Below are 60,948 nucleotides of genomic sequence, written 5' to 3'. Positions count from 1 at the left end.
AAAGCATCAGTGCTATTTCCTTATTCCGAGCTATAGGAATTCACATCCTCATTTTAGCTATAGACACTTTCAGATCTCTCTCACACGCAGACAGAGCATTCCTCCCTCCCATTCCTCTTTTGAGTTTATAACCCACATATGCACTTCTGTCACTGGACCACTTTAGCTTAGGAATCAGCACATTTATTTTCCAAGCTGACGACAGGTATTCCAAGAGGAAAAAGGCACTAGTCAGGTCTTGCCTCTGTGAGCTCTGTGACCTCCAGAAAGATACATGTGGTCTTTGGCTCGTTTACCTGTAAAATAAAGAGGATATTACTTCTTTTCTCTTACCTCATTAAAGTAAACTAGAAAATATTGATCTTAGGCAACCTTCTTGTATATGCTTCAGTGCTTTGAAGCTGTTAGCATTCTCTTTTTAGCCAGAGATCTGTTACAACATCCTTTGACCACACATGTCAAGCTTGCTCAGAATTTTACAGATAGGGCCCCATGTCATATAAAGTGCAGGACAGTTGGCATAGTCTGTAGTTGCCCCACTCCAAGGTTTTGAGGGTCTTCTTTTTGCTCACAGAGGATATAACTCCCTTGCAGTGGGTATAAGAACCTGACTCTCATGTGGCTCTCCTCACTACTGCTTTGAGGTAATTCTCTAACTGCATCTCTTAATTGAAAAATGAAGGCTTGGCTCAAGCCTGTGATGACTCAGGTCAGTCTGTTATGTCAGAACATAGCACTTGACTCAAAAGTTGTCTTGCTTTCTGTATGCAGCTGTGCTCAAGCCTGGCAGTGTGTTACTTAAAAAAATGTCTATGACTCAGAGGCGAATAGTGCAGGCCATTTCTGTGGATTTTACCTGTGATTTCAGTTGCCTTTCATCACCAATGCTAAATCCCTTTGGTATGGCCAGGGGCACTTTCCACTCGTTGAATTAAAGCTGTTTGCATTGCCAGAAGGATCTAGCAGGACCAAAGAGAGCCAGAAGCAGAGGCATGAATCTGTAGCCCAGTGGCTGTAGCAGTCATTTGGAACAAAGTTGTCTTGGCTTCTCGTCCCTACTTCCAGGCTTTTGTAGTTTACCCAGTACCTATAATTCACCCAGCTGATGTAGAATAAAATAATCATATCAGTCACATACCTCGCTCCACTTGGAATAAGTACTGAGGCTTACCCAGAACTGCTATGGAGTGGAAACCTCTTCTCCTTTTTCTTCCTGCAAGTCTGGTGTTGTAGTATGCTGTTACTGCCTCACATGTATAAAGCCAGAGCTCCTTCAGTACCTGGATGGTTGGGCAAGATAAGGGCAATAATTACACACTGCACGCTTGTAACTCTTATCATGGACAGCTTACAAAACTCCTTAAAAACATCCATCCATTCTCACAACATGCCTGCAAGGTAGATAAGGTTTATTATGCACACAAGCCATTATTTATTGTGAACTGAGAGACAGTACTCTGTTGCTGGTACACCAAAGATAAACAACTTGCCCAGGCAGAGCCTGCAAGGGAACTTAGGGTTGCTCCAAACCATGTGTTTAAATCCCTACGCCAAAGCAGTGCATTCAAAGTTATTTAACCTGGCAAAAGTTAAAGTGCAGGCTTGTGCCATTGTGATAAATCTTGGACTTCTGGTTTACCACGGTGTGGATGAGCATGGAAGAGGAGCCCGGAGAAGGGCTGATAAGGCTGTCAGTGCTCTCCCAGCCACTCTCTGGTGTGTGTGGTGGTTCAGCTCCCGCCCTCCTTTCCCAAGATGAGCACTGCTTCTAGACTGCATGATGAGTCAAGGTATTGTGGCTGAGACTGTAAGCACTGGCTCTGTCACCGAGCAGACAGACAGACATTCAAAGAAACCACAGCCCTCTGGTTTCTTTGTCCTTGTTTGCTTAATCAAATTAGGGTTGTGTGTGCGCGTACACATTTTTTTCACCCACAGCACAAACAAATACTGCTCAACACCTGAGGGTGGCTGGCTCTCAGAAGTGCCTCTGGAAAGATGACTCAGAGGAGTAGTGGGAGGCTTCTATGGCGCTAGTCCCAACGCGGGAAAGAGCATTCCCTCTTACTGTAAGTGATCTAATTATATTACCGTAAATCTCACTCTCACATTTTCAGCTACCTCTACATCAGCTTTCAGGCTGCACTTATGTAATTGTGGAAAACTTTCTATCAAACCAAAGATTCCTGCTGTACGCCACATTGTTTGCAGAAGACTTGTATACAAGTGTGGGCGGGGAGGGAGACATCAGTGCAGGAGACTGAAACTGGTACCTTGAAATGGTACAGGAATTTGTGCATTAAATCACACTGTGGGACTATAAAACTGCAAAGAAAATGAGCAGTCTAAGTTATTTTCTTCAGTGCGATAAATCCCATTTAGATAAACAAGCCAAGGTTTTTATCCCTAATATTTCAACTAAGCACAATATTCCCTCCTACTTTTCCTCAGTCACACCTAGTGACACTGATCATATCATTAGGTAGCTGATAGAATCCTGGCTACATTTCAAGGGGTTCTCCAGCTGTATCCCCTATAGGTGCTCCCCAACAGTCAGGTAGTCTCACACAGACCCCTGTTAACATGACAAGAGGACCTAGGACTTGGGTCAGGAACATCAGATAAAAGAGGATCCAGGTGATGAGTTGGGAGCAGTAAGTGCTTGGGGAATTAAAGGCACTTCATGGCTGTGTCAGTTATTACTGCAATAGTGAGATGGATCAGGCCTTATTAGGTGGGGGTGTGTAGAAGCAACTCTTCCACTGGGACATAACGAAGGAGAGGGTAATCATTCTATTTGGAAACAGGGAAGGGGGGAGAGCACTGCCTGCAAGCCATGCTCGCACCATCTCGCTCAGAGATGTCACTAGGAAACAAAGCAGTGGCAGGGACAGATGCAGCTGTGTGTGCCAGTACTTGCTGGGGCAGCCAACGAGAGTCTTCGGGAGGACACAATCAGAGCAGCATCCTGAGTGTCCTGAGAAAATCTGAGAGAGTGCCTAGGGCACAACACGACTGGAAAAGAAACCTGACTGGCAGGAGAAGACTCTGGGCATGTCTGTGCAGCCTGGTGCCCCTGGCTGGTGCCATTCCACCTGCGCGGCAAGCCAGCCTGGGAGGAGATCCTGAGCTCTTCCGTGCCACCCTTCAGAAGCTACCATCGTGCTCAGCTGGCTGGGGTCCAGCCGCCTCAGAGCCCATGCAGAACAGCCTGTCCACATCTGATGGAAGGCATGTCTACACAGCCTCTGATAGGGTTCCTATATTTTTACTGTTTTTGTTTTAATCCGTGATCTATTCAGAGAGAAAAGATCAAAATAAAAGCCCACATTCCTTGTTCCTGGTAGAACATCTCAAGGAATTGACACCTCCATCTTCTCCATTTAACTAGGATGTCCCACTGAGGCTGTTCATTTGACATAGATGGTTGAGTCAGAAAAGACAATATTACTTAAAAAATACAGTTTCTAACAGAGCCCAGGACTTGACCTATTGTCTAGGAATCCAAATGGCAATAGGCCATATGAAAAAAAAGGGGGAGGAAAGGGTCACTCCAGCCCATTCTTCTAAATCAAAAACAAGCAAAGAAAGAAAAAAATTGAAGAAGGTCAGCTGAGGAACTGACACCCGAGTCCAGGAAATTGTCAGACAAAGCAACTACAATTTATATGGACCCCTTGCTGCTTGCTAGGATTACATCTCTACACTTGCACCTCTGAACAATGTCCACATTCAGATTCTAGCTAAACTAAGAAGGGGTGAAGAAGTGATTTTCTGAGGTAGGCATGAAATGGAAGTATAAACGGGGAATTTGTGCTGATGCTCTGCCACAGAAAGTGGGAATGTGAGGGTGTAGTGACAGCACGAGCAAGAAAAGCAACCTGTAACGGTTGCAAAGTTAGGCTTTTTCCCTCCGGTTTTTATTGTCTCTATAAATGCCTTATGAAGACAGAACCTCACGTTACACTCTTTAAAAAACATAACACAGTTTGCACTATAAAGAAGCAAGTTTTCTGTAACTATGATCGTTGATTATTTCATCCTATGAATACTTCCAAATAGGACATACGCACATAAACTTTTCACAAATTGGCGTGCTGAATTTATATCTACACACAGATATTCTAATTCACCCATCAATACATGCACTTTGGATTTGATCATTTTCTTGCAATTAGTTGTACACACACGAAAATGAAAGGTCAAATGTAGGGCTCAGTCCTGCTCCAGTTGAGTTGAATTATAATGCTCTCATTTTTTGTCTTCATAACCTTTAGGGACTAGCTATGCTCAGGATACAAGCTGAAGATCTAGTGTTACTCCCTTAAGAAAGAATAATACTTTGCTGATCACAGATAAGATTTACTGCTGTTCTTTTCCAAGGTACATCTGACAGGATTTACCACCTCTGTATCTGCAAATGGCAAAGCCTGGATAGGTCTGAAGAAGTGGGTATGTTTGATGTTTTCCCATGTTCTTTCCTCTCACTTCAAAATCCCATCTGTTGGCGTCAGGTGAGTAACTGGAAATCAGTCTGTCTTTAAGAATAAAGCTTCTGGGCTTTAAGGCTGCAAACATGTCTTCAGAGCATGAAATCAAAACATTCAAAGGTCCAAAGGCAATAAAAAAGGACCTGACATTCATCATTTTTTAGGACCCTGAGGTTTTTAAGCCACTCCCATAATTCTGGGGGACTAACTTGGCAGGCCTGCAAGTTGTTGACTTGCACTGAGCAAGCAGAAGTGGTAGAAAGAGAGGCTGTTGCTTGTGGTGATGGCACTTCTCTCTTGGAGTGTTGGACTTGCCTGTTCTGCTTGCAAGGTTCTGGTGATACGTCTCTACCGAGGCCAAGTTTCTAGATTCCTATGAGTCACCGCACTCTGTTATTAAAGAGGAAGATAATTTTAGAAATCTAACAGGATCAAACAAATGCTGCTACTCTTTGTTTTAAATCCACAATATGCTCTAGCATCTTTGATCCCTTAGTTTTTCAACACCTTTTCGAGATGTGCAAATTTGGCATAAGTTAACACACAGTTCTGGATTATTTAACTTGTCAAGGTATGGAGTACAGCTAGAAAAAGTATAAATATAAGGAGGTCTCTGTAAGGTGCTATTTCAGAGTTAAGCACAGATAACAAACTGTTCAATCCGTTTATTCGTGACTGACCTACATGCTGTGTGCGATTTAACAGTCTTAATACATCAAATGATTAAAATAAAATGAGAGCATTAAGGAAATACAAGCAAGACAAAATATTAAATTATCACCTAAGAAAAATTAGGCCCAGTTTAATTAAGCACATCCTATTTGAACTGGGATGAACTTAAAGATAAGTTTAGTTTCCTTGTTGAAGCAGGGCCACATTTAAAAACATTACTCAAAATATATTAAGATCTACTACTTCTCTTTATTTCAGAGTTAACAAGCATGAAATCGGTCTGACTGGTTAAGAATTTGTACAAGAATACTATGACAAATCACAATCAGCTGCCACATTTGCCTGTTTTATGTCTTCATTCTTCACTATCTGTGAACATTTATTCAGGCCAAGTGTTGTTTGTGTGAATTTGGTTTTCATTTAACGGAGAAAATTGCTAGGATCAAATAACCATCTAAGCACTTGTTGTGAAGACTGATGGATAAAATGCACCTCCAATGTATTCACAACAATAATATAGCCCTAACTAATGCTGTGAAAGCACAAGAGATTTCCATTTCCAAGGAGTTCTAGGAAATTAACATTTACTTTGCTCTGAATCAGAATGAATACAAATGAATTGCTGTGAGTGAAAAAAAATCCTTGTATCGCAATACTTTTCTTTCTCTGATAGAAAGCAAATTACAGTTTGAAACTAAAAGTAGTTTTGAAAAAACACCTCCTCCCCCTTAGCTTCCATTACAAGAATGTTGAAATGGAATATTTTGACCTTCTCACAATACTTCTTCCCAACTTTTTTCCCCAAAACAAAAGGTTGTGAAAATCAACATGCCTTAGAGAGTAGTTTTGGTTTAACAGAATGGCATTTTCTGATGGAAAAAAAGCATTCAATTGGAAAAATTTTTAACCAGCTCTAGCAGTAATTCTGGATTTCACACTCTGGGCTAAATTCGCAACCTTTCACCCTCTGAAATTAACTGGAATACTTGAGAAGTAAGGAACTAATCAGGGGAAAGAAACACCCTCCCTATGGCTTGGAGACTACGGGGGGGCCTACTGGAATGGATCCGCACAGGCAGGCTGCTATACGGATTCCCATGGTGTCTGCTCCCACCAGCACAATTACAGGATCAGAGGCAGATTTGTAGAGTCTGATTTTTTAATTCTTTTTTTCCAAGGAAATAGCTTCATTTTGTTTTGTTTCTTGCTGTTCTTGGCACAAAATTCATGTTTTATTGGTATGAAATACAAGTCTGTTTTGACACTTGCAGAGACAACGCAGACAGAGAGAAACATCTTTCTAGCTATAAACTGAAGTTTGTGTGCCTTGTAAATAGTTTTTCTTGCTCATATAGTATAAAAGAAAAAAAGAAATATTGTTACAAACGCAGATAAGTTATCTATGTATTGCTGTGTACTTTCCTCTTTCTTTCAAAACAGGAACCTGGTTCACCGAGAGCATCTCATCCTTTCACGTACTTCAACTCTTGAAGCAATAAGAAAATCGCTTAAATCTGAATACAGCTTCGGTGCATAGCTGTGAAATGTTGTCTCCCATTAGGTTACGTAAGAAATTGCTTCTCCCCAGGCCTACTGTAGAGTCAAGATGATCTTGGTGTCAATTTGGCTTGAATTGGCTCAGAACTGTTGGACTAGTAAAAAGTCTGGAAGTTTGGTCTGTGCTGTTGGAAAGCCATTGGCCCTACTTTAAGTTACTTTTGATCTACCATAAAAGCTAAGATGTTCAGGGCTGAAGCCAGCACATTTTTGTCTTAGAAAAGACACTTATCTCTTATCTGCATGTTGCTCCCATATCTAATACAGCATAAATGAAACTTTCATCCTATCAGACTTGAGGCTAAAGCAGACAGGAAACAGTGTTTTCTCTCTCTCAAAACTTTCAAAAACTTTTTTTCCAATAAATCTGCACTTCATTAAGATGAATCAAAAGCCTTTAAACCCTTTTCTCACACACACAGGGTGAAGAATTAGCACTCGAGACACAGGAGATGTAGAAGCCGCAAGCAGGACCAAACAGCTACATCTGTAACCAAGAGGGAAGCAGTGCCGGGGTACTCTCCAGCACTGTGGCACCTTCTTGGCTAGGGCCACCCTGTTGTATGCTCGCATCCACTTGGAGCACTTGGGATGATGACCAGTGCTGACTCCTGAGCCATGCTAGTAGGCCTGGGCTAAAATTGTGCCTAGGAGCTTTCTAACAGTTTGATAGAATGACCGTATCTCAGCACCCAAGTCCATGGCACTGACATTCTGTAATTTACTGGTACAGTCATAGTGGATCTGTCTAGAGAGTTACTCTAAAATGTCCCACCTAAACACTCTGTCTCCAGACTGTTAGTGCTTCTGCTTTAAGTCCTGTTTTAGAACTGTTGATAACTGTGGATGATCCAGAATGACACTTCATGCTATGTCATGTTGAGGGCTTCACATACAGCCAGCTATCATTACTTAGACAAATGGTAGGTAGAATTTTACCTAGGTAATGGAAAAATCATGCATGGGCAATATGGGATGGAGTGGAAAACCAGCTGGCTATGTGGGATCAGCTCAGTTCAGCCAGGTCAGTTCCAGCCCTGCTGAATCCAGGTAGCTTACTGCAATGTAACTTAAGTATCACCCCAGTGCACTCACTGTCATTTAATTTATGAGAGAGCTTTTCAACTTGGTATATAGCTGCTGTATGTATTTGTGACAAGTAGTCATTAGAGAGGCTTTTAAGAATAGTTTTTCAAAGCTGGGACTCTGCAAATGCTTATTTCATTTGGAAACTCAAAGGGAAGCTTGCAGAACTTCACACTTCACCCACACATCATGGATTTACCTTCTTTCTCAACAACACAGTATGGAAGAACTGTCTTCTCTTCTCAGAAAATTGCATCAGAGTTTTGTTTCCTCTCCAACATGCAAGACAGTGAATCTCTCTTTGCAGATAACAGGGAGTACTTCTGGAAATGCCATATGGTGCTTTTGAATATTTTACTTCTTGTTCAAGTTTATCCTGATTAAATCCTCTGTCATCTTACTGAGGCTTTTCTGTTTTCCTGCCAAATGTTAATTGGTACCTGTTCTTGTATATTTTAATGTTCTCTCTCAGCTGTAACGATTAGCCTCAAGCATCTTTCCTAGCTCCCAGCCCTTTCTCTAAGACTTTGACGTTCCTTCAGAAACCTGACAGGGACCTTTTTTCTAAGGCTGTGTAACCTGGTTGGCTCCCTTACTGCTAAATATTTTGCTTATAAGGACATGCATTGCTATATAGTCCTTCAGGTCTGGAAATGAACTCACTAAGAGCCCAGTGTTTACCTTACTTTCTGTTTTTCAGAAAAATTGTTCATCTCTGGTCTATGGGAAGCAACCCTGCATGATTTATAAACACCTGGCATGTGAAATGGTCTGTGGCCAAATCTGTGTACATGTCACCCCATCTTCAGAAGGAACATAACCACATCGCTGATCATTTCTCCCTCTCCAATAGCATGTACAGAAGACCAGTAATTAAAAGCTTTATCAATCTGAAAGTTGATGCTGAGTGGATTGCCATACTGTTTACTGCCCTTCCAAAATGTAGCTTCTCCCTGTACATTTTGAGTTACAACCCAAACAAAAACTCCCAGTCCGTAATAATGAGAATGTGTATACGTGTTATTTATCCATAATTTAACACATTTTATTTGCTCAAGTCATGAGATTATTGTCTGATGAGTTTAGAGTCTGAGCATTTTCTATTAGAAGACTGTTTGTGCCTTCTCAAGCATATGGACCTGAGCTGACAACCTGAGGTTCGGGCAATGCTAATAAAAATTGTACTTTGCTAGACATCAGTGATTCACTCTTCAAACATGAACCGCGATGAACTGATAGGAAAAATAAGTGAAACACCTATCAATTGGAGACCACATTTAAGAAGAGACATCCTGGCAACAGCTTGAGTTATTTGCTATATGAAAGTCAGGCAGAATCTCAGTCACCCATGCTAGATTTAGCTCTTTCAGTGGAGCAGAAGCATTTATTGTATGGCCATTTCCCAGGGTTTCTGTGGAACAGAACATCCCTCGACAGCCTCAAGTGAAACATCTTGGCCTCCAGCTGCAACCTCAGCATCATGGATTATTCCTGCAGCACCAAGATGGGCTGTCATGTTGACTCAGGTGTGATCATCTCCTTACCATAGTAGTGGCTAAAACCTCAGTTACATCAATTTACCTTAATTGTGATTACAATATAAATGAGGTTAAAAACTGATTTAGTTATTACTGGTACTTCTGTTTCATGGTACATCAGGATAGAAGTTCTCACTCTAGCGTGACTACTTGTTTTGTCAGAAAATCATATCTTCTTCATTGCTCATGTTTTCAAACTCAAAAATAGCCCTTTTCTTACATTAATATGGGAGATATTTGCCATCTGTTCTTTGGAGAGTTTGCCAATGTTTTGAGATGCCAAAGAGGGCCAAAATTTCACTTAAGAAAAGGTGGTAGGTAAATGAATATTTTACAGTTCTTAGCATAGCTGAGTGCTAAAGCTCTTCCAGAGAAAGAGGAGGTTTTATTTCGATAGCATGTCAAGCAACAAGAATTCCTTACACTGAACTCTTTATGGGCATGACCCAACTATGCTTCATTTCACGATTCCTTTGTTCTGCTTTGTAGGAAAGTGTTTCTTAGTATGTGTGGTGTTTAAAGTGTATTTATATGGAACAAATACTTCAGTCTTGTGCAGAAGTGTCATTGGATTCATTCATGAGACAGTACTAGCATTTGCAGTCTGTAAATATAGTATTGCTGTTGTTACTATTTTAGAGGCGAATTGGTCAAAAACTAAACATAGAAAATCACAGCTACTGGGGGCATGTTTTACTTGTTCTTTTAACTTGTCTGGGAAAAAGCATCCATGTAATATATGGCTCAAAGCCACAGCAAGCTGGAATGCAAAGCTTCCAATGTAAAATAAGAAATGGGAACATGTGAGAGGGGATTTCCTGGGTTGTTCTTGATGCATCCTTGCTGTTAAGCGATCTTAATCTTCATCCATCTCTCTCTCTCTCTCATACACACACACTCCCCCTACTTTTGGTCCCCTTTACCACTCCTCAAGACAGAAAGGCACAGGCCCCATAAGCAACATGGTTTGAGTTTTAAAAATACTTGACCTTTACACCTGGAGTGGGTTTTCCTGTCAGAGGAATAAGTCTAACTTGTTTGAAACCTCATGGGAAAGGTGGCATGCAAGATGGACACAGACTTTCTGTCACGCTGCAAAAACCCCATTGTTTTTTGAGTCACAGGATAGACAGAATGCATGCACTGCTCTGTGACTCAAAGCTACATGGCTGAAAGTGAATTCTATTTGCTTATCATTCATGCGTGATTGTGCTCTTTTTTGATGGCTTGGTATTTGCTTCCTGGAAAGCACTTTTGATTTTTAGTGATCTGCAAGAATTTGTTCTTCCCCCAGGAAATGCTGACATCACACCACTCCTGCATAAGACTGCTCTAGGCATGGTTCTATGTGTTTTCCCTAAGAGCACCATAAGGGCCCAACCCTGTATTCTCAAGACACCCAAACTGCAACTGGCTCACCAATGTTCTAGATACTCAGAGTATGCCAGCAGGGACCAAAACCAAGAGGTCAGTCTCTGCTGAACTTTCTCCCTCATTATGAGGATTTTAGTGCAGTCTAAGACCATACTAAAATTATTTTAACACTGCATTTCTGCCTTCCTTCATTTTTCTAATCTTCAGTGCTTGAGGTCTTCTGTCTTCCTCCCCCTGTTTCTTCCTCCTCACTTTGTTTTTGTGATTCTGGGGTTTTGTCCTGTTGATTTTTCTATTTTTGTCTGCTTTCTGTCTTTTGTTTCTTCAATTTCTCTAACTCATGCTTCCCTTCTACTTCCCTTACCTCTCTCCTTTTGTTTTTTTAAACTCAGGACACTTTTTCATTCTTTGTTTACAGATATCCTGCTTTTTCCACCCTCTTCTTATTTGTTTCTTCATTTTGCTATTTTCACTGTGGTTGCTGGAGCTCCCCTGCTTGTTCTGATGAATATACAGTTAGAGATATTTCTGGTTTAAAAAAGTTTCCAATCTAAATAGAAAAGAAAAGCAAAAAAGAAGTCAGAAAGAAAGGAAACACTATCTCCATTTTACTGAGGGAAAACTGTGGCAATGAAAAAGTCAGGTTTTTAGGCCACACAGAAAGCTTGTAGCTGAACCAGGAGGAAATGTGAAGCCAACCAGATTTCATTCTGTGCCTTCTTCATAATTTTGTGGTGATTTTTTGCAAGTGTTTGCAGTGTAATGATTTGCAGTGTGACAATAACGACAGTGTCCACAAAGGAGCGGACTTCCTACATTACTATGGATTTTCAAGCTTACCATAAACTTGATTACTTGGTGTGCATTGTATTACAAACTAATAATTATTTCAAGAAAAACAGTTTTATTGGATTTTTTCCATGACCAATTCACATCTTATTGCGAAAGCCCACCACATAACCAACCCTATGAGTCCTAACACCTGGACATAACCAATGTATTCTTTGGAGAAAATTGGAGTAAACCAGTTTTTCTGGCTGAAGTCAGCACCATTAAGATGAGCACTGATCCACATCCTAATGAATTCACAGAATTCACCTCAGTCTGTGTCCCAGATCTTTACTTTATTTGAAATACGTGTCATTATTAAAAACTGCTGGTTGTTTCTGTGATTAATATTTGGCACTAAATGCAATATTAACTGACATTTGCAATATGTGATCTCATGAAGGAGTTGTGAGTACCCAGGCATGTGTCTCTGGGGTTAGCTGGATGTTCATCACCAGTTATTGCTTCTTACTGTTTTAACCTGCTCCAGGGAGGCTATTTCTCTCTGCATCCATTCATTTTAGGGAGATTTTGCATAAATTTGTCATGGAAAGGAGCACAGAAAGACTGCAGAGCTTCTGAACCTCTCCATATATTATGAATAATGGCTAGAGATATGCCAGTATGGAGCTACAGAAAACCTGGGGGCACTCACCTACCTAGATCCTATGATTATATACTTTGTAACAGCTGGGAGAGTCAAATAGGTACCAGGAGCACTGCATCTTTTCTCCTCTAAAAGATGGAGATTCGAGCCAGGATTTGGTGGTTGTTTGTTGAACAGAGACCCTCATTGTGTGCCAGTCTTAGGGCAGCCACCCTGCCCAGGGCCCTGCTAGTAAAGCTGCACATTTACCTCGTGGTAGTGCATGATCAAAAGCACACCAACCTTGCGTTCACACAGGCCAGCTGTCTGCCAGAAGGCAAGAGAGTAAATCCCTCTGGGGCTGCCAACTTCACCATGCACAGAGCCAAGCTTTCTGCACCTGCAATGTGGCCTTGGCCCTTCATAGGACATAATCATCATGGAGCAAATGTGGTTTTGATGTAAGTCCATTAGCTTGGGCAGCCTCCTAGCAGAGGTGTGTGTGGCACTGTGTGTGCACATCAAGCCATGTCTCACTTCAGCTGTGCTTAAATTCCCCTCTTTCCCCTAGTGTGTCTGTTGTTCCTGAGAGTGGACTGGGAGAACTAATCAGACTATACAAATATAGTCATGCAGCACAGCATAAATGTGATTTAAACATATTTACGCCACCAAGGGGATTCCAGGATTAGTGTAATTGCTTTGCATTTGTCTCAGTAAATGCGATGCAATGAATTCATATAATTGGCTTGCTGCTGCACTGAGGCATAGGGATGGGAAGCAAATACTAAGTGCAGTCTGCTGAGGCTGCCCCCACTGGTGGAGAAGCTTCTCAGATAGAGAAGGCAATGCTCACACCCACTCAAACCGAAAATGAGCAAATGAGTGCAGTGACATTAAAAACAAAATTCAAACCCACCAGCAGCCTCCTGATGAAGACCAAGAGGTGCCAGAGTGAAGATGAGAGCTATGTCAAATTCTGATCTTGCAAACAGTGATGTAAATGTGGAGTAACTCCAGTGAAATCTATAAAATGGTTTTGAAATGGGCCTTGAGGGGCTTATTTACAGCACATGAATTTAGACACTGACTCAGATCCCTAATTTATGACGCTACAGGCTCCATCTCAAGCTAGTAGGTACCTCGGGGGGATTCAGAGGTACCCAAGGTAAATTTGTGCTCTGCAGTGTTCTAGAAGAACCAGTCTGTCTCTCTCTTAATAGTAAAGACAGTCTGGGGAGACAGACTTGTCACATTACTGACTGAATTAGGTGTGTAAAATTAGGCAGAGTGAAAATGCCCTGAAGTATACAGAACCCTAGAAAGAAAAAGTGACTTCCTCAAAAATTTATGGCTAATGCGAAGAACATTGGGTGTCACTGTTACGTACCAGTTGCCTTGAAGGCTGGAATCTGCTCCCAAGCTTTTACTATCATTAAGACCATCTTGTCTTTTAGAAGATTTTCAGCTGTCAGTCCAGTTTCTCTCTTTCCCATGTTCTTGATATCCTCACTGAAGCATTACAGCATGCTTCAGTTTGAAAAATACTTGCTGTAGATCTCATGACTAGAATGCTTGAGGCATCCTGCCTGGATCCAAATGGATGTCTGCACCCAAGGCAGTTTGGCACACTCAGGTTGTACTGAGATTACAAAAGTGCACCTGCAAGGGCCATCCTTTTTTGATTCTCCAGCTCATATTAGCTTCCTGACTTGTACTTTCACATGCAGAGCCAAAGATGAGTGCCTGTAAAGGGGCATGGTCAATGGAGTGGGGCAGGATGCTTGACATACCAGCTATAAGCACCTCTAGCTTCTTCAAGGCAAAGTTAAACAGTTAAAGTAGAGGTGGCTCATGTAAACAGCTGGTCTCCCCTGAAATACCTGAGTCAGGTGATGGCAACCAGCATCAGAGCAATGGCAGCTGCTTCTCTCAGCTCCCAACCTCAGCTACTGCTGAGGGAACTTGCTCCCTGTTAACACTTAGGGGTTAGTTACGAGCTGCTTGCTGAGTGAGGGACCTGACTGAAGCCACATAGGTGGGCTTAAGGTGCACTGTCACACTCAACTTGGCATGTCATCAGGTCAGCACTCCTCCAGGGTCACCATGGCTGTCATTTCTGCAGATGTTTCCACTGACCAGAGAATAGCAAGAAGCAGTGTTTGTAGATTGCTGGCACTATTGGCAGCCACACACTGAACTTTTTTCATCAGAGAAAGAGAGACAGGAGTTCCCAAGGATCTTAGCACTGGACGCATTTCCAGACCAACTTACAATATTAGTGTATCTGCTACAGCACAGGCCTCCGTATGCAAAGGAGAGATCTCACTTGATAAGCTATCATCTTCTTGGCCTCACGGATGACCTACTTGAGCCAACCTCTTGAGCAGAAGGCAGGATGGCGATGGCTTTGTGATTTTGAAGAGATGAGAGGTTTTCTATTACTGTACTGCCTCTTCTGCATTGCTCTTGCAGCTCAGTGCTGTGCTTCCTGCAGATTTCCTGGAAGGTGGCCTGTGTCATCCTGACCTTCTGCAGTGATAGTTCGTCAGCTTTCATCTGGAACACAATTTTTTGGCAACAGCTGAGGTTTCTTTCCTCCACACAGCATGCATCTTTGTCACGTTCAGCAAGCTGGGCGCTTCAGCCTCAGGAAAAGTCCTTTTTTGAAGCAGCTTCTCAAAGTAGTCGTCTCCCTCAGCCTTGTTTACCTCCTCATTCCCTGCAGCTTCTGCAGCTGGGGGCAAATCTGTGGAAACCCACAGTTACAACTGCTTGGGTAATGCTGGGGCAAACTTGTTGCTGTCTGAAGGCAGCACCTCCACCAGCTTTTCCCCTGGAGCCCTGGGGATGAGCCTCCTGGCACAGAAACCTGCCAGCTCATGATGGACAGCCTTGGGTGTTTGAGTCAGCTACTCCAAAAGAACTTGATCATGGCACAGGGTAAGAAAAATCATGTGATTTTGATGTCAACCTGTGAAATCTGTGATTTACAGTTAAATTCTTCTGGGCATTCCCTGGTGCACAGCAGATGCTGTCTCAGAATGCACAAAGCCTATCATGAATACAGAGGGGCATAGAGACTTCCCCCAGCTCTGAGTACACAGTTTTGGGGAAAATCCCCCCATGTGTAAGAAAATAGTAAAGTAGAAGCTGGCTGTCTGCTTAAACAAGGCTGGGGTAGCGTAGCTAAGCAGTATCACACCTCCTGCAGCCACTGACTCTTCAGCTGTATCTACTTGGCCTGAGACTTTTGTAACTGGGACCTCCCACCCACTCTCACATTCAAGGACCAGACATATCTGAGCTACTTAACTTGCAAGACTGAATAAGTCTGAGTACAATCAGAGCAGGGCAGCCAAAGTCTGGAGCAAAGGGTTTATAGAGAAAGCATCATAACTTTCTCCAGCAAAGCGTCCATCTTCAGGATGACACAGTCTTCTGCAAGGCCTGCTTCTGCTTAGGCTGAAGTTACAAACACATCAATTCTAGGCAGCGATGTTTCCATTTGTTCTCCTTTGGGCTAGACACTGGTTTCTGAATCTTTCAGTACTCTGCCATTTCTCATGCATCATCTCTATTGCAGATGAATTATGGGAATAGATGAAGTCAAAAGCTGATTTAATGCTCTCTTAGTTCAAAAGCCTTAGGCTTCCTCCAGCTTTACACCCCTTGATACTCCAACGCATACAACACCCTGGAGCCAAACTTCTCATCAGTGCGATGACTACAAACATGGCAAAACAAATTCCGTTCTCGAAGAGTAACTCATGATAGCTGATGGTGCACTTGCAGTGGTGTAATGAGGCATAGAATTTGCTTCAATGTGCTTTTAATACAACGAGAGAGACTCAGGCTATTTATTATGGGAGTCATATAAACAAGTCATTCAAACAAAATCCTTCTAATTTTGCAGCAGTCTAGACATGAAGCATATTGCGAAGCCATGTCTAAGGACAGTGTCATTAAATTTTTTATCCTTATTTCCAGTTCAGAGGAGAACTGAGGATAAATGTGACAGTCTGGCACTTATATTATCCCACAGTACCTAAAAGGAGAGTCAGAGTCATCTGAAAAGCCCTTTGATTATTGCATGATAAGAAAGGTTTATTTCATGTCGGCTGTGCTGGGATAACATTGTCTTTGCTGTGTTAGGCCAAGTTTGCACACTTTCTGTGGGAACCCTCCTCATTCCAATGAAATGGGATGATAGGAAGCATTTTATTAGAGCTTACTGGAAAAATGTGCCAGAAGTGCCAAGGAGCTGGGACTGTTGTCCAGCTGGCTGCAGACAGGCAATGTGTAAGTTGCAAAACGTTGCAGGATTGCTGGGCTGGATGGAAATTCCCGTCTCAGCTAGCGCCTCATCTCCTAAACCCATACACATCCCATGAAACACATGCAAACCTTCTGCACCAATCCTAAACAATGTATAGGAAATATACTGCAAAGGTTGCCTTAAGGTCAACAGACCTTTGCAGAGATGGTGGTGTGCATGTCCCCATGCTCTCCGGGACACAATGGCATCAGGACACTCCCACACACCTTCAGGGCACACAGCACATTGTCACCTACGTGGCACTGTGAGTTGGCACAGGTAGGACTATGTTGTCCCCAATTCAGGCTTTGCATGTGCCTCCTCTCTTTGATTTTTTGTATGACTGGGGCTGATCTTGAGATGTAGAGCTTAGCCCAGAGCTCTCTCAGCAGTCAGTGACATCTGGAAGTAGAAAATGTCTCCCAAATATTTATGAGATATGTCAGTAATTTCCAGATTGCTGTCTTTCCCTAGTGTCTAACCTGAAACTTCCTTACTGCATTTTAACTCATTGCTTGTCTATTCATGAAGACATTTCAGTAATTAAAGTTTATGAGTAATACTCTAAATGAGGGAATAAAATGAATTTCAAGAGACAGCAGACTGAAAAACAGGAGTCCTGAGGAGAGATTTGGAAAAGGAGACTGGATCTGATGTGTCTTTTTCTGGCATAGGAAATGCCATGGTGGGGAAGAAAGGCAGAAATCTTTTGTGGGAGGAGGCAATGGGAGCTACAGCTGTTAGTGAATGAGTGGCAGGAGTGAGAAACATAACATCACAAGGAGTCGCACGCTATGTCTGGGTGAGATGCATTATTTGGCAAAGCCTTGATGGAAAGATAAACTGAGATAGAGGAGGATATAGCTTTTCAAGCTACTGGGAAGAGTTTTTGGTTGATTGCCAGAAAGTAAATATGTTAAATGATGTTCAGGTTCCATTAAGGTCTGTGAGAACTTCACCATCAGCTTCAGCAGGACTAAAGTTTCACCCTGTGTTTTCCATTAATTGTTTTGTGTTGTTTTGTCATTTTTACTTTTTTTTTTTTTTTTTTTTTTTTTTTTTTTTTTTTGCGGGGTGGGCAGCAGCTTCATTAGATGTCAAAACACAGATAGGCTGGTATTAAAGCACTGGATCCAGAGTCAGATCTACATTTCTGCGTTAGCTGAGGCAAAGAACTGGGACAAAAGACAGAGTGGTAATGGCGCAGTCAGATCTAATGTTAAAAGCCTTCATCTAGAAGTAGGCCAGTCCTGGAGCTCTGGTCTAGCATGGCACTGAGATACGAGACACAGATCACCAGAAGTGTGGATCAGATTTTACTAAAAATAGAAGAGGTAAAAAAGTTCTGAAGAAAAGTGGCAAGAAAAATCAGCAGCTTTTTGTCCTTTGGCTTTCTTTTTGTATTTCTTTTCTTATCTGTATTTGTAACCTTAATATGTAGGGCTTTTTTTGGTCACTTCTAATATTATATCAATACACTGTAATCATACAGTATCAGCTACCATATGTATTTTAGTTTAAACTTCAAATTTTATCTTCTCCTATATATTGTCATTTTAATACCAGTAATAAATGTAAGTCATGATCCAGCAAAGTCCCTAAGTACTTCCCCTTCTGTAAGTCTATGAGATACAGTTGTGTAAATGATAAATGTTTCAGGCCATGACTAAGCTGGAAAAAATGAAGGATGGGATAGGGGGAAAGGGGAAGAAAAATGGAAAACATACAATATATCATTTTCCTTTGATCTGAAATGTTTTATCTGAAATAAAGCATTTAGTGTTGGCCTTATTTAGCTCTTCCCCCTCCTCCTCCTCCAAAAAAAAAAAAAAAAAAAGAGGTTAATACTGAAATGTAAGAACTGTTTCAAAATTAAATGTTGATCTTTCTGTACAATTGTCCTCTCAATTTTGTTTCTGAATACAGTTGTAGTTTTTCAACAAATTGCAAATTAGCCTAGCTGTCATGTAAATGACCTTACTCTACTCATAAGATCAAAAGTTAGGCAACATTAATGTGTTTTGCAACATAAAGGTGAAATAAGAGCAAAAGAAAGTCTGCACTGGGAAAGAAAAATACACTTTGGGAATACAGATCAGTGTGTGCAAAGAATGCATTCTAGCATGTAAACTGCCTGCAAAAGTTTAGCTAGCATACAAACAGTCTTACAATGTGTTTGCATTTTGCAGGCCAACAAACACTCATCATTAAATCAGTGAGGCCAGTCAAGATGTCTGTAACACAGCAAGAGGCACAGCAAAAGCAGCAGCAACAGCAGCAACAAACTCCCTTCTTGCTGCCTGCAAACATCCAAAACTTTTATTGCATTCATTCCTAGCAGGCTGTTGGGAACCATGCTATCTTCTGACCTTAATATCTTTAGCCTAGCAGAGACAAATTGTCTTCCCAAAAGCTGGTACTTTGATCACCCTCAGAAATAAAGATCAGAGGATGACTAAGGGTTTTGGGAATTGAGTTCTTGCTCTCTTTCTTGCTCATACAGGCACGCAAAAACTCACATGAAGCCACATTTTCATATATTTGTTATTGACGCAGACACACTTCAATGAGAGGTCTTTACAGCGCACGTACTTAACAGACACATTACACAAATGTTTGCTGTGTACAGAATAATCAAGGAAACAGACTCATGTTTATTATTACTGAATCAGCAGCAGCCTGATGGATTAAAAACATCCTCTTTTTTTTTCCTCTCTCTTGTTGTGAAAGTGCCAGTGTTGTAAACTCTCCTTGCAAGAGAAGTGGGTGGAGATGAAGCGACTCATGACCTCCATGACCTGTGCGCTCCCAGTCTCTCAGGTTAGGTCTTCTGGCCAAAATCCAAAATCCCAGAACATCAGCCACAGATACTTGGAGCCATTTGGGTTGGGAAAGAAGACAGTAAATGTCCGTTTCCGGTTCACAGGCCCTTGAGCGTCACCACATATTTTGGAAGTCTGTCTGGCTTCCTGACTTTGAGAGTCTCTTGGTTTAGAATTCAGGGAGCAGCAGTGAAAGGCAGAGAAACAAGGCTTACCTAAAACCCTGTGAATAGTCAGAACATTTTATTTTCTCTGATTTCTAATATTTTTAAAGTTTTAGTTCATTAGATAATTATTTGGGGGGGATATTTGTTGTAGCTCCTGTTACTATAATGAATTGTGGTTCTTCCCATATATACTCTTTAGACTGGAAGAGATACTCTAAAATGAGTCTGAACTCTTCCTTATCCATCCAGATTTCCGTTGATTTTTCACTGGTATCGGGGCTGGACATTGAGGGTACTGTAACTCCAAAAGAGAGGGTTCAGTCTACACTGAAACAGTATTTCCTTAAATCTGAAGATATTGCCAGTCCTATTTAAACACAGACTTAAGCTGATCCTTGTGAAGTTTTTATGCATCTAAATTAACTCAATAAATTCGCCCAATCTTATTCAGTCTGCCTGGGCATCTGCTTTTAATGTGGGCAGAAAGAGATTTAGCAGCACTTTGCATATTGTTATTAAACTATTTTTAATCTCATTGTGATAAGCAATACACAGCACAAAGACTTGGCTACCATTCAGAGTTGGGAAGTGGTGTGTAATTATGAGGGACTGTACCTGTCCTGAGCCAGTAAAATTACTCAGTTCAGTGAGTAGCTCGTAAAAGGGGTTCTAATACATGAGAGCAAGAGCCTGGTTACTCTACTGATCTGAAAAGGGAAAGAGAAGGTGTGAGTATGCAGAGAGCTAGCATTATGCATGCTGGAAGCAGGTATTACAAAAAAGGAGAAAAAGATTAAAGCAAGGGAATCAGGCAAAAGCACATAAGGCCCTTTTACCTTCCTAAACGGCCATTCCTGGGAGGACATTCCTGCCACTCTTTGCAAAGCTCTGTATTGGTGGAAGGAGCTGGGGTTTGGGGTTTTGGATCTGGTTGGGTGTGTGTGGTGGGGCTGTAACTTCTGAAACCTTGGGTACATACATACTCAATATTGGTCTTACTCTAATTGTCATAATCAGAGTACAGACTGTTCCTTCCTGGACAAGTACAGCATTTCTCATGGGCTTCTCATCACACTGCCACTATTACCCCACCTCATCAAGTAATTCCTACCCACGTTTCCATAAGTTTTCTCATTCTTGCAAAAGTGACTCTGGAAGGGTCACATTTCCATGAGCAGGCCTATTTTAACTTTCTCTTAGTCAGAGACGAACTGCAAACACTTGGCAATGTGCCTGGACAAGAACACAAAGCACAGCCTTCCCTTTTCATCCCAGGCATTTATCAAAGGATGCAGACGTTGTTCTTTTCTCTCCCTGGGCCTGTGTTCCTCCTATGCTAATCACCTCTTCCAAGCCAGTGATGGCTCTGCCTGTTGGTGCAGCAGGCAGTAATGGAAGTACAAGGAAGCCTGCTAACAAGACAGCCAGTGAAACACAACCTAAACCAAACAGAATACTGCCTGCACTGCTGAAGAAAAGTCTCTGCAATTTTTAAGGAGTGGTCTTTTTTTCGATTGTCTTGAGATGGTCCTTCAATGATGGCCCCTGCTCAGATGCTGGACTTTGCACTTCATCACCCCACGAAGGGTAAAGGTTGTTTACATGGCAAAACTGACCATAGCAAACAAGATTTCCACAAGGTGAAAATGTCTTGTCACACTCCTTCCTGTGCAATTGCAGGTCCACCTGCTGCAGAGATATTCCTGTTCTTTGTTCATCAAAGCATGATGGTGCCAGATGGAAAAGGCAGAGGGTGTTATGGCTGCGCAGGTGTGGGGCAGTGAAACACTCCTGCAGATGAACTCTGTCATCACAGGTGTCTTCAGGCTGAGCTATCGCTTGGCAGTGGCCATTCTCCTGAGGCAGAACCTGTTGTGCATGTTTGTAAGGTTTAGCTTTACTACAACACACATGCAGTCATAGGAGGAGGGAAACACTCGGATGAGCCAGGTGCTAATGCCTTCAGCACTTCCACTAAAAATCTTTAGAGAAAGGCAGGGAAGTGATGGGAAATGTTACCGCTGTCACAGGCAGATAATGCCTCAAAGTTGCTTGTGAAACCCTTTGCTACTCTAACAACTGGGATGCTAATCTCTGAAAAAGGAGCTGTTGTAACTTTTGCAACTCTGTATCACCAAATGCAGATTCTAGCAAGTGAGAAACTTTCCCTTAAGCTTTTTTGCCAACTTAAAATTTCAAGCTCATTTGGGTGAAGAATATTTGCTTGTCATAGAAAATCATTCTTTGTCCCCAGAAAACCTGAATCTCTGGCCTTGTGGCTATGCACAGAGACTGTGCTCAGTCTTTCTTGTTACTTGTCCCTCTATTCTACCAAATAGGCTTAAATGTGACACTGAAAATACTGAGAACAGTGAAATATCTTGCATCCCACTTTATCAAGGTTTTTATCAAGTACCCTTACTGTTTTTATTTATACTACTGTGAGTCTGTATTCATTAGTGGAAAGAAGATACAAAGAAAGGTTATAGGGCCTCACTCCAGTTCAGGTGCCTTGCTGTCCATTGAGGTCATCTAACAAGGATCCTAGAGCCAAAACAACTTGTGGATCTGGGCCTCCCTCCAGATTTACAATGGGGATAACAGAAATTGCCTTTAGTAGCTCTGTCGTTTATTTTAGAGGCCTGTGTTGCATGTTTGCTCCTTGGCAGGATGAGAGCTACAAAGTGAATAAATATCCTTCAACCACAAATGAGCAAGCAAATGGAAGGAAGTGCTGCTTAAAAAAAATGCTTTCAGTGACTTACTCAAATTACAAGAATGGCAAGAGGCATTTTCTAGGAAGGAAGAGAGTTTCTAAATTGTTTTATGCAAGATGGTCTATTTTATGACTACATTCTGAAAAAAAAAGTTAGAGGTAACTACTGTGAACGAAACAGCTCTGGCAGAACACGAACACTCCAGAGCTTGCTTTGTTTCAGAAAGAACATGTCATATCTCCATGATCATCATCTGTTGCAACATCACAAAATATGATACTTAGATTATATTGGTGTTCTCTGTAAGTCCACTTAGTCTCCTATCCACCCCCCACCCCCAGTCTGACCTCATTGTAGTGAGGGACAGCCAACTACTTCTTCCCACTGTTATAGCCAACAACTAGCTTCATGTGTGACTTATTTGTTTCCTCATTAGTCTTTCATGTGTTGGACATTTCTCTAGTTGGTGATATAATATGTCTGATGCCAGAAGGGGAGCTGAATAAAGGCCTCTTGTTGTGAACTTACAGTCATTAGTCACTGAGTACCTTCTTCTAGATTAAATAACATTGAATATTACCTAATTATTCATATCATCTCAGTGCAACAGCAAAAGATGAGCCTGATTTTGAACTTTGGATTTGCATAGCAATCAGGCTTCCAATTTACCTCTATTAATTAGTAAAACAATGTACTCTAGATTTTAAACCCCACATTAAAGAACACTAATAACCCAAAGCCTTAGTTCTTGCTATTTTATAATGACCATATTTGGGTTCATTTTCAGGGTTCATCTAATATACACATTTCCTTTATAAACATTAACTTCTACTGAACGAAAAACCACTACTGAAGAGATGGGTTTGACTATTATCACACATAATAACTAAACTTCTTTATCATACTCACTGCTTTATACTTGGGTTGAACTAACTAGGAAACTTCTCTTGCTTTAAAGTCTCATATAGAGATGAGCCAGCTTATTACCAGTAATAACTGTGTAGAAAGGAATGAGCCATACCATGAGGGATAGTCCCTGATAATTCTGACCTCAGTGCTAAAGTAAGTAGGTAGATATATTTGACTGAGAGTGGTTTTTCTATCCATAGCACAGTAGCACTTTCTCCAGCAGTGATGACAGGACACTGACAAGAGGAATGCTGGGGTGTGCTCATCTACAGGCACAAAATCAGGTAGGTAATCTTTTTAATATTTCTGACTGCTGACACATTTAATTACATCAATAGGATGGGCTGCACTCTAGTACTGAACAGTGGGTAAGAGTGCACGGCTCTGTTCCTAGTCAGACACACATTTACTGTGTCCTGCTCTTGGAAGGGGGTGTGTGTTGGGGGTGTGTGTGTGTGTAATGTTGCCTGGACATTGCCTCCTTGTCTAGAAAGCAAATATTCAGGGCAGGAATGGGTGGAAGAGCTTTCATTTGTAAGAGCAAAAAGGTGAGGAAAACAAACCAGCTCCCTGCAAGAGCTGAAACATACTGTCAAATAGATAACAAATATACTCCATGCTTTTCTACTACCAACATAGTTTGTGTTACTTACAGGCAGGATTGTACCCTTCGTTGCTGCTCTTTCTAAAAGCCGCAAGTATATGACAAAAACTGTGTGCTTAAAAGCACTCGCCCATTATCATGGAGGTTGAACTCTCTGAGGAGCCAGTTCACCCTTACTTTTGTATTCATGGAACAAAAAAATGAAGACAGAAACAAAGCAGAAGTGAAGTATTTAAAGATTAACAAACAGATACAGATAATTAAAAGAACTCAATGTAGGAATCTTATTAAGGGAGCACTATGGAATAACAAAGTGCCTCATGTCAGCGATTAGCTCCTGGAGGACAGACCCTTGGTTCACCCATAGAGTGATTAACTGCTCTTGCATTAGGGAAGAGTGCCGGAACTTCTTCCTGCTTCTTCACACGAACACTGCACTTTCTCTGTTTCTGCAAAATGTTTCAAATACCTTCCCCCCACCCCCTTTTCTGTTTCTAATCTTTTCCTGGATTACTGAATGTACAGTGAAACTTCTTATCTTGTGCAGGAATTATGTTTATAACAGAAAAGGAACTCAGGGATTGAATGCCTCAGGGACTTGGAGGATGAGATGTAGAGACTTTTATCTTGAGGTTGCTTTCTTGAATCAGACCCAAGTTGGTAGTGACCTAAAATTGCCTTAGCCTAATGACTGTTTGGTCTCCATTGTGAAATGTGTTTGGTGGGCTCAGTTTAATTCCTGGTAAATACTGTTTGTGCACTAAATTATTTCCATAACTGGTATCCATGTTGGCAGTCTCACAGAGAGGTCAAGGGTTTGATGGGAACAGGGACTGAGTTATTCTTTCATGCTGCATGCTGGTCCCTTCTAGCCATGTCAGCTGAAGAACCAATGCAGTCTGCAGTGGGTCAAAGTCTGCCTGCTTGTTAACCTGCTCCTTTCAAGAACAGAAATTGCAATAAGCTAACTCTGAAAATTTACTTATGATTGAAAAAAGCTCCATTCATCAAGGGTCCTTTTAACATGCTGGAGGCTAAGGTACCTCTGGAAGCTTCAGGCAGTAAAGGGTTAACAATTCAGGACATAGTCTGATTAGCGTAGCTGATGCTAAATATCTGGATAGAGATACAGTGCACAAACAGTATAAGTCTGTCAGTGTCTCCACCCTGCTGCTCATTTCTGGTCTCTCACTTTTACTGGCATTTGTAGTCATATGAATATATGAGGTATCAGATCAGGAAGATCTATAGGTTACAGAAAATGAACCAGCAAAAAGTAAACTGGTGAAGTAAACTAAATAAAACTTCTGTACTCAGCCAGTGAAAAGATTTTTTTAATTAACTTAGAAGTCTTCTGTTATTCCACACTTCTACAAATTTAAGATCCTGCAGACTGCTAGAATAGCAGCAGAAGTGAAATCTAATTAGTATTTCCACCATGATTTTGACACAATTTCACAAGTATGTTCAGGACATATTTCTGCAAGTGTGCATTCAAAATCAATATGAGCTGGAGGTCAGTAGAAAATTCAGCTGTCAGAAAGTAATTTCTCGGTCACAGATTCACATAAAAATTCAGTAGGACCCTCCTGTCAGACTGCACTGGTAGAAGTTACAATAAACCTTATGCTATCTGCCAAAATAAGGCACAACAGAATGCAGCATGAGCATTTTCAGTTTGCATGCCAAGTAAGTCCAAAATGAGTTTTAACACCAAAATTAACATCTGCTACATGCATGGTCTTAGAGTGTGATAAGATGTAAAGTGCAGACAGAAATACAGATGGTTTGCTGTCACGCAGATACAGACGGTTAAGCTCCCGACCTGAAAGTGGGGTTTGACCACAGCTCCAGCCCATGCATGCAAGTTCTTCAACAATTATTAGCGTAAATTGTATTAAATGCACTCCTGCCAGCTGGTTAGGATTTTCAGGACAAGTCTCTTACTGTGTAGTTATAGCATTTACCATTGTAATTTTTAATTACAAGCTCTCATATTAACTGGAGCCACATGATATTATCATCGTGGAAGCGAATAACAACAGTGCTGTTGGAAATCCGTAAGACTGTATGCCACCATCTGAAAATACCGAGCCATAATTCATTTCATAGCAAGGCAAGTAAAATCAGTATTTTGCTCTAGTATATATTGTCATAGAATCATAGTTAGGGTTGAAATATTTGTACATAATTTTTTACAAAACAAGTGTTAAGTTATCTGGAAATATTTTAAAAACACACTGTCTTTCTGAATTTTAAAAACATAATCCGCAGTAGGTTTTGCAAGTAACTTAGAAACCACAATGTGTAGTGTAAAAATACATGTAGGTGTGATAAAAATGCATTTGCAATACTGTGCTCTTTCTTAATGGACTAACTAGAAATCAATAGTGGTTTTGTCTGCCTTGCATTTTTCTTTTCCTGAGGTGAGTTCTGGAGTAACTTTCTTCAAAATGTAGATTGAGAATGGCATGAAATGTGTTAGTTCATGTGTGTCTAAAAAGATCATAAAATCGGCATCACCACAGGCATTCAGATGAACAGAAAGTGTTTGTGGAAAAATGAAACGAAGAAGACATGAATGCAGCCAGCCATATGATAAACCAGATCTCATGAATGTGCTTGTTTGTATCTAAGGAAGAACTGGTCTGCCTTGAAGTTTGTCTGGTTCTCCCCAGCTTGGGTAATAAAAGATTTACCTTTCCTCACCGATTTTCCTTGCTTTGTTTGTAAAAGCACATTCTGTTATGGAAATGGCCAGAGTGAAAGTCTGGCCTGAAAAGAAATAAATCTGTTTCCAGTCTATGTGATGTTAGTATGCAATGTCTTCCTAGATTGAGTTTTTCAGAGCAGATTCCTTGTCAATTCGCTGCTTTTCAGAAAAAGCCTATAGGTGGGAAAAAAAAAAGCTTATGGCACAGCTGCACATAGAAACACGGCACAGCTGTCAGCTGGAGAAGGAGGGGGATTTTCAATTTGCAAAGGTAAAAGCATGATTTCTTCTCCCCTCTCTACTTCTGAGAAAATGTAAGGGTGATCCTATACTGCCCTTGCTCCTTCCAGGCAAATCTGCATGAATTCAATGAGAGCTGTATACATGAGCTGCAAGGACCGCATGGCCCAGCACGGCAATTATCTTTTTAACTTACAGAAGTAACTGCCAAGTAGCTGGTAGTGATTACACATTTCTCTACTCGATGTGTGCAGCTTCACTGGAGAGCAAGCAACTCTGTCTTTAGCTTGCACGTGGGCAGCCTGTTCCTGCACTTCCTAGGCCCCAAAAGCTTTAGTGTACCAGTTCACTGTACACTGACTTACAAACAGTGACAATGGGAGAGGGAGCAGATCCTAGGTCATGAGATTTTTAGGAGGCAATTTTCAAGCTGCTGCCAGAGCAAGACAACATGTCTTAATAAAGTTTCATCTGTGCGTAGTAGCTGAGAACAAAACCAATCTGTTTCCCAGCATTGTTTTGCTTTGCTGCTGTGCTAGCTTAATGCAAACCCGTCAGTACCACTCTACTGGCAGTTTCCATGAAGCTGTTTTTCTATAAATCTGAACATACACTGTGCTAAATTGTTCCTCCTCCTGCATCGCCCTGCAGAGCAGTATTACTCAACACAGTATGAAATTCTTAGTTACCGCTATCACTGGGCTTTCTGTGGCACAGACCCAGTTTTCTGTGCTGCATTCCTCATTTTATAGAACAAACTGAAGTTTGTTTTTGTTTGAAGAACATTGACCAACATCCTGAGCACTGCCAATTAGGGTCAAGCATGGAGCGTCTCACCACCTCCCATTTCTCTGGTCTGTACTCTGTAGCATCATTAAGTCTGTACTTGCAGGAAGCTGAGTCACCCACTCTTTCCTACTTTGATACACCACAGTTGATGGCCATTCAAAGCGGGGAGCGGGGCCTAGCAGTTCTGTCCTGTGATATGTTATCTGTCCAGAGGAAAAAGAGTGATCTTCAAGCTCAGGTTTATTATGGCATTGAATTTGTACTCTCCGCTTAAATTAATGATGTACAGTTTTCCAGCCTGATCTGATTGGTCCTAACTGCCCAACCAATAAAGAATTTTCTATCACTATAAATTAAAATAAGCACAGGAAATCAGGGGAGGAAGGAAAGAGAAGAGGTGAAACAGCCAAGATTTCAGTGATGTATGCAAACTAAGAGCATCTCTGCACACTCATCCCAAAGACCACCAGCCTGGACAGCTATTGTAAAGCTTAGTGGAGGCAGGGTGACAGAAGGAAGGGTGGGCTGGAGTAGGATCCTTTGTAGGTCTGCAGAGAGGACCAATGAAAGTCACTGCTGAGGCACGTGTGTGACCATTTCCTAGAAATACAGTTTCAGGAGGAGTTTAATATCCCAACAAACTTGTACCTCAGAGAAGGTGGTGGAGTGAGATTGTATGTTTTCTGTGTATGCATAGTAACATCAGCTGCCAGCGCACAACCAGAACAAGCAGGGCCTTTATGCACCATGCAACTATGAGAGGAGCTTGCTACTTGTGACAGGAGTCCAGGGGTACCTTACCTCCTCCTTTGCCCCGTAAGGTCAAGCCTCCATGTGTGACTTACCATTTCCATAAACTTCAGACTCTGTAGAACAGATGTATTCCTGATTGTTCTTCCTATTGTGTTAATCTGTGACTTAATTAAACACAGCAAAGCTTTTATAGCAGAGTACCTGAAATAGTTTATGCTTTCATCACAATGTAGTGGGCTTGACACAGCTACACCACCCATGCCAAAACATGCTATTGATGACAAAACCTGAAAGTCACCAAAGCCTTTCATAAGCTAAATTACAAAGATGGTGTCTGAGTAGCAATCACATGGCAAAGATTCTCTCTGCATGTTCGAAACCAGTCGGCCTGTGCAATCAGGCAGAAAGGTCAGGAGATGGACAGGGTTATATCACCTGCAAATCTGCCAGGTTTTAGTCCTCTTACTAGCACAGGCTGAGTACTCTGTGTGTTTGCTCAAACCTCTGTGTGTGTGTGTGTGTGTGCACAAGTCTGCATGTGTGTGCATGTCCACAAGGTCTCTCTTACTCTGTTTCCGCAGTACAGTCTGGATGCTTCTTGTGATCAACAGTGTACTCATTCGGCCCAAAAGAAGACCTGAGATGTGATTACACTGAGAAAGATATATTTGAGGGCAATTCTAGAAAGAACAAATACAGCAAGAGCTGCTTGCAGGACCTCAAAGTTCTGCAGTCAGCTAAAGAAACAGAGATGTGTTTAGTTAGTCACCAATAACTGAGTGAAAAGCAAGCAGGTAATGTAATTTTCTTCAGATAAGGTGCTGGAGATCGAAGGAGTTTGGACTTGTTTCCATTGAACACATAGCAGTAAATGTGGTAACTCCTGAAAAGTGCTTGAGAAGGCAGAATTGTTCATATTTGTTGTATCTTGCAGATGACGGTTAATGGGTTAGCTTTCGTTAGGCAATTTAAGTGGTTCAGCAGAATGAACTATTCTGCCTTGATTCAAAAGGCAAGTCTCATATATTCACATCTACAGATACAGGGAATACTTAGTCTAAGAGCTAAACTCCACATCTGATCTCTGCAGAACCGAAATTCAGAGCAGCTATGCACATCTATTTACTTGAAATTTGGTACCTGTTTCTAAAAACTGTGGGTTGGGGTCCTCTCATACAAAAGGATAGTTACTCTAGCTAAATGATGTTCAATTATAAGTTGGCTTGCTTTGCAGTTCTGGAATACCCTGATTTAAGGGGATGGGAAAAGTTGTTATTGTTCTCTACTACTGAAATTTTCTTTTTCTTCTCTTTTTTTTTTTTTTTTTTTTTTTTTTTAAGACTAAGAGATTAAAAAACAGTGATAGCAATTTCTGATGAACTTGAGTAAGGAAATGTGAAGCATCAGTATAGGAATTTTAATAATTTGTCATATTGACTTGTTTTACTGTTATCTGTAAATTTTGAATCTTTATTTAGAGTAAAAAAATCAATGCTGTGTGAAAACACCAGAACTGTGTAGATTTCTACAATAAATATTTGACATTTTTAATTCATTGCCTTTCATTTGTTAGCAGCTCTCAAGTATTCATTACAAAATGGAAAACCAGAATAGTTGTGCTGTTTTGCTAGAAAATAGGAAATGCCTTAAACGAAATGTGGTGAAATTAAATCTAAGTTAGTTTTTCTCATATTCACATAATGCTCACTAGATTTTTACGAAGAAAATTACTCTCATCAATGCTTGTGTCTGTCTTATATGGGTATTTCTATCTTTAACAGAAATTTCTGATTCAGAGCTAATTTAACTAAAAAGTCATCTCACTGCTTTTTAAACCTGCTGAAGTTGTAGATTACAAGTTCAGTTTACACTCAGGAGCAATTCAGACTCTTTGACACAAACCAAAAATAAGTGTTCCACAAAATGAAAAGTACCTCTGTTAGCTGAGTTGTAAAAACTCTGCAGACCACAGACCTGAAAAGTTTACTTTGCCTTTATACTTGAACAAGAAACTCTTGATATTTGTAATTACTTGAAAATAGACCTTAGAAAACTTGTTTTTCACCCAGTCTATTCTCTTCCTCCACACAGCCCCTATCTTTAAGCAAGGCAGACATATACACATGGATATGTTGCAAGCGACACAGGGTACATGTGAGTACATGGTGCAGAGGAAAGGCATCTGACTTACAGTACTATCCCTGGCCAAAGCCTCCTCTTTGCAGTAACTGTAAATGGCTCCTGCAGATCCTTTGGCTGGGATCGGAGACAGTTCAGTCTGTATCAGCAGTAACAGATTAGTTGCTCACAACAGAATAATGATGTCTGCATGGCTATGGCCAGTTTCACTTTGAGTTTTTAGGTTCACACAATAGTGAAACTCAAAGTACAAATAGAGGAAGGGGATGTCCCAAAACACTGTAAAGTGAGCACACCAGCTCCATTTTCCAAAATGTATGCAAATTGCTGTTGGTGGGTTTTGCACAGCCCTACCTTGTAAATCACACTACAAAGCCACACAGCACATTTTAAAGTTATGAGCTCAAGCTTCCCACAGGGTTGCAACAAGCGACTGGTCATCTAGCCTCAAAAACTCCACCTTGCACTCCTCTGACACAGGAGGCAGCTCTAATAATGTCCTCATTAAACACTCCAGAGAGCCTTCAGCAAAGCTTATGCTGCCTGTGTGCCATACGTCTCTCATTGAAACAGAGTGGGATTTAGGTGACACAGAGTTTTTGTACTGGTACAAGCTATGGGATGAATTTCACCACAAAGCAATACAAAAAGACCACACAACTGCTTCAGCTGAAGTGGCATGCAAATTTTGACCCTCCACGGACAGTACTGCCATCAGCCTTATTTAAATATCAGCCTCTTTTGTGAGGCTGGTTCAGTTGTGTCATGTCCATATTTGAAAATGCAGCAGTCAGAATATTTGAGGGAAAAGATTTCCTGAAAAGATCTGAAGTTCTAAAACATGCTGCCAAAATGTCACTTCTGTTGAAAATTTCAGTGCTTTCAAAGGACAAACATAAAACTACATGCCAGAGCAGGTTGAGATTGTGAAATGTTGGAAGATGCCCAATTTGTCATACTGCCACATAAAAAATGGGTGTGCTTCAATTGTAAATATGGACATTTTTTTATGCTGTAATGAACTGTTCCTCAGAAATTTTGAAAACAGAACTTATGGAGATACCTACCATTTCACAGAGAACCATCTCTGTATCCATTTGTAAGCAGAAGATAAAATGGGATTTAATGAATCACTGGCTTGTGATTCTGTTCCATCAAAAGTTGTCTGTCTTCCTCTTCCCCTCATTTCAAGAGCAGAGCAAGACATCATGTGAAACTTCTGAATTACATGGAGAATCTGGTTTTGACCATCATAAGTTTGCAGGCCTATGCTATGCTACTGGCTAGCATCTGCTGCGAAGTTATATTACAGCAGCTACATTAAGTAGTGCCAAAGCACTAATCTGAAGTCAATTAACAATTGTTACTAAGGGGTGTTTCATTCTAATCCTTTAATAATTCACCTGCCTTTGATGTTAATCAAGTGGCTTAGAGAAGTAACATTTGATGGAATAAAGCCACAGATGCCAGAAATAACACGAAAAGCTCCTACTTAAAGCAGTTAACAGCTGCAAAGCTAAATATAACAATAAAATGCATTAGTTAAAGAGATGTATATATTTAAGTGTACTTAGATTTTATTACTAAAATGCATAATGTGATACACTGCAAGATTTAAGTGGTAGGGCTTTTTATTACCTTTTAAAGTGTTCAGACAGAAAACAGTGAAGAATAAGGGATAATTCACTGCATTTTTGTGGGCAGCACCCACATGTTCATATTTCCCAATGTTTTTTTCTTTATGGGAAAAAAAAAAAAGTGCACTGGGCAGCAACTAATTTTTTTCCCATGTAAAAATCATGTGCCAGTGATTCACTAATTCCTATTTTTCCTTGTGCTCATAAACGGGCAGAGGAATGACTGTCAATGAAAACTATTAAAGGATGGATAATAATACCTCAGAGAGCTGACATTCCAAGTGATAAATTTAAGATAAGACAGATTCGAACAGGTCACTGGTTTGCAGTTGCACAACTGTCTGGATTTTTTTTATGTAGTTCATTACATTACAGTATCCTGAAATTCTGACTTACGCACTGTTAGGAGCAAAACAGTTTGATGAGCTGACATTCCAGTCACTCCCAAATGCTAAAAGAACATGAGTCAGGGAATAGCTTTAAGAAAAACTTATGTCCTTTTATTTGTTTTCTGATTTCTGAACCATTACGGTGCACTCCCTTCACACTTTCTGGCTTTCCCTCTGCACCAATCAAAGCTAGAAATGTAAACTGATCATTAAAAACGGAGCAATGTCCCATTCAGCAAGCTGCCTCCAGGGTCTAGATTCACGATAAACTAGTCATGTATCCTGTATAGTTGTATGGAAAAATCCACCTGTATTTTTATGTCTTGTCCTCCCTTCAGTCATTTGAGTGGTCAAGTTTTATTTTTAATGTCTCCATACAAAACCAATGGTAAGCTTATACAGCTTAGCATACCCCTAATGTGCGTGTGGTGTGATGAAAAAACTTCAAGATGGAAAATAGTGAAAAAAACTAAGCCAATACAAATCATGAATTCCACAAAATCATCACTTCTGGTCAAACTAGATAAAAAAAAAACTCAAAGAAAAAGCAGTCAAGACCATCCACTTCCTTACAGCAGCTAACAAGTTGTTAGGTGTTTCCTACGGCTTGCGCACTGTATAGAAACAGCTCACCTGCAATAGCTGAACCTCATAGCTGGTTCTTCTGCATCAGTTCAATTCTGCACTGTATCTCTGATCTCAGATGAAGCTTTGCTCATGGAAACTTGGAGCATCTTCCCCAGTAGACAACGTTTAAGAATAACCATGTTTAATGAGCAGCTCCTGTTTAATTTTTTATCTTACCTGTTCAGCTATTTAGAAGACCCACTAATGAAACTTGCATTAACTTCGTAATTCTGTGTAATGCAGATTGAACCTACAGCATTTTTCAAAATGCTAATTCAATTCAGCAATCAATTCAAGAAAATGCTGATTCTGAGTAGCAGTACTTTACTCTTTTGTACTAACAATTTGCTGAGTGGAAAATGAAAGGGGAAAACATCATAAAGTGATCCATTAAGTTAAACTTGTGGAAAATCTGAACCACAGAGGCTGACAAGAACAGAGTCCTGCAGGGACTGATAAGTGTGATCACCCTTTGATGATCTACTCCTCTTTTCACATACAAGAGAATTATTTAGTAGGGAAAAAACTTAAGCAAAATGGGCTTTGGTAGAGAAAAGCTGTTATGATAGTGCTTGGGAGTAGAAAAAGAAGTGGTACTGTCAGTTAAATGAGAACAAGCCAAGTGATGGAGGGAAGAATACAGACAAGAAGAGGGCAAGAATGGACATTATGATAGTCATGGTTAAGTCATTATGGTTTCTCACTGAGCAAGAAATCAAGCACCGAGTTTTCTCCCAGGCTTGCCACAGATGTATTTTGTTAATTTCTGAGGAGTACTATAAAGACGTACTCCCATTAGCAGGTTGCTACAGGATTCTCCCCACTCTCACATAAATGTGAGGTGTTCAAATATTTTGTGGAGAAAAAAAAGAAAAACAGTCCTGCTTCCATCAAAAGGTAAAGATGAGAAGTAAGACAAAAGGTAGGTTAGAAAAAGTCTAAATAAATTCTTAAAGTTTTCAGATTTTGTATTCTATTTTTCAGTTGGTGTCCATCACTATGGTATCAGACCACCTCCTGATAGTTACGTGGGCAAGATGACTAATATTTGCTATGTTAAGTTTGTGGTTTTAAAGTACGTATTTATATCTTCTTTACTGTGTGATTTTTTTTAATTAAAAGCTGGGTCAAATTAGTTCTCTTGCTCTAAGAGCGTAGGTAAGACCACTTTGGAGAGCTCAAATTCAAGAGGTGATTCCACAAACTTGGACTAAGATGTTGAGAAAGTCTTGTTGACATAATCAGGATTTATTCTTGTTAAAACAGCCAGCATTACTTTTTCAGATCTACTATAGGTCTCTACTCATGACACTCTCTAGCATGAACAAAGATCACCCTTTTTGTACTGCATGAGATGTGCTGCCATAGGGAAGTATTTCCAGGTAGTGTCACAGGTGCTGACCTTTGACCATGGATACTACCATGTTTACCTAGGAGATTGGTAGGGCAGAACTGGTGGATACAGTATGAGTGTTCAACAACCAGCACTTTTGAGAGAAAGAATAAAGGAAAAGTACAAAAAGATATGCAGAGATTTTTTTCATGGAATTCTCCATTTCTATTTGGTTTGACTGGTTTGCATGCTTTGTTATAAATCACTGTACATTTGGCATTGGATAAAAAAATTAGACCCAAAATGTAGCCCAAAAACCATTTGAAAAGTTTAACAATTAACTCTGGGCATGAGGATGATGCCTCCCAAGAAGACACTATTAATAATACACCATACATTATCTGAAAAAGTATCATAATAGAGTGGCTTTCTAGTTTTGAGTTAGTTTGTAGGTAGCTGAGGTATCCAAGATGAAGGGAAGGGAGGCAGGCAGGAAAATAGGTGCTCAGAGGGCAAGGTTGACTGCTATTCTACCATCTCTGCATTCCATTTCTAATGTGATCCAGTCCCCAATTAAGAAGTTATGCTTGTTCCAAATAAGTTTTATTGAGAAAACAAAACCACCAAAGTGAAGGTTGTGCAAGCTATCTGGAACTTCAGAAAAGCAATGACTTACACACATACGTAGTGGACAAGCACAAAGGTTTTACTCATCCATCTTCTGGCATGTCTCAATGCCCGCTAACTTTCCCTTGGGGAATCATCATTTCGCATTGGTAGAGTTGGGGTTGAGAAAACAAAAACAACATTTACAGAAATAGACATGCCAGCATGTCCTGCAATCTTTTGGCCATTCTTGCGAGGTTTTGTAAAGAACAGAATATAGAAGATGAGTTTTAATACATAGTTGTCACTAATGAAGATTTTTCATTCTTTTTGTAGCAGAATTTAATGAATGTTCAAGCTCATAGAATAGAATCATAGAATGGTTAGGGTTGGAAAGGACCTCAAGATCATCTATTGTTCCCCTTCTTGCTGTTGTCTCCACTGATGTTAATATGTTGATCTTAGAAAAAAACACTATATTACAAAATTTTAAGTCCAAAAATAAAAGGCAGTAATGGAGCTTCTCCTTTTTCTTCATTAGCTGGGGCATTCTTCTTATTGTGTATCATGCATCATGCATTTACTTCACCTTGGTTCCTGATGCGAAGCAAAAGAAACAATGAGGTCCCCTTCTGAATCCTTACTCCTGTTCATTGTACAATGTTTTCCAGGGTGCAGAGGATGAAGGTGACTTGCCTCTGCAGCATATTAGCTGGGGCCATACTCTGTACGAAGTCATCTCTATCTAGAGCTTCTTCTAGCAAGTGGGCTTACTTTCTCTACCAAAGACAGGTTCATCTCAGTTTATATCTTCTTTATCACAGAGAAGTAACACTGTAAGTCTCCTTTTCATGATTTTGCTCCTGCATGCCTTTTTTCTCTGCATGATTGCTAGCCACAGAGTAACACTATGTCAGTATTTTAGGACTGATGTGGACATAACTGTCACATGCCTACTTTTTAAAAACAGCAGAATCTTTGGGGCAGCGTGCAGCCCTTTTGACATCTTTTGTAAAACAGTGTCGGCATTGAATGAATACTAACAGCAAAGTAGGAAAGAAATATGCAAATGTGTTTACTGGCTGTTATAAGCTGGATTCAGACATCACCGATACACTGGTGTTTCCAAATGAAGGTAGATTTATTCTTTTACCATTCAGAGCAAAATCTACCTAGGTTGATGCAGATAAAAGGAAAGTTAACAGCCAAATACTTAGTAATCCTTCTTAAAAGGAGCTGATTACTCACTTCAGTGAACAAAACTTATGGCTTTCTCAGACTGAAAAATCAGAAATGTCATTACTTCTTACAGCCTTCGCCATGTCAAACATTTCTAAGTGAATTTCTGTGTATGTGCTGAACAGAGACAACTCATTTCAGAACTGGTCACGCAAAAAGACCATAGAATCTAGCTCGTAAAGTGATTGTTCTCCATGCACAGTTATATTTTCAACTTGTTTGGGAGACATCAGCACTTCCTTGTGCAAGTGGTTTCTACAAATGCAGTCTCCTTTGCTGCATAGACAAATAAGATCGATTTTTATGTGGTGAAGAGGAAAACAATTGTTGAGCAGTGATTTACTAACCAGTTCTAGAAATTAGTTCTGAAAGCAATAAAACTACAAGTACTACAGCATGAATTTATGAGGTACTCCATGCAAACACTCCTTGGATGTTGACCGGGTCACATATCTTTTATGCAGACATGGAGTTTTTTCTTACAGAATCAGTAATATTATGTTACTATATTTTCTCTGCTCGTCTAATTACTACTGAGTGCTAATCTGTCTGGTTAACAAAACAGGACATGTCACCTGTATGAGTTCTTATCACAAAACCCAAGCACATTTACCCCAGAGAGATTCTGTTAATATTACATGTACACTTGCAAGCTTGTAAAGAATGAACAAAGGGTGTTTAGTGGCTTATTTTAGCTAATGAAGCTAATATCTTATTAAGAAGAGTGAGAAGCTATATAATGTTATTTTTATGATATAATAGCTTCTAAAGCCCAAGAGTATTAAGGTATCCAGTCACGGCTTTCCATGTAAAACCTCCATCTTCCATCGGCCTTGGGTGGGGGGAGATTAGTATGTTTTGTATTACAGTTTCAACAAGAAAAGCAGATCTATCAGGAGTCTGTTTAGTCAGTATGGAAATGACTGCTGCTGTGTGCTATGAGGGGTGCATACCTGACCAAAGCTAACTCATTGGTTAGATCTGACATAGTAATTCCCAATTCCTTGTACAAAATGGTACATTCTGAAATAAGGGTGAGGCGCTTATTGCAAGTAAGCAGAAGAGCTCTATAGCACACTGTATACACTGTCAGCACTACATGAATCCCATTGTGGACCTGTGGGAATTTTCAATGGGAAAGATAGTCCAATCTGACTACTGCTCCTTCAGACGGGTTATAACTAAATCTGACTTATATCTGCAGCTCACTGAGTCCAAATGGAGATGAATTTACACAAATTTTACTAACCCAGTTTGAAGTAAAGCTCATTTAGTTCAGAGAGGAAATGAAGCTGATGTATTACATGCAAGCTGCCCTGTGCAAGCACACCACTTGCATTGTCAGGGTAAAATGTGTCCAGAAGCTTTTTCTTTTAAATTTCAGAAAAGACATTAATTTAATTGATGATTAATAAATATTCCAGCCTAGTTTTATGAGATTCCATCACACTTCGGGGAAAAAAACAAAAGAAAGAAAAAGAAACTGTTTTCAAAATTTCTGAAGTCTTATTTGAAACTAATTTTCCTACCTTATACATTTTTAGGGAACTAAAATATGTTACAGGTGGAGATTACAAGATCTGCTACAAACATCATTTTTATTCTGGTTCAGCCTGTTTCACTCCTCCAATACATATATATATGCTCCAAAAGAAATTGCACTAACAGCTACAAACTCTATGGTGAGGCATCCATAACCTTCCTCAAATCCATTACAGCTTTGCACAGACACCTAGGTCTAGCAAGCTCTAGAGCTTGCTGCAAAACAAAGGCAGGAAGAAAATCTTAAATGAAACATGGAAAGTTCAACCAAATTAGAAAAGACAGTAATAATTATAGTGGACTACATTGTCATACATCAGTGACATACATCATTGTAGCTTGTCTGAAGACCATGGGATCCTGACTTTAAAAGACAGGATGGAATCCACTTGCAAATTAAACAAGATTTCCTCCTTTGCTTGCTTGGTTGCTTGCTTTGAGAAAAATACATGCTATTCATTTTGCCTTACATCTGTACAAGGAGGTAGCGAGTATGCAGGCCATATCCCCAGACAAAAACAAAAAACAAAAAAACAAAAAACAAACAAAAAAAGAAAACTGGGATCAGTTGATTTCCAATGGAAAAACATGGAGCAAGTGGCTGCTGTTGGCAAAATTGGCTATCCAGGTGTAAAGTTGCTTGCCTGATTTAAAGGGTACTGACAACGAAAAAACAGACAAGAAGTTTTTAAAAGGGTTTGTCTGATCGGGAGGTAGGAGAAGGAAAAGGCAGTTTCTGTACTGTATTTCCTGCTGTTGTATCAAATGGGGAAAGCCCCTCTGTCAGCTTGCCGCCATGGATTTATAGCTTAACTTGGAAAAGTACCGCCCTTCCTCAATTATGACTGCCATCAGTGGAAGCTGGAGAGCACTCAGCAGCATGCAGAATGCACTTAGTCATCTCTCAAATTGTATACGATCATCTTGGAATATCTTTTGAGAAACTAAGGCACCAAATGAATGCACTTAGTCATCTCTCAAATTGTGTGCTATCATCTTGGAATATCTTTTGAGAAACTAAGGCACCAAATGACAAAGCAAAGTAAACGGGTAAAACTGTTTCCCCTGACAGTATGAATCATGCTGATCATCCTACTTTTCAGTTAACTTTCTAACACTGTAGTGATTGTCATCTTTACCAGACGTGTTTGATTCTTACAGAAAGTTACAGACACTTGCCACATTCACAAGCCATTTCAAACTACAATAACATGAAGGGAGGATAATGTTGTGGCTTTATTTCTCATGACTTTTACCCTCAGCATACAGGAATTCGGACAAAATCCTCCGACACACCTAAGCCCCTAGAGACCAACCTACGATACAGCAGCTCAGTGACAGCAGATAAACGGTAAATAAACAGCTATCAGTGCTGATAAAAGAAACCCCTGGGTACTTAGAAGTAGATGCAGTTATACAAGATGATAGATGTCAACATACATATACCTTCAGGAGCATGAGGAAATGCAGTTGAAATCATAGAAAAATATAGCCAGGATCACCCAAGCTTCCTGGATGCTCTGAGTTCTGCTGGACAAATTACAGTTTGGGATGACCTTCAATGGTTTGAAGCAAAAGTCCTGAACTGATTTCACAGGCTTTTAGAAGTTCCTCCTACCATCTAGACACCTATCTGACTCCCAGGCTTTATCTAGACACCTAGGCTTCCTAGACATCATATAGGCTTGAAGACGGATGGTTCAATTTTAACCCTGTGATAGAAAATACAATCATCTGTTTGGAATCTGGTGGTAGGAAATATCCTTCTGTGAGATAACAGAGAATGGGGAGATCCCTTATCGGCTTGGCACTTCTTATGAGTTAGGTGGCACGATCAGTAATAGCTCTACGTGCCTGGCTTTGCTGCTACTGGGATAAGACCCATCATTATGAAACTGAGACACTATGAGAGACATAGGATGTGCCTCCAGCACACAATGTGCTGGACCTGTTTCTTATCATACATCTTCTATTCGCATAATCTAACAACTGGTATTAGTAGTCCCATTCTCTCCTGGTTAACCATATATGCTGCTTATCCATCTCAGCTGAAATCTTGTGAGTTTCACAACGTTTTGTGTTGTGAATAACAAAGATCATTCATGTTGTTGTATGAACTCTTCAGGTCACTGGAGGTCTCAGAAAGAGAAGCACAAGGGCTATTCCTGTCCTCCAAGCTGTGCCCTTGTAGAGAATTACCTGGAGGTTTTTAACTACAGCTGTCATACTGGAGGATCCCAATACACATAGTATACAGCATCCCAAGAGCGCAATTAAACAAGGTTTTCTGTACCAAGAGACCTCATCTCCTTTATTTTGGCACTTAGATGTGTCAGGCTGATTCGGGATGGTGACTCAGGGTAGTTTATCCATGCTCAGATGGTGCCAGCTACTTTGAAACATTCTTTCCATTCTCTCTACAAAAGACTTTTCTCTATTCTTTACCATGATGGGCCTTTCCAGTGCCATATTAACAGAATCATGGAAATGTTGGTTGGAAGGGACTTTTAAAGACAGTGTAGTCCAGCATCCCACTCAGTGCAAGACCCTGTTTAACACCCTCTGGAAGGACAGACCTTCTCTCATGACCTGCCTAAGTGCTGCAGCACCTTCCTAATACAAAAAAACCTAACACACACACACACACACACACAAAAAAAAAAAAGCCCAAACAAACAAAACAACAAAAAAACCCCAAAAAACCCAAAACCAGCCCCCCCCCCCCAAAAAAAGGCTGTTGCCTCTTGTTTACATCTGTGGCTGCCAAGATGAGTTTGGTTCTATTGTAACTCCTCTCGAGGCAGTGTAAGGTACTACTCTTCCCCGGGGTAAACCAGTTCAGCTCTTTCAGTTTCTCCTTGCAGGTCATGTGCTCCTATTTCTCATGGTAGACTTTTGTTGTTCCCTCTCCAGTCTGTGAGCAGCTGTGTCCAGGATTTGCAGGAACTTCTACAACATGCCCTCAATTTTGTCCAAGTGTACCCTCTACAGAAAACACACTCTGCAACTGCTACCTAGAGAAATGCTCCACAGATGATAAAATGGCTTTGCATTTATTAAATCTCTTTTCCTTTATTAAATATTATCAAGTCTCAGCATTTTCCTGATTTCCAGTGATCATGAGAACAGCATTTTTCTTGCAGGCTGTGAAGGCAGAGGAACCCAGAATCTTATAGAAAAGCTTCCTCACAGCTTCTCAAAACATTTGCACTGAAATACCCAGTTTCATAGTAACAGAAAGAAGTTACAAAGGAAACACTCCACGCTTGACTATGGTTCTGAGTGAGCATGTGTAAGATGTTCAAATCCCTGCTAAAAGCCCGGTCCTGAATCAGGTAAAGCAGGAAACTGCACCTGTGTCTTTCCAGGTCGTGCCTGCCTTGTCTCTTCACCACCCAGCTATGGAAGTGACGCATTCATTCCACCAGTACACACAACCTTTAGAACATTTCTGATGTTCTACATCAGAACATGGGACAAAAACAAACTCTTACACCTCAAAATAGTCATACAGCAGAATGGCTGTCCCCTGCTCAGCTAACGTTTACTGACATCTTTCCTCAACTCAATTGCTTTGGTTACTATTGGCCATAATTGTTACTTATCCATTACACATTGAAAAAGGAAAAAGGTAAAGGGAAAATATTATTCTAAGGGTGTTTCCCCTTCCAGCAGAAAGTGTGTATTTGTAAACAAGTCTTTGGCCTGATGAGTTGATTGCTTCTGGTAAGCCCACGCTGAAGAAAGGTCTCCATCAGACTACCACTGGAATCTATTTAATCATGTTTCCAAGGGCAGGCTTCTGAAAACTGCTTGTTCCTGTGTCTTCATCAGAACCATCCCATGTCTCACTGTATCCTCACATCTTATTTGCCCGTGACCATGCCAATCTGCTGTGGTTTAACCTTAGTATCAACTAAGCATCACACAGCTGCTTGCTCTCCATCTCCACTCCCAGCAGAATGAGGGACAGAAGCAGGAGGCTACAAGTGAGAAAAATAATGGGTTAAGATAAAGACAGTTTAATAGGTAAAAGGCGCATGTGCAAGTAAAACAATATAATGAATTCACTCACTACTTCCCATTGGCTGGCAGGTGATCAGCCTGCAATGGTTTCGATCATTACCCAGGAGAAAGGGATTTACATATGTTATCTAAACAATGAATGAACATCTCACTCTGTTTAACAGTACTGTTTTATAAAATTATAAAATTGATGTGGGACCTGAAAAGAACTCCTGCCTAAATCAGGGTAAGGATATGGAACTAGGGTTTATAAACTTTAATCAGCTTTAATTGAGGACCATAACCTTTGTTTCCAATTACATGTGACTCTGTTTATTTGTTCCTGTTTATCAAGGACATGTCTCTGATCCTCAGGAAAGAAATTCTGTGGATGCTTAAATGAGAACCATGACAGGGGAGAACCTCTGAAACTTTTCACTTGTCAACATGTAGGAAAAGAACTATGTAACTTTTTGCTTGGACTTTCTAACACGTGGTATAATCAGCCAAGTAATAAATAGGAAAAAAAGTAATTTCTGGTAAACAAGAAAGAATTAATTTCCTCCACAGCAGGAATTATTGTGTCAAATTCTACAGTTTTTTGAGACAATGTGATAGTGATGTGAGTTCTGGTGTGACTGAATCTACCAGTAATTTTTATTGTTACATGGTTTTAGTCAGAAGTATACTTATTAGAATGTGAAGAAGACAGGTATCACTTGAATAACTGTCTCCACATCTGCACAGTGCCATGAGTCATATTAGTTGCACACATTTAGTATCAAGAAATACGAAAGCTCTAATAACATTTACAGTTTTGTGTAATTAGCAGCAACTAATACTGGTCATGCAGTTGCCCCAGTAGGGAACTAAGCTGTGCCAATACCGTTATAGTAATGCTGAAAAAGAGAGCATAATTGATAAAATAACAGAATCTCTCCAGTTTCCCTCCTCATTCCCTGGGTTACATAGCAGAGAACGAAAAAGCCCAGCTGTACCTTTTCTTGTACCCCAGACAAGGTGTTAAAACTGAGTATGACTTCAGTCTCAAGAAAGCAGAGGCATCTTTCTGTAGTGTCTGTGAATCAATAATTCAGAGGGCACTTTGTCTGACCATGTGCACATGTCTGCATAGACTTCTGCATGTGTACTATTTGTTCAGGCATCTTTATCAGCCAAGGGAGAGGCAGGCTTACAGTGTAGCTCCTCTCATCCTGAAAGAAGTAGCTAAGAGTGCTCATCTGAGAGTGAAGGTATTTTATTCAGACTCCCTGAGGTTGCTCTTTGGAGGCAAATCCGAAGCCCCTTCTCTTCCTGGAATATACAGGGTCTTGACAAACTTAGGGAAGCTCTCAGAACCATCCAGCTGAGGCAAGTTTATAATTGGTAGGGTTGCAGAATATAGTAGAAGTTGTAACTTATCTGCCTGTTCCTTAACAGACAAATTTTAAGACGTGCATTTTTCAAAACTGGACTATAGTGAAGAGGTACTGCAGTTCTGTGAGAATCTCTGGACAAAAAGAAGGGATCATAATAAACTCTAGGATTAAGAAAGCAAAAGGTAATTTCTTCTTATGATCTTGGAAAACAACCCTGCTCTGGCCATGATGCTTAGTATTTTGTAATATGTTGATTGGAGATTAGAAGCGTTAACTCAGCCATCAAATGACTGCTTATGCAGCATAACACAATATTGTATTTCTTTGTATGGAAAAAAACATATGCAGTGGTTTGAACAATTGTGTATGGTTTGCCACAATGATTGTCATACAATTAGACAAGTGGTTTGGTTACTTGCAAAGCACATCTTCATATGCATTCATACGTAGCTTTGTAACCTGGCTAAGTGACTAATTGCCTAAGATGCGCATCTCCCCATATATACATGATCTAAATATTCACTAAGAACATGATCAAAACCCTATCTAGATCAAGAAAGTATTAGTAATAATAAGGTGGGCTCACCAGCAGCTGATGCCCTTTGTACAACAATACGGAATCAAGCTGATTCAAGATTACTGGCAATGAGATAAAAATCTTCTTGTTATGCATATCTCACATAACGGATGGAAGGTCGCTTTCTCTTGAACACACTTCACTGCTTTATCAAGACTGCCACATCCATGTCAAATTTATGAAGAAAAAAACCGAAACCCAAAACCCAAACCCAAGACTTTCTCTGTAAAACAATAGATGCAGGGAGAATAAACATACAGTTCTTAAAATATACAAGAAAGCAAATGATGCCTACATGGCAAAATGATTCTAAAATTGCATAACATTTCTATCAAAGTCGAGCTGCTAGAAGAATGGTTAGCATGCCACAGCAAAGAGGAGAAAAAATATATTGACCTGTCTATAATTCATATTACCCTTCGCTACTCCCATCAAAAGGCAGCTTCCTGTGACAGCACAGCAGGCAGACTGTTGCTTTCTCACCCTTCCATCAGGCAGATTTGCTTAGCTTCGTAATTTTTGCATATATGTGTAGGTTTCTGTTTGGTCCACTACGATAATAACTCAGCTACTATATCTATTCTGCAAGTCTACATTTCTGTGTGAGTTTTTATTGCTAACCTTGAACAAATTATGAGTATACTCCTGGAAAGATGTATTAATAGAATAGATACTGAAATATATCAGCTTTAAAGTAAACATGTCTGTATGAATAAGCCCAAGATAGGACTTTTCTAGAATGCCCACCTCCACAACCGCTGCCCTAGTGGAAAGTCTGAACTGCAGTTTTCTGGTTCTTTTATGTCACTGCTGCTTTTTCTGTTACAGTCCTCCCACTGATAAAAAATGATATGGAGGTACAGGAGTTGAGTTCCTTTGCTCTTTAGTCCTTTTTATTGCATTGTAACGTTTGTAAGTCAGTTGTAGAGGCTGAAAATCTTCTTGAAACTATTGAGTCATACTTGAAAATGCTTGCAGAAATGTTCTGAAGGCCTAATTTATACCTGATTATTTTATGTTAAAGCAGAAGGTGCTTATAGATGATTTGCCTTCATTCTTGATTGTTAAGGGTCGTGCTCTGAAAGATAATATTGACAAAGAAAACAATTGTAACTGAATTCTTTCAAAAGAAGGGTTGGATTGAGTTTTGGCTTGAGGTTAGGATATGTTCTTAGTTTAGCAGAGCTACTTCAAACATTGCTAATTAGAGAAGCATTAACATAAGAGCAACATTTCAAATTCATTGATGTCATCTTGCTAACAGATTTGGATACATGGGCCATAATCCTACTAAACGTCAAGAGCTGCTTTTTTCCAGAACAGGGAGGCCACATGTCCTAATTTGTTTTCATGTTTGGAGGGTCTGGGGGAGATGGGAGGTGTGGGATCAATTCTTAATGGTCATTGTTCTTCCCAGCAAATAATGAACTACACAGAACATGTCTGGATCTAACATCAGGTTAATTTTGGTTTGTGACTCATTTTTTGGTCAGAAGTAGAGCTTAATATAAAGTTTTAACAGTTTTCATAAGGCATATGATACTGATTTCACCTGAAAAGTATTGTACCAGCAGGAGTGGCTATACTGAGCAGTAGAAAAAATAGGCTCCTAAACACATCTTGTGTTTAGAAGGTTTTAGGCATACCTCTACAGCTTTTGACCGGGAGCCAATTTTGCTGCGTGCTACATTTTTCTCATATGAAGACACATCAAAATGCATCTTTTCTTCCTAAGTCAGTGCCCTCAGTACTTCTCTGCCCAGGCTGGTAAGAGAGTTTCAGGATCAGCCAGGCCTTTTCACTTGCTTTAGTTCAGATGTATAACATTCCTAGTGCCTGCACAGCAAATGTCACATTGGCAAGACCAAAGAACATGATGTATCAAGATGGTTTATTACCAACTCATATGGTCCCAGCCCTCCAGCAATCCAGTACCTAGTAAAATTATTAATGCCTAATAAAGAGGCTTATTGCAGCTCTGAAGCTAGTGATTGCTTTTTAATTACATATTTCTTTTGATTTAATAAGGTAGTAAATATTTTCTTCATCTCTCTTTAAAGAGAAATATGCACTTTATTCATTGGTACCCTTTATATAGGTTATTTATATTCCATGCATAATCATCACCATGTTTACCCTGGGTCACATCAACCTTTTCACCATCTTTTTACATTATTTTGCTATCTTCACAGAACATTAGTTATTTTACAATTTGTAAAAAGAATTCCTTAAAGGATAAATGATACATAAATTCTTTCTTGGTACAAAGAGTAACAAGGACCCTTACACAAGTCACTGCACATTTGTGTTCATGCCGGCTCATCCCTGTGAAAAACAAACTGATGGGGTCTGAGGCTGTATGTGCACCCCCCACATGGGTCCATGGGGTCACTGGTCCTGCCAGCAAACCTGCTCCGGCATGGGATCCTCTCTCCATGGGGCTGCAGGCCCTGCCAGGAGCCTGCTCCATTGCAGGCTTCCAACAGGGTCACAGCCTCCTTCAGGCATTCCACTGCTCCATCGTGGTGCCCTCCATGAGCTTCATCTGCTCTGCTCCACCATGGACTTCCATGTGCTGCAGGGGCACAGCTGCCTCAGTATGGGCTACACTACAGGCTGCAGGGGAATCTCTGCTCCGGTGCCTGGAGCACCTCCTCACTCTTTCTGCACTGGCCTTGTTGTCTGCAGGGCTCTTTCACGTATTCTCACTCCTATCTGCAGCTGCTATTGCTGTTGGGCAGGTTTTTTCCCCTTCCTAAATACATTATCCCAGAGGCACTACCACCATTACTGATGCTCTTGGCCTTGGCCAGTGGAGCATCCTTCTTGGAGCTGGCTGGCACTGGCTCTGTCAGACAGGGGAAGCTTCTAGAAGCTTCTCACAGAAGCCACCCCTGTAGCTCCCCCAGTTACCAAAACCTTGTCACGAAAACCCAATACACATGGACACGCACCAGGGCATAAAATACACTAGCAACAGCACAAAACACATGCTGGAACAGCACCCAACTTAGTTTCTACCAGTATGTAGTCTCTTTGCTTATATGTTGCTTTGATACCCTACTTGCTGAGTCACATTAGTGGTTGTATTGGCTGAGGTTGTATTGGCTGAGATTATGAGTTGTATTGGCTATAATACTTTAAAAGGGAATAATTCTGTGCGTCTAAGGCCAGCTTGAAACTGAGGGCTGCAAGCTCAACAGCACATCCTGTCTGCAAATGTCATTCGCAGCTCTAAGCCCCAGGCCACTGTTGCTGCATTCCCATTGCTCCATGAGGCAAGTAGTTGGCAGTTTTATGCAGAGCTTGATTTTCCTCTAGGCCTGTGCAGCCAAAATGCTTAACATTGGAGAAAGTGAAGTCTCTTTCTCTCCACTTTTCCTTCACCAATCTGTGTGGCTGGAGAACGGGAACAGTAGTGGGTCATGGCAAAGTGAGGGAGCGCACTGTGCCCAGTTACTGCTTCCTGCAGGAAGCAAAATAGAAGCCCTTAGTCTTTATTGGAAACAAAAGAAAGGAAAGAAAAGAAAGAAAAGAAAGGAAAGAAAAGAAAGAAAAGAAAGGAAAGAAAAGAAAGAAAAGAAAGGAAAGAAAAGAAAGAAAAGAAAGCCCTTCCCACTGAAGTTAATGGCGCCGGGGGTCTTGCCTCAGTAAACTTTCAGGGTTAAATCCTGAGGTAGTATGGGGAAAAGAATATATGTACAGAGGAAGACAAACAATAGTGAAGTCACATATAGTTACATTTTCGTGATTCTTTAAATACAAAACTATTCTCTGGTGACCCGTGTTCAAAGGAAGAACATACCACTGGTTTGAGGGGCAATCTTTGGATGTGTCACAGAGCAATGTAACTCTCTGGGCTACAGTGACATAATATGAGCCACAGACTTTGCCCCATTCCATAAGAAGACTGTTTTCCCTCTGCTCTTTGATCCAGATTCAGCATATGAAGGGAGAACACCCTCATGTTTTGGGCATGGCTGAGGCCATCAACAGTGCTGGGTGTTCCTTCAGAATCAGCTTCAAATCTGCTGCCTCAGTGGAGTTGTATTCCTGCAATCTCTGTCTTTCGCTGCTAACTACCTACATGGTACAAAACCCTCTCTCGGTGAGAGCTTTGAAGCTACATTACTAAGGGGATGTAAAGAATTTTAAAAATCCCTCTGTTAAAATTCCTAATTAGTGCCAATGTATTATAAGAAGAGGCTTTCTCCAGGCCACTCTTTTACTGTCGCTTGGTCAATTAGGGTAAATGAAAAGACAATGGCTGTGATTTTCCACTCCATCCCTCTAGTTTCACATTAATGTAATAGAGCAATTAACACTTGAGGCTTCAGCTTCTAGGGCTGCTCAGCTGGGGTGAGCAGTTGTGGCTGGGCCACAGGGAAGTCTGAGCTGAGCCAACCTCAGTGAGTGAGGGAGGCAGAGCTGTGAGCCAACCACCTGGCTGCACAGCCCGTGCATGAAGTCTTTTTGATGTACACCGAGACGCAAACAAGAGGCTGAACCCTCAGTAATAAATAGCAACACTACATAATAATAGCTGGGAATTACTAAGTGCTTTACATTTATACAATGCCAGTCATAGGAGGCTCTCCCAGCATTTTGCAGACGTTAACCTCTGCTATTAAATGTGCATACCATGAGCTTATTAATTAGTTTATTTTTTCTGTGTTATTTTTAACCAGGAGCAGTTCCTTGATCCAGCTCACAACACAGCCCCACACATACTTACATGAGCCTTAGTACCGGAATGCTGATGGTGCTGATAGCAGAGGAGGGAGAAGGGAGGTCTTTGCACCAGTGTAGTCTCTGAAGCCTTCATACTGTTAAACCATAGGTTTAGGCAAAATTATATCTAATTCTTAACTCCAGCAATGCAGTTGTGATTGAGATTTTACTGCCTTTCATTACAGACTCGTTCCCCAGAGCTGTAAGAACAATTAAAAGGCCTTTTACCATGCCCTTGACATGACCCTTTCAAAAGTAGGTTAGGGCTCACCTTTCGCCTTCTCCTGCCTCACTGCTATTAAAGACAGGATTGAATTTTACAGCCACTAGATCTACTTAGAGTTACATTATGATTCATCAGTTCCCTGAGGCAGAGACTGGAGCCAGATCTGTTGCTGGTATAAACTGGCACAGCTCCACTGATTTTGACAGTAATTTGCACCGCCTCACCTGTGTATGTTTTTCAAGGCAGCATGTTGCCATTCAAGCAATAATAAAATGAATGGGTCATTATCGTGAGCACTATACTTGTGTTGGCTACAGCAAAGGTACATGAGGCATGAATTTGACTCAGTACTTCTTTGACTGATGGGGAAATCATGGTCCTACAGATAAACAATATGTTTTCTGTTTGTTCTTTTATCAATATCTGGATAGAACATATGGAGGAGTTTTTGAAAGCTTTCTTCTGAGCAAGGTTGTTTTCCACTTCTGAACTGCCAATTTACCATGAGAAATCTGTTCACTGGAATGACAGAATGGGCAAGATGTACAGCAGAAATAGTATGGTCTATTGCAATAAATTACAGGTTTCTTTTTCATGTGCAGCGGTAGAGGCGGCACTGATGCAATTAGCTACAGCTGGTTATAGAAAAAAAACATGCATCTGTAGATGGCTCAGACTAGAGGGAACCGAGATGTATTTTCTGGAATTTATCAATGTAGAGAGAGCAGGAAGAAAAAAGAACTGCCAGTTTAATTCCTGGCTACAACAAACTTTAATAACCTTTTTTCCCTCTTGAACTAACTTAACCTAGTAAACACATTTAGTCCATTACATAGCAATTAGCAAATGCATCTAGGTCATCACACATGCTCCAAAGGAAGGGTATGAAAGGTCCAGTTTCTGGACTGAGGGATTTGAAATAACTATTTGCTGAAGTAAGGAACTAAAGTGTGCCATATGTTCTATGCCGTTTTACCTCTAGGCTTCAAATAGCCCATTTAATTTTGTTGTAAGAAAGACTTGGGACTAATTTGCTAGCAAAACTCTTGCTGCAGGCTGTTCAGAGTTTGCCTGTTCCCAGATATCACAGTCTGGGGTTTCCAGAAACATAGCTGCAGAGGATGTGGCTCATATACATGATTCTCAGCATCAGCCTCATGGCATAGCAGTGCCTTAATGTCCTGGTCATGGACTAATTTTTTCTCTGCCTGTTTTATCTGCCTCTTTTAATCACAGCACGTTCACCATTTTCCACCACATTCTTCCAACAATACATGTGATTATCTTTAAGTTTGTTCTTTGAGAAAATACTGTGTCTACTTCCAGAGACCACGTTTCCCCAAATAAAACTGCACCTAAACTATAAAATAATAACTGCTCAGTAAATTTGATCTAAAAAAAAAAAAAATTGTAAAAGAGAATTGCGCTTTTCTATGTCTAACTTGGTTGCTTTTCTCACTTTTTGATTTTGCTTTTGCCCATTTTTTAGTTTTCATTCTTCTATAGAGAACAAAACAAAATTAAACTTTCTCTGTCAAGGGTTCTCTTCAGTCTCACGTTTTGTTTCTCTCTCTCGTTGCCCTGGCTCTCATCCTTTATGTAACACTTTTATCTGCCAAGGTCAGGTCTGACAGACAGAAGTGAGAGAGCTGGCAGACCAATTCTTTCCACTGTTGCTTGAAAATGACAACGAGCAAAACTTTGCAAACACTAAATATTTTCTCAACAGTAAAATACTCCTGCCACTACACCCCAGTTTTTCATTATTTGGCAGTCACACAGCTCATTTACTCCCTTGGAAACATCTCCAATAGGTGCTTCACCTGCTGTGCTTTGTAATGTGCTTAAATTAGTGGGTTAGATCTTTTCCATTTCTTTATGCATGGGACACTAAAGTCTGGGAAGTATAAGAGAATGATAACTATGAACATGAGTATTTCCCAATGAGGCATCATGCTGTCATCCTCCAACCCTACCAGAATCCTTCCCTGTGTTTGAGTGTTAGAACCCATTTCATGGCTTCGGCATCATAAAAGTGGCTAGTCAGCTATTTTTGCTATTGTTTTGGCAATGGCTAATTTGTCTTTCTGTAGAGTGGACTCAGAATTTGCATTGAAAACATCACAGGGTGGGAAAGGAGAAGTGACCTTCAACATCAGCATTCAAGCCCAAAATTCAAAAGGAGCTTCTGGGCTTTTGTCCCAGATGCTTAATCTCTGCCTGAGCTCACACTCCAACAGAAAACCACAAAGGCGATTACACCAGTGCAGCACAATCACTGACTTGCCACTTATTTTCAAAGCTGCGTTTAAAAGTAAAATGCCACTTCTTAGACTTCCTCCTTGTTACACAGCCTGCTTTAATGTTCCATCAAAACAAAGAAAACAACTGTTCCCACATTAGGCATACATTAGCTATGGGGAAAAAAAAAAAGAAAAACAATTTATTATTACACGCTTTGGAAAAGGAAAGCAGCCAGGGTGTGTGCCTAGACGACAAATTTCTATAATCTCCACACCTATAATTTACTTCAGAAATATGCGGTTACCTTGAAGAAGAGAGGGCTCTTCCCAGCTTGCCAGTATAATGAATGATTCAGGTGCGAATGGAAACACATGAAGGGAAAAGTAAAGATCTAAGGAAGACAGAGTTTCAAAACTGTAAGGCTAAACAATGTCTCCTCAGACCTCACCCACTCAAATTCCTGCCCCACAACTCAGCAAAAGGAGACAAGCTGTCTTGATACTGGCACCCTGCTGCAGTCACATGAAAAAAAAGGCAAGTATTGAAACCCACAGAACAGATGGCAAAGGAGGCATTTCAAGCACTCTCAGATCATCCTGTGAGTTGAGAGCAGATCTTGACAAGCTTCGGGTTATTGAAAATGGATCCAAGCAAGAGCTGAGGCTGCTGCCAATTTCTCTTTCCCTAATTACAATCAATTTCTGCCGTGTGCACACCAGAAAGAAAAAGAAAAAGGGCATTCCAAACTTCAGTGTGTGTAGATGGGAAGTACAACCTGTACTCGTACACTTCGTTCATGATGCTGAATGCAGAAGATGGTCAGAACATAGAGGAACAGCGGCTACTCAAACAGAATAATTTATGCCAGTTGCTCCCACAAAGGATACTGGCAAGGACTGTTTTCCTCATTACTCGCTTTGGAAACAATCTTTACACATCCCACCAGTAATGTAAGACTATAAATTAGTCCAGATAGACCACTTAGAGCTAACAGGAAAGATTTCCCGTATCAGAAATTAGCAGTGAATGCTGATGTATTTGGTTTTGGTATTGTCTTCAGTAGTCATCCCAGAATCTGTTAACAACAAAAAGCAAACCTATGAAGCCAAGTATAAAGACAGCCCTGCAGTATAACACTTTTGTTTAGTACTGTAGGGGACCCCAGCTCAGCTGCCCCCAGTCACCTGAAAGCCGGTTGTCCCAGGCTGAGCTAATCACCTGAAGCTTGTTCATAAATAGCAGCACCTTCACAAAGTGGTTTTGGCTCCCCTTTCTCAGAAACACCTTTTAGGATGAGAACAGCTTCCTGGAAATGTGTGTTTCTCTCTGCTGAATGAGAAGGCAGCTTGGGATGACAAGGTTAGGCTGGGGCTGCAGCTCAAGCTGTACAGTGAATACAGCCTCAGGGCTCCAGCCTAACTGTGGAAACAGTTTTTGATGGCTTGACTTTTTATCAGCAGGACTTGCTCCAGACTTGGCATTATCTGTGCTCTCACAGACAGGAGAAAGACAGCATAAACCAGCATAAACGTGATGTCATGTGCTCAAGTTAATCTGATGGAAATGACGAGACGTACCCGCATGGGATAAGGCTCAGGTTAGGGCACTTCATAAGAATTAGGGATGGTGAAACACCACCTGGGGCAGCTGGTGTTTTTGCTGTCAGAGGGGTCTGTAGCTTTCCTGTCCTTCTGGGCTCTATTTGCTCTGTGCCAAGCACGTTTTGGAAGGCAAAGGCAGCAGTGAGGGACTGGTGAGGTATGGGACTGGGCTGCCACGGGTGGGAGAATGGCTGCTGCATTACTGGCTTGTAACGCCGAGCTTCCCCTCCCTGCCTCCAGTGCTGGGTTCACTCCTCAGCTTCTGCCTTCTCCACGTGAGAGAAGTGGGGGGCAAGAAGAAAAGGAGCAACCAGCTCTTAAAGATTTTGGGCCCACAAGCAATTGGCTCATGTCAGCCATCCCTTTGAAGTACCGGGGCTGTTTGTGGAGGCAGAGGATCACAGCTCAGCCCTGGACAAGCTGATTGTTTCAATCAAAGATTTAAATGACTGCCACATGCAAATACGTGGAAGAAAAAGCTGAGCTCCATGGCAGCTCCATCACCCTGGGACCCCTCGAGCACCCAGAAGCATGGGGGTGCTCTAAGGTTCTTCAGCCATATGAGATGATTTCTTGTTGTGGCTCGCACTGTCTGTTTGTCCTGAAGACAGACACGGGGGACAGCACTTTTAAGAATTTTAGGAGCTCAGGACTTATGCTTTAAAGCAGGTTTCACAAGTTTCTGTGGCAGCTTGGGCACATCTTCTACATGACAGTACTGGGGTAGAGCTACAGACTCACCCCGTGCCTCAGTGTTTCCTTCAGGGCAGCTCTCAGGTGCTCCTTGTTTGGGGTGCAGGTGGGTTTCAAATTCACTGTAATGCACCCCTGCCTGACTCATGTTGGGTGCCTGATTATCTGGATCACACCTCGAGTAGCCTCTTTACTCCAGCCTTGTGGATCTCCGCTCCTCATGGGTAGGTTCCTCACAGTCTGCAGCAGTGGAAGTTGTTAAAGCACTTACAAGCAGCAGTAATATTGTCTTTAGAGTAAGGCATCTGTGAAAGAGCCGTGAGATAGCTTGGTAAGGAGTAGAGGAAATGCTACTCATGCATCCAGGACACTTACTAATACACTATAATAATGTGTTCTTTCATTTTAAGTGACTGCACAGCACAGAATTGCAGATTTCATTTCGCATTGCTGTGCAGTTCTAGGAAAAGTTAAATGACACTGGCACATAACTGCTTTTTGTGTCCTTGCTACTGACCCCAACTATTTGATACCTATTTGAATGCCATGACAGAGTCCAAATGACAAACGTAAGGAGAACAAAAAAAGACAAGCTGTTTGTCCAAAATTAGGCAGATCTGCCCGGTGAGAGATTGTCTCTTGTGTTTCCAATAAATTAAATGAGTTTGAGAGCTATCTGTGCTGCTATCAAGCTGCTACTCCTCACCTGAGCTGTCCAGACATGAATCATCTTTTAAAACTGATTTTTATGTTCATGATATCCAAAGAGGAGTCGCCAGCTAATTTGCACGGAAAGTTTTGCACTGCTTTTAGGAATGTGAAGCTAAGTCTTTTAATCTTCTCTGGCCTTCATAAACTTGGAGAAGGAAAAGACACATATGACAAGATTAAGCATTATACAAACCCTATTTTAGTTTATTCCAGTATTTCCCAAACATCAGGCACTCCTTCTGTAGCAAATATGAAGGACCAGAGGCATAGGAATAGGTGGGGGTAGAGGAAAAGGTACAGAAGGCTTCAGATATACATACATGAAGACATGCAAGTTTTACTGCAATATACTAAGGGTATGATTGATTTCATATGAAGGGCAAATGGGCTGAATTTAAGCAAGCTGCATTTGTTCAGGGCTCCAGCTTCGGAACCATCCAATTACGTCAGGCTCAGGCTTGTTTCTGAATGCTTTTCCACCTTTTACTGCTCAATAAAACACTTTGGAGATGTGAACACCCTATGATGTAGATGTAGATAAGCTTTCTTGAGTCAGCAGATAGCCTAAAAAAATAATCCCAAAGCCGCAGCTCTTTCCTTCCATCTCCAGGAGGCATTTATTCCAAGTTTTACTATCCTGAGATGGGAACACTGTGTAGGATGGAGGAAGAAAGACAACATGATGGCCATCCTTCCTAAGCAAACACTACCTGCTGCTGCCAAGGCAAGGGGTGCTGCCAGACTAATGTTCTTGAGGGGACAGGCTATGCTGAAGCTTCTAGGGAAGGAGGAGTATCACACAGCTTCCATTTCTCAAAAAAGAGCCTGGCCACTATCACACCATGTTTTTGGAGTCCTGGTGTGCTGGTCCATGGGTTGCCAAACACAGCTCTCTGGGAAGGAGAACAACAAACAAACATTTGTGAAATCAGAATCGGAAATGTAAGTTCATCCATGCTGTGTCACTTGTGTAAGAAAGACCTCCACCCTGCATCGTGTTTTGCCCCAGCCCAGGGGTCTGCTGTCTTGAGCAGACCACAGGATCGGAGCCCACTTATGACAATATTATTGGGCAGATTAATGTTCCACAGTTTCTGCAGTACCTCTGTTCACAGAGGAACAATTTCACAACAGGATGCATGTAAATAAACACCAGAGCCAATGTGAGCAGGCTGAGCAAACCAGAAACACCACACTTTGCAGAGGGAGCCACTCTAGGCTCAGATCAGAAAACAAGCATAGTATTGTGAGGCTTAATATTGGCGAACATTTGCTTTTACTCTGCTGATTGTGAGTGGATCTCATACCAAAAAAATGATGCTTAATGGATTATTTCTAATCATATTTCTTTCTTTTTTCTTTTTTTTTTCTCCCTCACTCCAGTTTTACCCTCCTCACACCTGCAATTTTATATCGAAATATTAGCCATGTTGTGATTCCTTTTACTATATCTTCTCCGACTTTCAGCACACAAACCATTTCGTGCAGGGTCTGTATGTGTACAAACTTCATACTCTTCCAAAGCACCTTGTCTGTTCTGGCTCCAGAGGGAGTTCGTGGTCCCAGGGGACTGAGGCAAGGGATGCAAAAGGCAAGGACTCTGCAGAAAAGAGCATGCTAATGCCTAAATCTATAATCCTTGGAGCTGTGAATTGGAAGGAGGAGATAAACTCATCAGTACCATCTCATGGCCTCTGGAGGGGTGATACATAGATCTAAAGGTTGTACACACACAGGCTGCTGAGTTCCAAAGCTATGCTGGCAGTGGAGGAGCTGCTCCATCTTCCTGTTCTGTTGAAGCTCTCCTTTCCATGCCCACAGCAGTTGTATCTCAAGACCCTGGGGGAGATGGGGGGGAAGGTGTCATGGAGGAATAGAAACCCAAGGATGCTGCTATTAAGATGTTCATCTGCAACTTTTTAGCTTCTCAGTGGTTACAAGCTTACGGTGTTGTAGGGAGCAAAGGCAGATAGTAGCATGGGATTTCTGAGGATAATTGGTCTTCGCATTAAGAGGATGTTTCAAGGCATCTAACTTCAGATGTCTGCAGTGCAGCAAGTTCTCCACAAGGAAGTGGAAACAGATACTCCTAGGGCATGGTTGATTTTGTCCTCTCATAGATATCTAAAACAGGTCAGATGAATCATCTCCTGTGAGTATTTCTTTCCACTGACTATAAAGGGGACCTGGCCTCAGATGTAGACCTCTATATTACAGATATCGGGAGTGAGGTGTACGGGGTACTTCAGAAAGATATTCACTCCAGACATATGTGCAGAAGCAGCCTCTATGTTTATACATCAATGTTTAATGCATAGAAAAGACAGGAGGTATAAGTATGTCCTCAGGGTTGAACCATGGATATTAATAGATTTTGATTGCATTCTCTGGGAATACAAACATCTAGAAAATCAGCAGAAAGCAGCTAAGGTCAAAATTTTGGTGCTAGTATGTAGTTCATAGTGACTTTCGATACATATGTTTAATGCTGATGTGTATTAATTTAAATATTTATTTATTACAAACAATGCTGATGAAGTTTAGGATTTATCTTCTTGTCAAAGTAAATTGCAGTTTTCCCTCACATTTTTGTAAGGAGGTTGCACACAAAGAAGTTTCACACAGAAAAGGTGTGTGATGTGAAGTTCCCTTTGTCCACAGCTGTGGGGACCTTCCAGCTGCTTCTAGGATCATGACAGATTACAGATTGGAGCCACATGTTTTTCCTTACCCTTAGGTCAATATACTTGCTGAAAGCTACTACACTTGCCGTCTGAGTGGCAGAAGAAGAAGAGGAGTGCGTTATGACTTGGTCATGTCCCTTTCTGCAGCTGTGGCAGACAGGAGAACCAACAATGGGATCACCCCGCTCTGTTGCCACTCCCCTCTGGTCCCCTGCTCAGGACTCCCTCAGCCTCACACCAAGGCTGTCCATCCCACATCTTCCTTACAGCTAGGAGACACATGCCCTGGGCCAGACCATCAACTGTTCTGCCCACCGCCTCACTAGGGCCAGTGACAGTAGCTCATGTGGAGCCCAGCCGCTGACTACCCACAGAAAAGGGTAGGGAGCTCCCTTTGCCCACAGCGATGGGTAGCTTCCAGCTCCCTGCAGAAATGTGATGGGGCACAGGCTGGGGCTACCGTTTGTTCTGTAGAGAGCTGACAATTCTCCAGATGAGTGGCAGAGGAGGTAGAGCACAGGAGCATGCCATGATGTAGTAACATCCCTGTCTGAGCACCCAGCTGTAATACACGGAAGAAGCAACAAAGGAGGAGCAGCCACCTTCCATCACCATGGGCAGCCACTGCCTCCCTGCTCTCTCTTCCCAGCCCTCACTCACCCGGTCACTCGTCTGCCAGCCTGGGATGGTGCAGACATTTTTTTACCTGTCCAAGGCTAGCTGTGCCACCAGCTGCCAACATTCTACCTGCTACAACATGGGCACAACACCACCAGGGCTAATGCCAGGAGCTGGTGGCTGCCTGCCATGATGTGACCATGACACTATCTGGGCTGGTGCATTACTGTGACATGGCTATTCCACCATTCCAGGGTGAAGAAACAAACAAACAAAACCCCAACAACAGATAATGCTGAAGAGGGAAATCAAGCAGCAATCTGAAGAACGGCAGCTTAGCAAAGGTTAAAAAAGAGTTAAAACTAGCAGGTCTTACCTGCTGCTTAATTTTAAAGATTTGTGTGGTACTTGCTGCCGGTATCTGTGGGTTTGAAGGCTAAATTCTGGAAGAAAAATGCTTGTCAAATTGACTGAAGGTAATATTTCACAGCTTTGGAATTATAGGCACATCCAGTGCCAAACCCTGCACTCAGGAGTGGCTGACAGTGCTGAGGACCAGCAGTGAACTGAAAGACTCATGTCTTTCTTTCCCAGAAAGAGTAGAAGTTGCAAAGTGGGCCTTCTTTGTTTACTTGGAGAGAGGAAACTGGAGGCCATCCTCCCTGAAGAAAGGCAACCAGATGTTTCATGAAAGCAATAGACCTCAGAACTATGAATCCCCATAAGAGATACAGTGTTAATCCTCCTGACTCCCTCAGGTTCCCTGGCACTTCCTCCTTGTTTGGGCTTATGTCTACCACTGCCCAGCCACCGCCAATGCCTCTGAGTGGTATGACCACATTCTTCTGCTATGAAAATCCCAGAGCCTGGGTCCCAAGGGATCTTGCTATTGAAAATCCGGCGTTGGTCTTCTTGGGTTTGGGTTTCTTGTTGTTTGCCTCTGTGAGCTGCTTATTAAGTAATCAAATAACAGCATACTAAGTAAATAATGTCTTGCCTTACTTACAAGAAGTAAGTAAGACTTGCTACGTTTTACAAATATGGAATAAGAAAAAAGTAAGAAAATACATGGTGACTAACCCCGTGGGTGAAAATACTTAAGGATAAAACACGCTGGAAATTGGAATGGTTTGCTTCCTGTTATGTACAAAATGGCTGCAAAGGAGCTATTAAAGTCTTTCAAATAAATACAGTGCTTTGTGTGTTTGTTTGTTTCAAGTTAGAGGTATACAATCATTCAAAAGACCATGTGCTGTATAGCCTCCACAGGGTTTGCTTTGTAGTACAGATAGTGCCTAACCACTACTTTCCTCTCTCTTGATCACTAACGAAAACAGACCATATAGAGATGAAAGTGTTCTAAATCAGTGCTCTGTGTCATTTCCCACTTACTTTGCACTTTTCTGACAGCTGAAAGGCTGCAATAAATTGAGTGCATGCACACCCACAGAGAATGACAGTACTACCATAACCTAGCATCTCAGGACGTGTATTTTCTTCCCCAAGGGACTATACTGAAAAATTACCAAAGTGGGGGGTTTGTTAATGTTCTCCACTGGAATTTTAACATTAACATTTCGGTCAATGTGATTTCTTTGTGAGTTGAACTTTCCTGCTACTTTTCAAAAAATCAAACATTTTAAACTAAAATAATTGAAAACAAATCTAATGCTGCAGCTAAATAACAGTTTCATACTAACACATGTATGAATAAAAACTCAGGCATGTAATAGCAGCAGATTTTTTTCTCTTTTGCTGCCTTTTTTTCCTTATGTCCTTTCAATCCTTTCTCTCATTTCCTTCTTCTTGCTCTTTCTTGCTTTTCCTTCCTCCCTCCCTCCCTCCCTCCTTCCCTCTCTCCCTCCCTCCTTCCTTCTTTCCTTCCTTCCTCCCTCCCTCCCTCCTTCCTTCCTCCCTCCCTCCCTTCTTTACTTCCTTCCTTCCTTCCTCCCTTCCTCCCTTCCTTCCTTCCTCCATTCTCCCCTTTGCCTTTCCCTCTCTCCCTCCCTCCCTCCCTCCTTCCTTCCTCCCTCCCTTCCTCCTTTCCTTCCTCCATTCTCCCCTTTGCCCTTCCTTCCATCCTTCCTCCCTTCCCTTCCCTTCCCTTCCCTTCCCTTCCCTTCCCTTCCCTTCCCTTCCCTTCCCTTCCCTTCCCTTCCCTTCCCTTCCCTTCCCTTCCCTTCCCTCCTTTCCTTCCTTCCTCCCTTCTTCCTTTCCTTCTTCCCTTCCTCCCTTCCTCACTTCCTTCCTCCTTCTTTCCTCCCACCCTCCCTCCCTCCCTCCCTTCCTTCCTTCCTCCCTCCCTCCCTCCCTTCCTTCCTTCCTCCCTCCCTCCCTTCCTTCCTTCCCCCCTTCTTTCCTTCCTTCCTCCCTTCTTCCCTTCCTTCCTTCCTCCCTCCCTTCCTTCCTTCCCCCCTTCCTTCCTTCCCACCTTCCTTCCTTCCCCCCTTCTTCCCTTCCTTCCTCCCTTCTTCCCTTCCTTCCTTCCTTCCTCCCTTCTTCCCTTCCTTCCTCCCTTCTTCCCTTCCTTCCTCCCTTCTTCCCTTCCTTCCTTCCTCCCTTCTTCCCTTCCTTCCTGCCTTCCTCCCTTCCCCTTCTTCCTGTGTCCTTCTGTCCTTCCTTCTACCCTCCTGCCTTCCCTCCTGCCCTTCCTACCCCTCTTTCTCCTTTTGTTTCTGCCTTTCTTTCTTTCCTCCTCCATTTCTAATTTTGTTTTGTAGGTAGTTGAAGATCTGGTTTATTTTAAAACAATGAAGAAGACAGAATCCCCTGAGGTAAATTCATTGAGTACTGGGAGGTCTTGGTAACACAATTGAACTGGCACCAAATCAATAAAAACAGAACAGAAGAAAAAACAATAATTAAAACATTCTGTCAAAAAAATGGAGCAGTAATTAAAAGATGCAAACTATTGTTTTGCTACACTAATTACATTTTAATTTTCAATAGCTTGCTGAATAGTATAAAAGCCCATGCCTATAAAATGTCCCAGTGACAGTGCTCTTTCTGCAGCTAGCGTGATAACAGTGTTTATGTGCTGTAACAGAGTGGTATGTGCTTTCAACTCTGTGTGGGTGAAGCTAGCTTCCCCAGCTTCCTTGTAAGATAGCATGACAACAAAGTTGTTTTGCTTTTTTTTTTTTTTCTGGTGTGGAAAATTATTACTCAACACACACTCACACACACACATGCACGCACATATACACGCACACAAAACCAGGCTCAGTCCAAGAGACGCTCTGCTCAGGGCACTTCCATTGACCTCAATGGGAATTTTGTGTGTGGCGCAATAATGGGTTGTTGGCCAGCATGAATACTGTACTTAGGTTTAGACCATGTTGTTTTCTTCACATGTTACTGAAGGATGAAGAGGAAAACAAATTGAATTTTCCTATTAATATACACCATTTGCAACCCTAACACATGCAACTTTTTAGGCAGGGTCCTGAGGACTTTTCTCACAGAACAATCCTCATAGATTTCACTCGTAGATACCCATACATAAAAGCAACATAATAAAGCCCACATTGTGCACCGTTATGAATCATAATTGCCCTGAAAAAAATTATGTAATTCATTTAGCTCCTTTTGCAAAAAGTTTAGGGGACAGATTTCCATAGGCAGATTGAAGAAACACTCCAAATCAAGGGTACGTGGAAAAGAGTTTGTTATTGTTGTTTGCAGCAGCTCAACGCAAAAATGAGTTATTCAGATGAGTTCTGGCAAAATCTGGATCCATTAGCTGCAATCTGCTTCTCCACAGCTGTAGTTTACACACTCTGCCTTTCATATCATCTCATTTGA

General features: G+C 41.2%; 1 long non-coding RNA gene across 1 annotated transcript; it reads right to left on the bottom strand.

Moving 5' to 3' along the window:
* Window positions 1-204: 204 nt before the first annotated feature.
* Window positions 205-30,461, bottom strand: LOC136014361 (uncharacterized). The gene is made up of 3 exons (XR_010612657.1): window positions 30,355-30,461; window positions 1,172-1,280; window positions 205-296 (listed from the first exon to the last, which is right to left on the bottom strand). It is a non-coding gene; the product is annotated as an uncharacterized LOC136014361 (long non-coding RNA).
* Between the last annotated feature and the right edge of the window lie 30,487 nt (window positions 30,462-60,948).

Source organism: Lathamus discolor, chromosome 5, assembly GCF_037157495.1.
Source record: "Lathamus discolor isolate bLatDis1 chromosome 5, bLatDis1.hap1, whole genome shotgun sequence".
NCBI lineage: Eukaryota > Metazoa > Chordata > Aves > Psittaciformes > Psittacidae > Lathamus > Lathamus discolor.
This window is presented reverse-complemented; position numbering and strand designations above follow the sequence as displayed.